The 71268-nt window shown below is 35.7% G+C and overlaps 2 protein-coding genes across 3 annotated transcripts; one reads left to right on the top strand and one right to left on the bottom strand.

Moving 5' to 3' along the window:
- Positions 1–15265: 15265 nt before the first annotated feature.
- PSMD8_1 (26S proteasome non-ATPase regulatory subunit 8) lies at positions 15266–16612 on the top strand (the record flags this gene model as incomplete). Of its 2 annotated transcripts, XM_035733104.2 has the most annotated exons (7): positions 15266–15516; positions 15549–15621; positions 15657–15759; positions 15799–15892; positions 15927–16099; positions 16134–16245; positions 16279–16410. In XM_035733104.2, the coding sequence occupies exons 1-7, from the start codon at positions 15406–15408 to the stop codon at positions 16408–16410; spliced, it is 798 nt and encodes a 265-aa protein (XP_035589560.1). In that variant the 5' UTR covers positions 15266–15405. The 2 variants fall into 2 exon arrangements, with proteins under 2 accessions (XP_035589560.1, XP_051068294.1); XM_051215116.1 differs by having other exon boundaries at positions 15657–15892; positions 16279–16612.
- Positions 16613–24087: 7475 nt separating this feature from the next.
- NPHP4 (Nephrocystin-4) lies at positions 24088–56576 on the bottom strand (the record flags this gene model as incomplete). Its single annotated transcript, XM_051215115.1, has 21 exons — positions 24088–24411; positions 25849–26106; positions 27608–27922; positions 28771–29082; positions 31373–31432; positions 33656–33932; positions 34961–35172; positions 37102–37420; positions 38080–38324; positions 41250–41393; positions 42136–42292; positions 42987–43085; positions 44792–44939; positions 46344–46807; positions 50379–50473; positions 51605–51958; positions 54775–55038; positions 55621–55964; positions 56005–56215; positions 56252–56392; positions 56436–56576. The coding sequence occupies 21 exons, from the start codon at positions 56574–56576 to the stop codon at positions 24256–24258; spliced, it is 4716 nt and encodes a 1571-aa protein (XP_051068293.1). The 3' UTR covers positions 24088–24255.
- Positions 56577–71268: the final 14692 nt, after the last annotated feature.

The raw sequence follows: 71268 nt of genomic DNA, 5'->3' as shown, positions 1-71268 counted from the left end.
TAGACACTCTCAAGGTCACTCTGACGTCGCTCAAAGGTTGTCCATGAATTATAATCCCACCCACAGTTTACTTTCTGTAAGAACAACAATTTCTTTTTTTCTTCACTTTCAATGAACTGGAATGATAATCATTTACTATTACAGGTCAGATATAATTTCTTATACTTTTAACAAGTTTAATTTTAATTATCCCTTAATCAAAGATACCTAAATATTAAAACATCAGAATGATTACTTACGTGAATCCAAATTATAATTTTCAAAAAAAAACCCACTAAATTGACCAAATCTTAGTTAACTTGATAACTTTAACTGATGTACTTCAAACAATCATACAATATGAATACTCTAACTATAAACAGAATACAATGTAAAAGAGAATAAAGTCAATAAACGATGATGATTATGTTACATTCTATCTATTTGTCTAGTTTTCTTTATCCAAAGTAAGAATACATCTATCAGAATAGAATAGAAAAACACTTTATATACAACATAAATCGATATTCTTGTAGGACACCTCTGTTTACATTTTATAAAATAAACAAGATGAAACAAGTTTTACATTAATAATAAATAAATAAATAAATAAATAAACAAGAATGGAAAGAAAATAAAACCTTTTAAAGGTTGATATAATACAAGCATACTCATATATATAACCATACATATATACCATATATAATTGTATATTATCCAGCTGGAGTAATGGTAACACCAACAACAACAACAAAAGTGTCGAAGTAACCATATCATGTCATTATAATGTAAAACGATGTACAGAATGTATAAACTATGTTAACTTATCATAATTAGTTTTAAGTATACAATGAAAGTAGTTTGTTTTGAATATGATCAATCACATGTTTGATGCAGTTTTTATTTATAATTATAATGCTTGAAAATAAAATTGATTAAAAAATTTTTATACAAATTACATAAATCAGTTCTTTGTTTACTTGAATCTTTCCATTAGTGTTTAGGATAGCAATTGATCAGTCTATTATTGACATATATGCTTATTGTCTCGATATTGCCTTAAGTCATAGGCTTTATAAGTAAAGATGAATGGTGGCTAGCAATGGAATCCAGGACGCGTGTTTTGTTTTATTTGGGACTCGTCAGCAATGGGAAGATATACAAGCAAACAACACCGAATCAATTTAAGCTTCACACCATTGCACAAGCAGGTGGCTAACGTGATGGAGTTTGAAGTGAATAGTAACTGGATTCGAGTCTCAGAGTGAACATCAAATCTGTGATGCAGGTACATTCAACTGACGAGTACCAAATAGGAAGAAAGGTGCGTCCTGGATTCCATTACTAGTTACTATCGATCTTTGCTTAAAAAGAATCTGGTTGATTTGCAAAATAATGTTTTAATATGTGAAATAAACAAAATGAAAGTTATTTAACTTATATGGATCAATGTTAGCAAAAGTAGTAACTCGGATTTAAATTAATTGATCGTCTTCAAACTTATGTTGAAGTACATTAGAATGACTAACAATAAAATGGTTAGCCGTCATGGAGACATTGATACACCTTATTTTATTGATAAATTAAAATAGGAGATTGCGTTGTTTAGTATTTTTAAAATATTTGCTGTCATACTGTTATATCCCGACGAGGATTATGAATGGTAACTTTTGAGAATTATTTATGGAACAATACGACACATTTTTTTATTGTGTAGTTATTAAGTAGCTAAAATATGTATATTTATATTCCTCTTATTATAAGCTTTATTTTAACCCATAAAATATTATTATACTGTAGGGCCAGTAAAATTCCACTGAACCCTAACCAAATCATCCGGCAGTTGGGTCATTGAATATCGAACAAATCATCGTTCTTCGTTTAGGTCAAGGACAATGAACGCGCATCAGTTAATCGTATGCCATGGACTGGCCCATACGGCAGTGGTCTTACTTTCGCTTGTATCTACTTTAACTAATATATGTCTGTAATAACGTCCTCTGTGTTGTACAGTCTTCATAGCATCTATGGTACCTTGATACGTCAATGAGGTAGTCCACGTAAGGTGCTGACCACGAGGTGTGACTTCGTCACGCCATTCCCATCTAACTCTAGTAGGCCTCCGATCATTCGACATAGATAATCTACGTTGGTGATCTACAATACGATTTACCGTTCTTAAATAGTGCCCAGTCTACTAATTATAGTCTCCCACATTCACAGCAACATTTGGTTAAGTCGTGTACAAATGTTGTTTACCATTTTATTGTATGATGTGGTCTGTTTGGTTTACATATGAATCCAGTATGTTTGAAATACATGATTCATATCCTGGAGTCTGAAACTGGTGTTCTGTACTTAACAGACAGGGTTGGGCAGAAAGAAGGACCGATAAAAACTCTAGACTGCTTATACTGGCTTACGCATCATTCGTCCGGTCGATGATTCACTGTTTTCTAATTGGCGGTATCATTACGTTATATATTAATAGGGCAAAAGACCACAAGTTATAACAAAGACATCTATTGCAATGCTTCATTGTCTTGAATGTTATATCTTCATTTAAAATAATAGCTTAACGTAATGACTCACAACTTTAGTTGGTTTATGAATGAATTCAGTCAGCACAAGCCTAGTGATTAAATGTTTGAACTTGTAAACAATATATTTATGATCATTGCACTACACAACACAGGAATTTTGTTTGCAGCACTATTTTGAATTTTTCAGATCGTAAACTGAATACTAGGCAATAACCATTAGTATTCTAGTGTGAAAATATCTTAATATCTTGAAAATTTACCCTGAATATGAGCCCATTAATTCTCTTACAGAAAAAAAGTACTTTTGAGCTTATTTTGTCGAGTTTTATTTGATTCTGTTAGCTTTCACTCTGGTTTGCTTCATTCTACATCAATTTAACCTAACGGGCTATTGAAAACGTTAATTTATTATAATCGTCAGAAACATATCATTTCTATTATTGTTATAACTAGATATTTTTAATACTGACCTATCGAAAGATTTGACCATTAAATTTGTATTTCAATGAAATCATAAACTCACCAAAACAATACAACTATTAACAAGAATTTCATTGAAGATGATTGTGGAATAGGACTCATCAGCAGTGCGCATCCACGATCCCGCACCCCGCGGGATTCGAACCCAGGACCTGTCCACTGGTAACGGCTTCTTACTAGAACTCCAGGAGTATTTGTTGAAGTCAGTCACTAGTGAGCAGATGATTATTATGCGAAGGTTTTTGTGGAGATTTTAGAAATTTCACAGATTGAAATCATGAGTCAATTGAAGCTAGATCACCATGGAAAACCTGGAAGCACTGGACGACCGTTTCGTCCTAGTATGGGACTCCTCAACAGTGCCCATCCACGATCCCGCACCCCGCGAGACCGGTTGAAGTTAGACATTGACACCATTGGACGCCGGCTCAGTGGTCTAAAGGTTAAGCGTTCACACACGAGACTGATAGGTCTTGGGTTCGAATCTCGCGAGGCAGGGTCATGGATGCGTACTGCTGAGGTGTCCCATACTAGGATGGCACGGCCGTTCAGTGCTTTCAGATTTTCTATGGTGGTCTAGCTTCAAATGACTCTTGAAAAACTGTTATATTATATTAATTTAGAAGGAAATAACACTCAAATGACAACATGGCTTTTCAACAAACTCAACTCATTAGTTAAACACTAATTACACATTACGTAATGAATTATTGACCAATAATTGAAAAATTAGTCATTAAGTAGAATTATTATGAAAAAGTTTGCCTGAGCTTATGACAATATGAAGATCACTTGAAATACATCTCTACTAATTGATTTACCTTACTTACTTCAAAAGGAAATTCCTTATGTCATATATATGAATATTTACATATAATCGTTTTTTATAAGAGATCACATGCATATCGTTGTAAACACCACATCATTATTAGAAATTAATCGCTTCTAAATTCATTTTATTCATTTCTAGCAGACCAAAAATCACAAAAGAGTAATCAGTAACAAATTATTATAACTTAGAGAATCATTGAGAAATAAAGATAACTACATAATTAGTTGATAATATATCATTAGATGTATTGTCCTTATTCAGTAACATTCCCCTACTTGAAATAGTGGATTTAATTTGCAATGAATTAACAGAGAGGTGCATAGGAATCGTAATTCCCGCATCCTCAATAAAACAGTTAATTCTTATATGCATGATGAATGTTCAATTCCCATTTGACAACGAATACTATAAACAGTTAGATGGGGTAGCTATAGGGTCACCATTGGGCCTTCTACTGGGGGGCATTTTCCTTGCAATAATAGAAAATGAGCCACTTAAAAACACAATTAGCCATTTAACATCTTATGATCACTATGTAGATTATACATTCATAGTATTAGAAAAAGAACATGAAGAGGCGAATTTACTTAATATATTTAATAACGTTCATCCATCAATTAATTTTACACTAGAGGAAGAACAGAACAATGGCATGTCGTTTTTAGATGTCCAACTAACTAGACGAGCAGATGGAACTTTAAAAAGAGAGTTACACAGAAAGTCTACACTTTAACAATACACTCATTTCTATAGTGCAGTACCAGTCAGATAAAAAAGGAACTTGATAAAGATCCTGACTAATAACTTGTTCGGATGACATTATCGTAAATGAATTGGTTAATATTCGTAACTTACTTAGTAGGAATGGGTACCCAATGAAATTCATTGACAAACGCATGAAAGAGATGAAAAGAAGGAAAAGGGTACCTACCGTTCCGAAGAAAGTATTGTTCTTAAAATTACAATTCCTAAATGATCCTACCGAAGAAATTGGGACTCAAAGAATAAGAAAGGCGGTACAAAAAACATTTAATACAGACAGACTAAATGCTATCTTCTACAACTACGCCACAATAAGAACGGCCAATAAAGACAGATTGCCTGAATTCACCAAATCCATGTGTATTTATCGATTCAACTGCTCCTGTGGAGCCAGTTATATAGGGTGTACAATTCGGCAAGTTCGTCATCATATAACAGAGCACCATCCGTCGTGGTTAAACAAAGGACAGGTAAGAGTGATTAAGAGTTCTATTCTCGCTCAGTTGGTTGACACAGGTCACCAAGTTGAATTGAATAAAGCTTTTAAGGTTATCTGCCATACTCCATCAAATTTGCCACATGGGTTACGTGTGCGTCTTTTGCACACTGCTGAAGCCATTGTAATCCATGTTCACAAACCTAACCTTTGCATCCAAAAGAAGCTTGTACAAACACTCTCGCTAACTTGGCCATCGGTATAGGGGCGTTTGTAGCAGAACTTTGATAAACTATTTTCGTATTTCTTCCGTTTTTTGAAATTTGTATTTTGCTTATTCTCAACACTCGTCTCTTGGTTCTTACATAACTACTATTCTACTGACCACTCATCAAAATATTCTGTTTCTTCTCTTTTTATATATATTATGTAGTGTGGCAACTTCTTGATTTTCGAATAATTACTTTGATTATGATTAATCCTCTTTCTTTCAATTACTCAATGTTAATTTAAAATCGAAATGTCATTATATAATTCTCATGTAACGTATCCACTCGATGAGTATCATTTCATATACATATATTAGTGTGAAGCCACGATGGGAAAATAATTGAAAAAGAAATTTCTTCGCTCGATTCGTGCCTTCTTTATAACCATATTTTGTGACACTTCACTAATCGATGTAGATAACTTCACACAAAACAACCTAATACCCTCAATTCTTGTGACAAATATGATGAATTAAAATCGGTAATTTGGAATATATTAAATACAATTTTCTATTCTAACTAATAAACAATTCGAAGTTGTATTCACTGAATATCTATAAACTACTGTCCTATACTCAGCTTGAATCGACTGGCCACAGTTTCGTACTAAAACTTCAGGAATTCTTATTATGATCAGTTAGTGGTAGCTTATTACCATTAAAATGAGAGTTTTTTCTAGATTGTTCGATGTGACAATAATTTACATTATGGTCTGGCTTAAGCCCTACAAAAATTTTGGAGTTTTCTTTGTTTAAAGTCATTTTTAAATATAAAGTTAACTTTAGGCTAAGTATGATATTGACTAGCAATGAAATCCCGAATACCTGTTTATTCCGGTTTGAATCTCGTCAGTTGGATATCTCTGAATCCTAGTTTTCATAGTCACACCGAAAACCGAACCTCCACAAATGAGTTTTAAATATACGTTTAATAAATCATAAACGATGTACAAATTAATAATTGTGATCAGAATGGAGTTTTTGTGAGGATTGTAGCAATTTTAATAATTAGATTCACTATTCAATGTAAGCTAGATCACCATGGAAAATCTGGAAGCACTGAACGTCCGTTTCGTTCTGGTAGGAGACTCTTGGTTCCTTAGTCATATATTTGACACTACATAGAAGACAATAGTAAATAGAAGGGATGCCTCTTTACCATATGAACAAGCCTTATCACTGTTTAAATGTACAGGTTGTCAGAAGATTAACTATAAAAGCTGTTTCCTCCCTATATCTTATGAACTAAGCATCAAAATGACTCGTTAGGATTCCCTTAGTGCATGTTTATACATGAATCAAGAGTGACAAGCAGGGTATGATATCCTGAGACTTCGGCTGAATGGCAAAGCATCCCCATTGATGAAAATGACTTTGACATCCAGTCATTTTCAGAATGTTTTGGATACTCATATACATTAAAACACTTCACACAGTGATAGACAAATAGTTCATTCTATTCCAATCATAAATACGTAAAACCTATCTTCGTATGAACGGACAACGAGTGTCGCATAAATGCGACTACGCTTCCGTTACTTACTTGAAAAGCGTAGAGACGTTAAACCAGATTTATTTGTTTACGTACGAGTGTAAAAGTGTGCGCGATGACCGTCTGTTTTATGTATTATCATATCGCCTTTAAATCTGGATAATATATACATTTGTGTTCAACCACACTCCCCAAGTACGTTTGTTTTGACTGGTACGACTACCTTACACTTGGTTTATGGTGAAATAGGCTCAAGGTGCGCAAGACCAATTTATTTATCAATGAGAAGTTACAGAGTGCCTTCATTAAATGCGAAAACCATATATTAAGCAAATGATTTACACATCTTCCCTAAGGTGTCCTGAACGTGCTTTATAATTCTTCCAAGTTTACTGTTATTGAGATCGCCCTCTATTTTCTTTCCTATTCTCTTCAGTTCAATTAATAGCACTGAAAACTGGATCTCCGTGATTCCACAAGACCACTTTGGCTTCAAAAAAGATTATCCATACCTCAGTATTTAATAAACATGACCAGAAATGGATGGTGTGCCTTGAGGAACCATAACGTTCTCATAAAGACTGTCGTCAATGACTTTAACAAGCTGCATTATAAGGTTTAATATACTGGGTTTTTGAGTATTAAGATTAATCTTATTTCACGTACGCAGACATTGTAGTTCCTTGTTGCACATAAACAAAGGACAATGACAAACCAATTATCACTAATGTGAACGGAAATAGTGCTTGCTGGAGGTACCTAGGTTACTATATTAATGTAACTTACAAATTATCTTTTCCGACGATAGTGAAATCACTGAATCCTAATACTTTCAAAATATAGTAAATGACACCAACCGAATGTGATATTACGGAGCCAAACAACAAATTCAACACAGTTGTACGGCAACTAAAGGCTGTCAATAAGTGCTAGCCGTTGGCAAACACTCCTTAATGGCTTGCCGTATCTGGTCTTCTTTTTCTACACCAAGGAGACATGACTACATACTAATAAATAAATGCACAGTCATTTGAAAAAATAAAGAACTGAAAACATAAACACATGTCAAAATACACCTGTGCTTGCGTAAACAAGCAAATGATGAGACATAATCGGTATATACGTGTATAAATATCATGGGACATCAAAAACAAGAATTACACATTGGAAGGTTGTTTGTTGGGGTGTTTGGTAAAACAAATAAATACATGTACTTAGGCATATGAATAATAATTTGGTTTTTGTTTCACTTTTCAGTAAAAATAAATGTGAGTTAATTTAAGATAAGTAAGTTTCTATTACTATTTTTTCGATACAATAAAGGTTGAGAATGCAACTAGTTAGCTTCAAATTATAGTAAAAAACACAAATACTGATATACTGAGAAAATGCCCTTCATTCAGTGGTAGTTCAGTCCTTTTCGGAAGCACGCAGTTATTTAAAAGGGCATCGTTTTAGGTTGATTGTCGGATACTAACAAAATTTCGTCGCGATTGTTTGTTAAAGAAGGAACTCAAAGAATTTAACCGAGTATTAACTGTTATCATGAATACCATTATTTTAAGAAGGTTCTGAATTAAATTGTTTTTACTGGAACTTTGCACTTGTTTACAATTTTAACTTTGAACATTTTTGGGGTCGCACATTTTTGGTTAAATATTTTAGAAATTGTTCTCTCAAAATCAAAAAAATAGATGATTTGTGATTAAAACTTCAACAACTAGTAATGTAACCATCTTCCGCAGCTGACTACTCGCAATGTGCCTGAATCAAAAATTGGTTTTCTAGTTACTTGGGTAATAAGTTACGAGAGCATCAATCAACCGTGTTTCAACAACGATAGGAGCAAACTTTAGATGCAACACTTCTAGTAAACAAGAGTTGTCTTATTTGCGGATATTGTATTATTCAATTGTTTGAAGGAAAATTAGATGGAGAAGTGGTTACGTTTTGTGAAAGCGGCACTCAACCAGTGGAAGCTGATGTCTTTAGGTCCACTTTTACCAGTGGTATAACACTTTGAACAACGATGAAGAACTTTGTATGGTCATTAGTGTGCAGCTGCCAGTGGTCAGTGTAATGAGATTACACGCACGAAAACGTGTATACTGAATCGTAAGACAGATTGGATAAAGACATTAGTTAGCTGTACTCAAAAGAAAACGGCCATAACCAAACGCATCGTGTTTGCAAGCCTGTCCTCGTAGGAGTTCGAATCGACATTTATTTTTAAAAAAATGAATAATCCACGAATTTCGCATGGGGGTCGAAGTATCGAGTCGTGAGCGAGTTATCCTATGGTGCATCCAACATCCAGGTTTACCGCACTGAGAATTCAGAGTAACACGAGTGGAACATTGTCATTGGTTCAGTCAGTCATCAAGTTGCACCATAGAGACTCGTAAGTATGTGCGTCAGTTCAAATTGCCATACCTTATGAGCACAAAGGGATAAAATTTTCGAACGGAACCATGGGATAGTAGAAGTAGCAACAGTATGAGTGGTGACTGAGCAGATCAGGTATCGACGATACGATTTCAGAAAACATAAATAAATTAGAAAGTGGTTATGGGGAATTAAGAATAGCAAGGTTCATTGAAAGGCAAAATACCAGTGCATCTGCGCCACAGCAAACGATTATGAGTCAAGTGGTTCAAATCCTCTAACCGCTATTTACGATAATTATGTGGACCATAATCAGGTAGGCTTCATTGTCGCCGTAAATAAACTCTAAAAATAAATGTTCCTGTAAGTTTTCCGAATTTTGGTTGATCTCATATGTTATACTGGACAAACTGGCTGAATGTGCTCGATCAACCATCTACACCGTATCACATGTGGGTACGTCGTGCTATACATCCTGTGTGATTACCAGCCAGTATGGACTAGACTTTTCTCAACACATCGATAGCCTCTCAAAAACATCTTCCGGGTCATTGATCCCTGACTTCCGATCTAACCTGACTGGTATCCTCCGATCACAGAGGTTTTGCGTGTAAAGGCGTTGTCAAACTCAGAATACTTGTAACATCTTCAGTAGTGAGCCCGAAGTGACCTGGTACATCGAACGACAAACTGTGAATCTTTTCTCTGTTGCAGCGTTATGCACACATTTTCATTTTTATTTCTACATACCAAGATTTTATCATTGTTTTCTATAACTTTTTAAGCCATTTATATATCACAGGTTGAAATCATGAGTCGATTGAAGCTAACCTCATTATGACGCAACAGTCATCCAAAACGTTAAACATTAAGACTCTTACGCCATCCCCATCTTTCAACTTATTCCATTCTAGCTCGACAATATAGCAGCCTTATTCTGCAACGTGTAAGGTGACTTCCACAAACACAGTGTGACAGACCCACGGGCACAATTCCTCGCATTAGTGAAGGCGCTACCGAACGATTTTAATAGCAACGTCACACCTAGTATGTTTGTTGTGATTTTCCTGAACATTAAAACATCTTAAAAAGACTCTCTTAAATGTGGAGAGATAATCTATCAACAATTGGTAGATCAGCTCTATCGCAACATCGTAACGTGACACGACTCAGCTACAACCGCGTTTGCGGGAGGTCATTGGCTAATGAACCTTTTATCAGAGCCTCTTTACACAGTTCTTCTTACCCAGCACTCACCAACAAGCTCAAGTTTTTCTTATCTCATTGCAAAATGACGCTGTAAGCAGACTGGGAGCATCTGCCGATTGGATTCTGGATGTCAACAGAATCTTCAACATTGAACTTCGTTCTGTCAAACAGAAGCCTCGAACGGAACGAAACAGCACTGCAGGTCTTTGTAATATTCTCACCCCAAACTCTTCGAGGAAGCCCTTCACGAAATCAAACTGTCACTGGACAATAACAGATAGATGATTCTGGTTGGTGTTAGTATCATTGTGGTGTGATGAGGAAGGTTCTCTATCTCGTTCACACCGGCCCATAGGTAAGCGTTCTTCCCGCAATCACTAGTGACCGTCTGTAAGAACCGGGTTTCAACTTACAGACGGACAATGGGAAGCCGATCGCCATATACGTGGGTTTACGCTAGTCCATCCACTGGATCTTTGTTGTTACAGACATACCAGTGTCATTAATTGACATAATTATACTAAAATGCCATAACTCACTCGCCGACGCAAGTCAATGGAAGTTAGGGGAAGAAATACTAGATTATTTTTTGTGGATTATCATATTCTGGTTATGTGTTATCCCCAATCAAAATAGAACAGATGATCGACACTTACCCCCAACTGGTAAGTATCTTTAACTCCATGAAGCAAGCAGAAATAAACAACGTGCAACCAGCAAAATCACACATCACGACTGTAGGATTACTTGTATTTTCAAAGCATGCTGTCAAAATCCTAGGATATGAAATGGACTGGAAACGAGTCACATGAAAGATTAGGAGTTGATCCGGGTATCAAGAAACACAAAATATTACGTTAAGTTGACGTTTTTGACTGACTGGTTATTCGTTTAGCGCATTAGTTCTTATTACAAACAGCTCTGGACTTGAGTGATATTCAGGCTCGACTACCAATGGCTTATTGCAATGCAACCTCCACAAAGCGCTCCAACTCTTATGTTTAACAGTAGAGTCGTACTAAAGTTAGTATTCTAATGTATAAAAATGTATCCTACGTGCCCCTGCTTTATGCAACATATGGTTATTTGAAAACACACTGTTATTAAAAGTACGATCTTCTATTCGAAGTTAACCTGGTCAAAGTATAAATCCAAATAATTTGCAGCGACATCATTAAAATCGATGTCATCACTAACCCCCCCTTGACATTTAAACCTATAGGTTTATCTTCAGATATATTACGAATGAAGTACAGAAATATGAGAATACTATCAAGCTGTGTGAAAATGTATAAATATAATGCCAACAGGGAAACAGATTCACGTTCGTTTGTACGATGCACCAGACTGAGTAGGGCTCAACGCCAAAGGTATCACAGATTCTTAAACAGATGGAAGATCACCGTCAAAAACGCTCAACAGTCCAACCGTCTAAAGGAAATCACTCGTACAATCTACTCGCAATGTTGCCCATCCCATAAGCAAAAATACAGCGTTCCGGATCGCAGTGCAGAGATTAATGAAAAATGACACCAAGCTTCACACATCAAAAACCTGAGAAAACGAACAGAAGCCATAATGACTCCTTGATAATTATGAACCGTAAAGACCTCTCTGGTCTTCTTTTTTTTCTCAAGACAAAAACGATAAGATGGTCTGATAAGATCCAAAGAGGGGTCTCAAGCTTCACAAAATAGGACCATCGAAGGTTAGAGGGCTTATTCGAGGGAAGGATAATAAACACTCGTATAATCTAAGACTCATTCGTGTATCGTCCACTGGCACTGATGTCGTCCAGGATTCCCTAACGGCCAGTCAATTCCTACAACACAAAGGGGGCTGTAAAGATACTTCTTAATATACTATGTTCGAAGTGTAGTTTCATCGTAAACATCCCAGAGCAGGCTTCCTCTCCATTCATATACGGCCCTCTCAGATAAAATAGGTGGTGATACACACGGATTTTAGACCGAAATCATAAATGCGAAAGATTCCAGTTTACGGAATAAGACAATTGAGCTGCGTGGCCTGAGTTATGTCGTTCGCACTCAGTTGATAAGACTATCTGATTAACAGTGATTTTTCCGAATCATTCATCAAAGGCTGGCAATACATCGCATACTTTGGCTCTGTAATGACAGCAAAACTGGGATGAGAGGTAGAGCAGCTCTCTAAGAGTCCTTTTGGCTGTGCATCAAGTGTAAACAAGAGTTTACAAAACTTGATGCATCAATGTGGTTCTCGTTAAGATGGTCTAACAATTCAATATGTCCATTTTCTATCCTATTTAGAAGACACTATGGTTACACCGAATACGACAGACGTATACTGGAGCTACGTTCTCCAAACTCACCAAAGGACTGGAATTATTCAAGATTTTGAAGTCAAAAACCTAGCAGAAAAACATCCATACACTGTTATAAGGGAATTCTTAATTGAAAACCTATCTCCCTCTTGGTTCATATGGAAGAAACAAATGCAGTCAAAGCCTTCAATTTCACTACCAAAACTCGGCTAAGATATCCTTAAGGGGATATGCGTTAGAACTTCAGACAACTGGTTGCGTCAACTATAGCGAAAGTTATACAGAAAATGAACTGACAAGACCAATCTTAACTTGATAGGGGTGCTTGCTGAAATTTCTTACACAGGATCTTACGGGTTACAAAGGATTCGCTACAACAAAATGTCATTAAGAGTTTGAAGCGACCTACAGTTATGTAAAGTAGCTCACTTTCACTGCTTAAATGTGGAAAATGATATCGACTGAAAAACAAATGAGCTAGTGATCACAGTGTGTCGTGGAGTCGAGTCGCGGTTGACTATGAATACCACTAGAATAAGACTACGTGCCAGTTAACCGAAAAAATCCCCCGTAAGCCAAATATCACAAGGCAGTTGATGGCTGTAGTCGAAATGTATTTGTTGGCGATCTCGTGGTATCGAAAGGTTACCGAGATCGTGCCAACAGGAGTACAAGTGTGGTTACCGAGCGTAACGGAACCTGTCCAAGGTCACAATCAATCGAGTAGTAATAATATGGCTGTCTTTAGCATAGTTAAACAAACGGGCACAGTAAAACAATCATTGGTACAGTTGGTTATAATAATAATTGTTCTCTTGATAAAAGTAGGTCACAACAAAAGCACTTATAGGCAGTTCGAACAACAATGGAACCCGGAAAGAGAGGGGCAATGATAAGATAGGATTCGGTATGAGACCAAGCTGATCGACGAATTTTTCTCCAACCTGAGAATCGCGTTCTTCAGAACTCTTGAGAAAACATTATTTTCAAACATTCCAACCATCATATACAACCCGCATCGACGAGAGCCTTATCTGAAACGCACCTGGAGTCTTGGAAGTAAACAAGAGCACCTCAGTGGTGTATCAGCTGTTGTAGATTCTGATCAAGAAGACTTTTCCTGAATAATTTGTTTTGGTCTGCTTTACTGAGAGAGGGACTTCAATCTTGATGACACCGTTTATTTTAATGTCCTCGAACTCCGCAACCCATGACGCTGTCACCGAAAACTGGTAGCCGGCGAACATAACACGAAAGTTCAAGGAAGTCCGGCTTAATCAAACTTTATGCTACCTACCCGTTACACTTATTTCCCTCAAATGTTACCAGTCCTTTAGTATGCGACGATCTTCGCGATTGTTTGTTTTCCATGAAACGGTTTTCATCCCTGCAACAACTTCTCAAGAAAATTGATTACTGCAGACACAGAGAATTCTACACGACATAAAAGTTGGGTGAACCTGAACTCACTTTCAACATTTTAAGTGTAAAGTATGCTCAACGGAGACATATTAAGAAATGAACATACAACTATGACACTTCTCAGTTGTGTCTCAAGTTGAAAATGATGTAGGTCTTAGTAGGCTATGATCTGAAACCTAAGCTAAATATGACAAACACGCTTTGTGAGAACATCCTGCACTCGTTACGTGAAATGGCATCTTTGACAAGCTTGGCAGCAAGAAGTTTCATTTGACTTTCAGAAGTTCTATTCGGCTCCATTTTATTTACAAAAATATAGAGTCGCCTAACTCCTTCAGAAATGCAAAGAATGCACTGAAACGTATCTAAACGTGACCAATTAAATCAGTCCGACGACTGAAATTTAGACTTTACGGACAGCGCCTCGAGTCACTAGATCTTTGAGAATTAGAGCATCGGATTTATATGTAAACTCCTGATAGTTCAAAACACAAAACATTCCTGAGCACCCTTTTAAGTATTCAATAAAGCCCAGTACCAGCATTAACCTTAAAGTCAATATCCAGAAATTACAAACAATAGCAGAAAGGACTGTAGGCACACCTATCCTTCACGGGTAATTACCCTCGGGAATCCGCTGTTGCCTGTAGACCAAGAGACTTACAAGAAGGCCTTTGGAAGGAAAATTGACATATTCTTAACAGCAGTATGTCATTATAATTTTCCAGTGTTTCTCCCTGGCTAGTTTCACATAACTAGGTCCTTACCTGGAGGAATCGGTGATGTACTGCTGATGGATGCGGAAATCCCCCATTCCTTTAATTCCGCCTTCTCACGTCGTCTGCATTGTAATTAAGTAGTTAATTTATTTATATTTTTTAAACAATCATCTCTTCGCACTCAAATTATCACTTTATTATTTTTCACGTTGCGATTTACTAACCTCCTGCCTCGTGATGTGACAGCTTTTGGGTATCCAGAAAGCCTACTTCCCTGAGACAAGCATAATCAAACTATAAGATAAGTAAATTCACAGGTAATGTACCATATGGATTTGATTTAGTGCAGGTGAGTTGCTGACCCATCACCCATTATGCATATCCATACATATGGAACCGTACCGAGGCAACAGGAAGCGAGCACAAGGAAATCAATGGGTTCATGCAATTTCGTAACGCTGTTGAGCAAAAGCCTCTTATAATCCGTCTAGAACCATTTGGACCATTCGTGACAAATATCCTTGATATATTGATTATTGGATGTGACCGCAACAAGTTCAACACAGGCGGGCTATGATTCAGACGACGGAGGATTTGTGTCGCAAACTCCAGAATCTTGATAATGAGTGGAACAAGAAAAATCACGATGTTGAAGATTGCCTAAAGAAAGTCGAAGAAATAACAGTAAGTGGTATACCTTTGTTTGACAGTATTAGTCTGGATTAACTAGATGTGCATTCCTTCCGAAAAATGAATCAGAAGCTTCTCGACGTGAGCTTCTTGTTGCCAGTATGTTGATTTTCTTGACTAGTTTATATATTAAGGAAGTACACTGGAAATAGCAGCTATGTTGTGTTCCGAGAAACAAGATATTCCTGCTTTCGAACATTATATGTCCCAGTTAAAATGCTACTACTATGACTATAAGTGGGTCCGTTAATGTATGTCTTATGATCTTTATTTTAGAGGAAATCTCCCAGATTCGCCTTATAAGTATGAACTTCTTGGGCTAAATCTGCTGTTTTTGTTGTCGCAGCGTAGACTAGCTGATTTCCACGTTGTAAGAAGCATATTAATTGCTTACCCAGATATAGGAATTAGAACGGCTTACAATTGAAGAAATCACTTCCAGTGTATATATCAATCACCCAGTCTCTATGGAGCAGTATTTGATGGAAGGCAACTTTCACAAGGTCTTCCTGTCCAAAGGTAACGTGCCGTCCAAGAGATACGATTTCTTCATCGATATATTTTTGAACGCAACCAGGTAAAATGTAGACACCAATTTACGTTTTTCTTAGAGAAGAAGTCGCCTCTTGCATAGAGCATGCGTATGAAACGTTGTCACTCAAAGATGCTACTCCTATGTTGTTTTTTAGTTCAAACAATGAAACAAAATTATTTGCTGAGAAGGTATGTGTTTTGACACTTCTAAACATTTTTTAGAGAAAATGGAATTTAGTGGATGATACTTTTCATTTCCCAAAACATAAGAAACGGGCGGACGATGCCATCCCATCTGCCCACGTAACACGAGTAATGCTTGACTATACGAAAGAGTTGGACCAAATAATTTGAAAAATGACAAGCCAGGGTTATTACTTGTATCTATCCTTCAGAACGAATTAAATTCTGCATGTATTTTGTTAAATTATCGGTGCAATCAGTGTACTGCACTGCACTACATGAAAGCGTACTGCAAACAAATCACACTACTCGTGTTCTGTAATTTGAGTGGCCACTTGTAGGAATTTTTATGAATAGACTCCATTCCTCCATAGTGTATAATTTTTCCAATTTCGCGAAAAGCCAGGGCTTACAGGCTAATCCTTCCGTTATGTTCATAGGTCTTCGAGATGACTAATGATCAGGCTTATTTTATTCTAATAGACTTGCGAATGGATTGATAGGGAATTTAAAGTTACTGTGACTGCACTTGACAAGTAAAATATTAGGTCTAGCGCAAATATTCTAATGATATGACGTAGTGTATATACGATCTATAAAGTCCCAGAAGAGTACGAATTATTTGAAGTGGTAATTCTGCTCACAAGCTAGCACTGAACGTTGGGTTGAAAAAGTGCTTTCTAGTGATGAGATTCCTAGTAATAAGTTATTAGTAGTCCCACTCATTTGGGAAGTGCATATTTATGTAATTAGTGTTGAGTCACACGAGGTGGGTGATAATGCCTAGCTGACGAAATTGGTAGTGCGGGGTTTTAACCTAAAACAAGGATTAAGAGTATAGAAGCAGTACATGCCTCGGTGTGCTGTTTCAAAAGGAAATGACACATTTGCGACCTGAAGTTTCTCAACAGAGATTATCCCTTGTGCAATAGCTGTATTACAGGAGTTTCTTTTGCCAACGATCCAAGATTGCTACCAAGAAGATCGGTATTTATATCATGATAGCCCCCAAAGTCTTTGGTTACACGCTACTTTGTTACTTGCGATGAAAATTCTTCACCATGTAACATTACCTCAAGCTTACTTTGAACAGTGATCTTTATGAGTGATTAAATCAGTTGTAGATTTTTGTTCGTCTTTCCAAATGTGGGAAACATCGTTTAAATTAAGGAGTATTCCGGATATTCAATATAATGCTTTGAAAGTAGTTATTTTCTCAGTCCTTATTGAGTCAGTGTGGTTGTTTTGGGTCATTCGCAGAAGTGTTCACGAATTTCCCATATCGACTGTTTACACCAAAGTTAGTACGGAAGTCAGGCACTCTGTGACTAATTTATTTGTAGAGAAACGTCATCCACTTTTTGTATCAAACATGTATGTCTTTTGTTCACTAGAATGGATGATGAAAGTCAAACGAAAATAAGTTGGGACTTAAAGTTAATATTTATCTGTCTAAGTTTTCCCACAGAACAGCGGAAATCAACAAGGATAAGCATGAGCAATGAGAATGGGGAAAGCCGAAAGAACAAATAACGGGGGATGAGTTTATCGAATTAAATGATATTCGAGCGTTAGAGGATATATCTTTACCATTGTATTCAATTTGAAGAATTATCTAAAGTTTCCTACCATTGGTCCAAGTTGTCTGTAACCCTAGTTGGAAACCCTGTACCTTCTTACACGGCTGTAATGATGAGTCACTGACGTCATGGATTGATGACATAATGGTCATCCTTGCACCTTTTCCGTTTAAATAACTGGTTAATTTGTATTTCTCTAACTACATGTAACGTCAAGCTTATTGAATAATCGTAATCGAAATAGTTTACTCAAATTCTGGGCACGAAACACGGATTATTATTACTCTGCATTAATCTTTGTTAATCTGGTCTAATTACATACTAACATGTATAAACTTTTAACGAGCGCCTACGTGAGTTTATCCTGTACACATATATTCCTGCTTCGGTCTGGGCACCCGGGCAGTATCACAGCCCACACACAAATATGATGAACTGCCTATAATTATGGAAACTACTTTACTTGCTTCAACTAACAATCAAATTGTTATTATTATTTACCACATTATTCACCCTCTTTTATATTTACACAGCGGCTCGTCTTTGGTGGAAATTCGACTGTATCTAAGCGTTCTCGAGTCATTGGCTGGTTGGAAATTGTATGTTACCACTGAATATGAGTAGTGAAGCAGTTTTTCTGAAACCACGTGCACCATTCAAACTGGCTGCCTTCAACGTTCGCACACTTATACAGGTTGAACAACAGATAGGGCTGGCTATGTCTTTGGAAAGTCTTAATATCGATATCTGCTGTCTATCCGAGACCCGTATTCAAGACTCTGGTGAAGTACTACAAATTCGCTTTTCATCTGTCGCTTCGAAAAGCTTGTTTTACGTGCGCTTATCCGGGGACCCTGTGGCATCTTCGTCTGGTCTTGCTGGCGTTGGTGTCGCACTAAGCACTAGGGCTGAGGCAGCACTAATCGATTGGATCCCCATTAACAGTCGTTTATGTGCTGTTAGATTAGAGAGTTCCACCAAAGTGAGAAGAAATCGGCGTGAGAAACGATATCTTTTCGTCATCTCCGCCTATGCCCCGACAGATTTCAGCCTGGATGCAATCAAGGATGAGTTTTACCACCAGTTATCTGTTCTTCTCCAGAAAGTGCGTTCGACAGATATTGTAGTACTAGCCGGAGACTTGAATGCTCAGGTCGGGCGTCTAGGCACAGAAGAGAGTCGTTTAGGTGGCCGATGGGGACTCGTTGGTCGCAGGTCAGATAACGGGGACCGTCTACTGCAACTGTGCACAGACCACAACCTGTTTCTGGCTAGCACTAACTTTCGGCACAGTCATTGCCGATGTGCCACCTGGCGTCCTCCCTCTGCATCCCAAGCCTGGACTCAGATTGATCACATCGCGATCAGCTACCGCTGGCGTGGTTGTGTACAAGACTGCCGCTCCTTTTGGAGTACCTATCTGGACTCTGACCATGCCTTGGTCTGCGCCGATCTTACTTTACTTTTCAGTGGCCAACGAAGTGATCGTCACCAAAGGATTGATGTTAGCAAGTTGGTTGCAACTTCTGTTGCTAGTAAGTATCGAACCGAGCTAGTTTCTAGGCTAGCTACCATTCCACCGAAAAGTATAGATGAGCATTGGTTGCAATTGCACGAAGCCATGAAAATGATGGGTACAGTCAGTTGTGGGTTCGCGAAACGTCCCGCTTATAAGCACTGGCTCAGAATAGAAGCCAGTGGCGATCCTGCTGTAACCTTCTTTTACTTGTTTCATAAAAAGTGGTTGTGTCTCCCTTAACTGAAAGATTTCTGATTGTACCTTTCCGTTCCCGCATTATTACTACACTACCTTACACCAATCTCTTCGTTATTGTTCTCTTTTTATACGCTCCTTACCTTTTTTCCCTTCGAATTCTCATTCTTTTGTGTGGCGCATATATATTGGCGCTCTCTTGTACCAATATTTATGTGTTCAAATAAGTAAATAAGTACACATATATTTGTACTTAGTTACGCCTGTTACACATCGTCGAGGAGCATAGACCGCCCGCCAGCACTCTCCACCCAACCTTGTCCTAAGCAACCCTTTCCAGTTGCTATTCATCCTTTTCATGTCTGCTTCCGATTCCTGACGCATTGTATTGTACGGCCTTCCTTTTTTTCTGTTCCCATTCAGGATTCCAAGTTAGCAATTGCCTCAAGACGCAGTTTAATGATTTCTTCAATGTGTGTCTTTTTCACTTCAAACGTCTTTTCCTAATTATCCCTTCAACTGGAAGCTGGTTTGTCCTTTCCCACAGAATGGTGTCGCTGATGGTATCCGGCCAACGGACATTGACTATTTTACGTAGACAATTGTCTATAAATACTTTTACCTTTTTGACGATGGTTGTGGTACTTCTCCAAGTTTCAGCTCTGTACAGTAGAAATGTCTTGACGTTCGTATTGAAGATTCTGACTATGATATTAGTTGACAGTTGTTTTGAGTTCCTTATGCTCTTCAGTTGTAGGAATGCTGTCCATGCACGACTTTGCACTGTAATCCGTGTGATGTTGACGATTTTCTCAGGCACTCCATAGTGTCGTTGAAGTTTCCATAATGTACTTCTATACGCACTGTCAAATGTTTTCTTATAGTCAATGACGCTGATGTTTAGTGACGAGTTCCACTCAGATGACTGTTCAACGATGATCCATAGTGTCACGTTGTGGTCTGTGCACGACCGGTCCTTACTAAATCCAGCCTGTTGATCTCGAAGTTGGGCGTCTACTCAGTCTTTTATCCGGTTCACAAACACTTGAAAACCTTTCCTGATGCTGACAGTATTGTGATGTCTCTTTATTTCTCACATTTTCCCAGATTTCCTTTGGTATCTTGATGATGTGTTCTTCTTTCCAGTCCATCGGCACTTGTTCTTCCTCCTAAATCTTCCTGAATACGACGTGGAGCATGTTTGCAGTTGCTTCTGTTTCCGACTTCAAAGCTTCTGCTGGTATATTGTCAGGTCCTATTGCTTCCCCACTTTTGATTTGTCTCATGGCCACCCTGATTTCTCCGAAAGTTGGTTGAGTGACATCTATGGGAAGGTCTGTAGGTGAAGGTTTGGTGTCCAGTGGATTCACTAGAGCTAGTCTATTCAAGAGTTCCTCGAAGTATTCTAGATATCTGTTTCTCTGTTCCTGAATTTCGGTGATTGTCTTACCCTCCTTGTCTTTGGCCGGTCTCTCTGTTTTACTATATTTCCCTGGTAGTTTCTTCGTTATGTCACATAGTTGTCTCATATTTCCTTCTCTTGCAGCTTTATCTGTTGTCGTTGCTAGCTCCCATGTATTTTTGCTTGTCGGCTTGTCAGTTGTTGTACATTTTTTGCTTCGTCTAACGTGTACTCTGATTGGTTGTCTGTATTCTATACAATATTCACTATACATGGAGATTGAGTCACCCTTTATTCACTGATTTCTACTGGAACATCAATTTCCATATTCAGTGCCATCTTATCGTTCTGCTGTTCACATACACGTGCAAAATATAGGAATGCAAAAAGCATTTCTTATTAACTTTAAAGTTTTACGTTGTACTAAGGTAATCAGTTGATGGAATACATATTTTTTTAGTACCACACAGTCGTCATCATGCAGTCAGCGCATTGCATCACTTACAATCCCAAAGTGGTATCGGTATTACTGATGCAAATGATAGCCTTCCTCACGCTACGAGATGTATATGCTTGTTCATTATTGTTTCACAAGAAAGTGTCTTTTATGTCCGCTTATGCAAATAATTCACCGGTACTATTTTTGACTGTGTAACACTCCATGAAGTTGTTGGCGTTCTCACATCTGTATGGCTAGATCTAGCATACACGGAAAATATTTACTGTAGGTAGTAAAGGATTGATTCGATCATGAGTTATCTCTAGAACAACCAATTGCCAGAGAAATCACACGTAACGTGAAGTCTTCACTACTTTAAGTGTAATAACTGCTGACCAGTCAGAGGAACAATCTTAGTTACTTCAACTTGAGTTTGGACGAACTAACTGGAGTAGATAGTCTTACAACAAATGGCTATATTTTATGTCCCGAGGAACCTACTTTCTTAAGTTGATATTAATTATTCAACTTCAATTCAAAGGTGACGATGTCACAGGATCAATCAATATGAGACTAAAAGCTGCACTGACAAAAACTTATCCTGCAGGAAAATTGATTGTCCTGTCCAAAACAACATGTTATTTGACACAATCAAAGGTCGGCAGGTATCTCCTTCATGTTACCAACAACTATGTATACAAATTCACATGTATCTGCAAAAGCAGTTACATTGGTAGAACAGGAAGGAGAGCCTACGTCCGATTCAAAGAACATATTCCGAAAAGTTTAACATCAAATGGATTGAAAGCATTCAACAGTGCCATCGCAAAACATCTTGACACAGGATACGAAGTCGATACACTGAAGTCCTTCAAGGTGATTAGTAAACAATCAAGCTCCAACCTTCTGAAATTTGCTGAAGCATTAGCAATCAAACGTCTGAAACCAGACCTATGTATACAAAAAGAGACAGTAGTAAATCTTTCTTTACCCTGGTGACAATAACCCCTTTTTTATTCATTTATTTCTCTATTTATTTGTTGCGTCATTATCCCAACTCTTTTAAATTACATCATACATAACTGACTGACTTCAATTCATATTTTCTTTATTACCATTAATCTATTTTCATGAGTTCTGATCACTATTTCAATTTTCCGGAACTTTCCCTCTCAAACTCTATTCGAGACAAAATTTTATGACCTCATTAACTCTATCGGAATCTTCGCTTCACCATGATACATATATTCATCTTTATTCACCCTCTTATGTATAAATATGTCAATATCTCTAGTAATTTTGAATTTCAAATATTTTAGGTTGTAAGCAGCTGATGAGAACCTAACGAGATAAAATGAATTCATATTATTCTGCACCAATTATTGTTCTTGCTCTCTTTAAAGTCGGAAACATTTGCGGGAAAATAATATAAATTCATTTTTATCTCGTTTTTTTGTCCGTTGCTTGCGACGGTATACGTATTGAAATTTAACAATATTAAATACTAGGTATTGGTAAATTACAATTTGAGTGACAGGGATTATCAGTGCAATATGTACATTTGTGAATAAACTCTATCTACTTCGGTTTGGGGAGTCAAGTAATATCTCCAGGCCTCACACATGGGATATGGTCGGAAGCCGACCATATGTATCTGTGCTCAGTAGCTGAGTTACCTCATCATGTTTAGTCATTTAAAGATAGATATAGAAAATATAAAGGAGATAAGACTGGCTCTTTAGAGTTCTAAAATTAACAAGGTAAAGAGAGTAATAGCCGTAAGTTAGAAGTGCTTACGTAAGCTTTGGAATCGCGTGAGTGTGAAGATACTTTTAAAGTGGATGACATGAGAAATACCTAGGTGAAGATTATATAATACAATACAAACAATCATAGCAATTAGAGACAACTTAGTCAAAATTATGGATTCAGTTTGCTCCAGCGAAGTTTAGACAGGATGTCCTTCACTTGTTGATTACTTAGGGGGATTGTCGTAGGTGGGTCCTGCACAAATTATCAACGTTCGTATCACTATCCGTAAAATTAAAAAATATATTTTAAAGCTGAGTATATAAATCTAGATCCCGCTGTTGAACACCTTTAAAGTGAATTAATTAACACATTGTGCATGACAAAGCACATTATAAGAACAGGTAGAAGGGTATATGTCTTTTTCTAAACACATGCCAAATAATTCGAAAATTAAAGGTGCATAAACACAGAAGTAGCTCGAATTTTGATTGGTCGGTCTAAAGTCAAGTGGTTTAACCAAGCAGTTACATCCATGCGTAATAACTGTGTTCCATATACTTCTGTGTGAATATTCAAACACTCAGTAATGCACAGTAAGAAGTTATCCCTAAAGTAAATTCCACTGAAACACGTAACTGTGTAAACATTTTCTCATCAATTGAATATCTATATATCGAAATAAACTACCAGAATTGATACGTAAAATTTTGCTGAAGTATAGCCTCAATTTAAAACTAAGTATTGTATATCCATATTTTACTTCTTACGACTTGAATATGGGACATTTATCAATTTCTATTACTTAGTAGTGACTAGAAGTTTCAAGTATTTATTTTTCAGAAAATTTCGGTGAATATACTAGCTTTCCCTTAAAATGATTAATTAATGTATAATGCTCTTGGAAAGAAATGTAAATGATATCATTCATCATAGATTCGACAAACTGTAGCCAGTGAAAAATTTATAATTTATCTTAGTTATATGTGTTGAATATCTAAGTTTACGCGAGGGACTGGTTTTACTGTGCGACTTCTTCAAAGGTCACTAGTTATACAACACTGATAAGTTTCTAATGAATAAAAAATTGATGATGAGTTGTGAATAAATAGAATTTTATTTTGGGCAAACATTAATAATATTGAGCAATGATTAAAAATGTTTCCAAGTTTTTGCCTTGTTCATCTTTAATGAAGATATATATCTGTTCCGAATCCACTGTTGCTTGTGGAATAAAATGTAGTCCAATCTGAACCGTTCCTGCTGCTGGGATTTCCATTATGGATTCCTAATTTCGGCAAATCCCCATAATATACGATAAGAGTAAAGTGTAAACATTATATAGGTGTCTATGTATTACTGTTTTCATGAAAGTTAAGATATGTATAAAAAGGCAGTTGGATGGGAAAAAGCACACTAAGTAGATATAATAATGTTCTGTTGAACGATACTTTTATGTCTTCTGGAAGATATCAGGCTTCCAGATCAACTTCAGGGAAACATTTTGCTAGAAATCAGTTTTTTCTGACTTCAGTTTACATGACTTGAAATCGATTTCAGTGCGTATATCTATCCATTCTCTTCGTTTCCATAAATCTTGAATTTCAATATTTCTAATTTTATCCCCTTGTTATATCCTTTCTTCTCAAACTACATTCTCTGTATTAATTCTTAACATACTTGATACTGCTATTATCTAAACGTTTTTGCCATTTTTGCAAATCTCATCTCGATATAATATGAAGGGATGAATCGATGGCAATTTTCCCAGAGGCTTATTGATTCTGAGTGACCAACTATACTGTGAATTATTGAATATATTTATGAATATAGTTATGTCCAGTTATCAACAAATCATTAAATCAGGGCTAACAAACAATAATAACCTCCGTTATTATTTCACTTCATGGTCTATTTAGTTTAGGAAGCTTACCTGTACTGATACCATTGTTCTACAGATTCTTCATGAGTTCGATATGTTGCAAACACATAAAAATACAAATTATGAGGTTCATTTGTTAAAGACGAGTATGTTTTTTAAACAAGAGAGTATCGACCATATTTTTGGTTTGGAGAAGTATTATTCATCCGTTTTTGTAAACTGGCCAAAGCGGTCGGGGAATTAGAAAAGGCGTACTACTAGTCATCAATATATAACCATTTGGCTTAACCTTGTGTAGAAACGTCTAAAACTTCGGCTAGTGCCCGTGAAACAAAAATAGCTTTTTATATCGATATGTCCATTTTCTGTTTCATTTATTTTTTGTCAATAATATCGTCAGTATTCCTTATTCTTTTGGTTGTATTCTTAAATTCTTTATGTTGTGCTTGAATGAATTGCAAGGAATTTGGTAACTCACTGTGTTGTATTACGGATTATTTTCCCTGTGTGCTTGTATTTTATGCAAATACATATATAATGGCATCGACTTCACTATCATTATGCTGAATTTCAAACCCAGTTAATGAGTTTAATTTCATAGGTTAATATCAACAAACGTAAGACTGAAACTGATAAAACAATATAGATATGGCAATTGTGGTTAATGAAAATGAGTATTTTTTGTTCAGGCGTTAACAAACCAGTAATATGAGTCGGAAATTGAGGGAAATGAATTTCTTACACTTGACTGGTTACAATTATGAAGACTGGTTTCATTTGAAACCAATGCAAAATTAATGGGCATATTACCAAATGTTAAATGTCAAGTTAGTTTTTGCTTACCTTAAATTGAACTAAGTCAGATCGGTTAGTTTCCAGTATTAATGTTTTTTTACATTGATATGGGTTTGTGTAAGCAATACGTTTATTACAAGCTGTACTAATTTCTTTTTTAGGTAATTTTATGTTAAATGACTTTGTTATTTCTGGTCGTCTAACATCCACACACAGGATCCAAGCGCGTAGTACACGTTGACAGTCAGTGTCCACCACATTGACTTGGTAACTTTTCTTACCAACATACTTTGGACATAGTCTAACCTATATATTTTAAAATAAATTTTAGGTCGTAAAATGTACAATATCTACCATATCATAGGACAAGGATCATATTTATTCATAATAGGTATGAACAATTAGGTACATTTTTACAGAAACATAATCCGAAGAGGAAACTTCACAAGTGTGTCATGTTATATGCAGACTTAATTTGATACACTTATTCAAACGTTTCATTATCACAATAAGCATTGAATAAAGTTAATATTTCTATCAGGAATTTTATTATTAGGAACAACAGGAAAACAATATTTATATAATATTGGCTTCAAGACAATATCACCTATTCCGTCTCACTTGTAGTTATACAATATACCTCGTCATTTCTGTGAAAAATCTCATTGATTCAATGACAGAATCCTGGTCATTTATGAATTAATAATATTTCATGCAGCCTAAAGGATAAATACAGATACGTGAACTCTTAGTGTACGTTAATTAATACTTCCTGGATATCTTGACCGAAGAAAGATGAATAGAATTCGAACCTATGACTTAATGACTAAAGTTTGATTTATTGTACTACTGTGCATGTACTAATTACAATCACCATTGATACGTGTGGACTAATAGTACATTTAAAGAGGTTTAAGTTCCTTGTTACAACACATATTGTAAACTTGTTTTCTTGAATAGTTCTTACCGAGTAACATATATCTATAGTAATTGATCAATATCTTAATGGCTTATGTGCATCCTTTGGATCCCCTCGATATCGCCTTAAGTCACAAGCATTATAAGCAAAGATGGGACTCGTCAGTTGAATTCACCCGCGCCCCAGAGTTGATGTTCACTCCGGTATTCAAACACAGTACCATTCGCTCCAAACACCATCTCTTTATTCACTTAGCTACTGAGTCCTGATAACCACTAGCTTGTGCCTAGCTGACGAGTTCAAAATAGGACTGGATGCGCGTCCTGGATTCCACTGCTAGCCACCATCCATCTTTGCTTCTGATAATGGTTAATAGTTAGTAATCAAGGCTACCATATTCTAAATAATTTCATCAATCCACCTTATGTGAAAAATGAGATAGGGACAAGTGATACCAACCTGTTAAACAATCTTTGAAGTAGCTAATCAGAACATAACCTTCATCTGAAAACTTTTGCTTTCTAGGACTACATATTTTTTTGTTATTCTCAGGGGCTATTCAGTATTATACTAATTCTGTATGGATTTTACTTTGTAATTTAAGCTTACATAGAGAAATGTACAGGTGACCGCTTAAGAGTTGTATTTGAAGATTATCCATAAATTTGTATAAATAAAATGTTCTTCGACAGTACTTGAACTGATAATTGTTGGTGTATGAAAAACTTAATCCAACTGTGTGTATAGCAACAATAAAAGTGACTACTGAACTGGGAATCAAATGTTTTTCTAGAAAGTGGTATTATTTCAAGGTCCTATATTACCAAAAAAGATTGTGAACCTTTTAGATTGGCGTTTTAAATGAAAGTTTTATTAGAATAAACTAACCTTCAACTCATAAATAGAACGTGATGCAACAGATAATGTTAAATCTTTAACTGGAAGATTTTGCTGAAAATTATTTGAAGTAAATTCTGTACCAATGAAAACTTCATTTGGATGACTAGTGTAAATAGTAATTCGTTTTGAACCAACATTAGGTATACAATCATCTGTACGTAATAACAAACCTATTGGAGGTGTTAATTGTCCAACTGTAGCAATAGTATCGACACGCTGAAGTGAATGTATAGCCCAATACCATATATAAGCTGGACGGATTTGAAATGGTTCCACATAAACACTAATAAGAAATTCACGTATCTAAAACAGAAAGAAACATGAATAAAGCTAATATATCCAATAACTTAATAATGTATAAAACTATATACTGTTCTCTGTTTAGTTCCTCTCTGTATATTATAATATTCAGTTGATAAATTTCACTGAATGTTATCCTAGTAAATATTTGAATGAAGAAGATATATCTTCATCAATTTAAGTTCTTGTATTTTATAGCATAGAAGAAATTTAGGAAATTAGATATTGGTGATTGTAATGATTAACATTATATCTTATTTTAATCAAACTTATTGACTTGTTTTAACATTAGATATCGCTAATTATTAATGGTTATCTCCAAGCGTTTTTCTTTTCCAACGTATAACAGGATTTTGTAGAAAATGACAGTACTATCAAATTTCGAAGGGTAGGATGTTCATGAATGAATCACATTTATGTTTCTATTTTATACAAGAATTAAACTATATGTAGTCATGTGCTGTTTTCACCCATTGATTGTTTTTCAGGTATATTTTTAAAAATTACATTTAACCCAAAGGTCTTAGATACCAATATAACGGCAAAATAAAAAGTCTTTCCGTTTTCCACGATATACTGCCACTGTATTACAATCCTTAGACTGGATACTCCATCGTTACATTTTATTTAGATTGAGGTCACGCTATATACTAGATATATGATTCGCTACCAAAATTATAGAACTCGAAGATATGATACTGAATAAAGTAAATCTTATCATTATCATAATTATTTCTTGAACAAATCCAACTGAGATGAAAAATACATAAACTGTGTTTTCCTAGATAAGCGTGTGAAGTATTTCAAAATTATCTAACAAATTAACTAATAATTTCAATTCTTTGACTGACTTGTGGAGATTTCCCAAGTCCAACTTTAATCAACAGATCTACTATATCACCTTGAACATTAGATATAGTTAATACATCTGAATCGGATACTCTAACCCATATTTGTTGATTAACTTGTTGAATTGTTCGATTGTTTGTGTTAAAATTATTTCTCCAATTAATAATATTTCGTGGTAGACGTAGAATTTTCTTCATGAAACTTAATTCAGGATGAAAAAATCGAAAACTATGATCAATTATCGGTGGTTGAATATGAATATGTAGAATTAATTGTGAAATAACCTTCTCATAGGTTGTTGATTTGAAGATTACCTTATTGAGTAAAAGAAAAAATTATCCATATTTTAGAGAAAGAAATATATTGTTCATCTAGTTTATAGTTTAAAAAAATAATGAACTTATAAAATAAAATATGAACTCTTACAAATAAAATAAATAGAATTTAGTGTAATTAGTTAAAAAAGAGAGGAGTTGACATGACTTCATATCACCACTTGGTGGTTGTTAAGATGAAACTGAAGCTAAAGAAGCATTGGATAACTGGAGAAACTGCATTACAAAACTTAAATACGGAGTTCCTTTTAGCAAATGATAAACTAAATAAATTCAAGATATCTTTGAGCAACAGGTTCTAAACCCTACAAGATCTATTGGATGAAGAGGAAACTGCTATGTAAGACAACTGAAAAGACACAGAAACATGCTCTACGTCGTATTCAGGAAGATTTAGGAGGAAGAACAAGTGCCGATGGACTGGAAAGAAGAACACATCATCAAGATACCAAAGGAAATCTGGGAAAATGTGAGAAATAAAGAGACATCACAATACTGTCAGCATCAGGAAAGGTTTTCAAGTGTTTGTGAACCGGATAAAAGACTGAGTAGACGCCCAACTTCGAGATCAACAGGCTGGATTTAGTAAGGACCGGTCGTGCACAGACCACAACGTGACACTATGGATCATCGTTGAACAGTCATCTGAGTGGAACTCGTCACTAAACATCAGCGTCATTGACTATAAGAAAACATTTGACAGTGCGTATAGAAGTACATTATGGAAACTTCTACGACACTATGGAGTGCTCGAGAAAATCGTCAACATCATATGGATTTCATACGACGGCATACAGTTGAAAGTCCTGCATGGAGGGCAACTGAAAGACGAATTCCACGTGAGAACCGGAGCGAGACAGGACTGCCTACTCTCCCCCTTCCTTTCCCACAGTGGTCGACTGGATTATGAAAACCTCGACACTTAACGAGGAGCATGGAATACAATGGGATAGCTCGGGATCAATTAGAAAATTTGGAATTCGCAGACGATCTAGCCCTTCTATCTTATACACAACAAATCCACATGAGGACAACTAGTGTAGCAGCAGCCTCTGCCTTAGTGGGCCTCAACATACACATGGGAAAAAATATGATCCTCAAATACAACATGGAGAACACCAACCCAATCACGCTTGATGGAAGAACTCTGGAAGTGGTGGAAAGTTTTACTTATCTGAGTAGCATCATCGATGAACGTGGGGGGATCTGATTTAGATGTAAAGACGAAGATTGGCAAAGCAAGGACAGCATTCCCACCATTGAAGAGCATACGGAACTCAAAACAACTGTCAACCAACATCATAGTCAGAATCTTCAATACGAACGTCAAGACATTTCTACTGTACAGAGCTGAAACTTGGAGAAGTACCACAACCATCATCAAAAAGGTACAAGCATTTATAAATAACTGTCTACGTAAAATAGTCAATGTCCGTTGGCCGGATACCAAAAGCGACACCATTCTGTGGGAAAGGGCAAACCAGCTTCCAGCTGAAGAGGTAATTAGGAAAAGACGTTGGAAGTGGATAGGAAACATTGAGGAAATCACGAAACTGCACCACAAGGCAATCCCTAACTTGGAATCCTGAAGGAAAAGGGAAGAGAGGAAGGTCGAAGAACACACTACGTCGGGAAATTAAAGCAGATATGAAAAGGATGAATATCAACTGGAAAGGGTTGCTTAGAACAGGGTTGGATGGGGAGTGCTGGTGGGAGGCCTATGCTCCTCCATGAGGGGTAGCAGGCGTAAGTATGTAATTAAGTAACGAATGACAATGTAATTATGTTCATACACAGATATTGTCTAATTCATTGTTGATACCTTGAACATGGTTTGTGCATTCTAGAATTTTCATCTATATTAGAATATGCTTTAAGGGGAGTGGTTATTATAAAACAGGTAGTTTGCTCGACATCTTATCCAAAAATATACAATTAAATTTCTTATATAACTAAGTTGAATATAAATTATATCAGAGAAACAACTATCCCATTAATAAAATGTGTTATTCTCTTAGAGTTTATCAGAACAAATTGCTCAATATGTGTTATTCTACTTTCATCAAGTGTATAAATTTTCTTTAACAGTGTAAATCGTTCTTTACAAGAATGTATTTAATATAGTTTGAATAGAGATTTATGTTGAAGTGTTTCAATGTTTTAATGCTGAAACGCAGTGATCAATAAATATAATCGAATCAATAATCATAGAAACTAGGATACATTGTTGAAGTTAGTTTCTTTTCACGATAGAAAAAAGGCATCTTACTTGTATGACACGTTTCATTTGGACAAGATTATCTTCAACACTTGAAGTAAATTCGAATAGCTGTAACAAGTAAAACAAGTTTAACTAATAATCGTACATTATCTCTGTTTTATAAGATGTAACTTATATAAAGTTGATCGGTTTAATTTTATTGAATTGTAAAATCAATTTAGTATGAAACAATGATAATTCCACTATAGATAAACAATATAGAAATTTCACTCTGATATTTATAATTATAATTCGATATTAAAATAATGTTAACAATGTTTGTAATATTCGGTTGTTCATATTTCAGAGCCTCATTTGATCAGTGTCTGTTAGTAAGTGGCTATATGCACTCAATAGTTAGGTTGGTAACTTATCGGGGTTTGAAAGTGATAGATACTAAGTCCACGTTTCACAGTGAATATCAAAACTGGGATTAAAATATATCTAAATAAAATGAAACACACATCCTAGAATTCAGTGACAGCCACAGTCTAAATACAACGAAAAGTTACAAAAGTGTAGGAAGATGAATCTTTGAAACATAAATTGACGACCCATTCAATCACAAATAGTTGATGAAATAACGTTATTAGAGATTAATAATTTGTTCAGTGGAGGCAAGTTGATCGGCTGACAGATTATTACGCTACAGATTGTATTCGTCACAAACTGAAATCATTTGGGGGGTACTGTCGGAAAAATGGAGCCCTGGAAGGCCGCTTGCTTTAGTACGATGAGTACTCACGGTCCAACCAGAGATCGAACTCAGGACTTTCAATCCTAACCGGGTGGATATTCGATCGACTAGCGATAAAGAGCATTGAATCCAAAAATAGTGGTGACAACTCTTTCACTCCTGATATATCTGACTGCTATTATTTCCTTAGAAGTAATAAAATTTTAACCAAAGTTTATTCATTATTAGGTAATTCCCAAGTCTTAGAATGCAATAAATAAACCATTAACTACACCAATATTTGCTTGATTGATATCAAATTATAAGATAGATAGACTGATTCTAGTTATATTTTTTGTAGAGTTTTTCAATAGACTGATTAAAAACTCTCTGAAGCAGTGACGACACAAACTAATGGATAATCAGATTACCTTCCTCAACTAATCAATGTGTAGATCATAGTCTCTTTAACCGTAATTGGAATCAAGTACGTAGCTCAACATATGCCCTTCGCCACTGATGCAGTGCATCTGTTTCAACTAGAAGTACAGTAGAAATTAAAAGGGAAATCTAGAAGAAAACCTCGATGGTGTTCTTCTCATTTATATCTCCGTACTAACATTTGTTGTTATATGACTGGTTGTCATCGTTTTTAGTTTTCCAAGTTTCTCATGAGCACAGGGCAATCCCATGCTATTATATAAATAGAATTGTTCCTTATCAACTGTTGACTTGTTTACAGATTTCGGTGGAGTTTTGTTCTCTGAGCTGGATGGTTTAGTCGTGGAGCTTTCATGGTTACTCTGAACGACATCGTCAGCACAAACTCCACATAGAAGTGAAGTGTTCGAATTTCCCCACATACGGCTCACAGCTTGTCCGGTAGACCTTGATCTTGATTAGTTGTTGTTGACCTTTAACCTGTCATTGTTTACATTATTTTGATTGTATCTCCCATTGATTTGATTCGTGGTAATATATTTGTACATATTTTTTTGTTAGGTTGATAAATTGGATCAATTTCAATGTGTTTGTTGATTGCTATTTGACTTGAGTGCCAAGCTTCTAAAAATTCTCTGGTGTTTTTAAAGTTGCCTCTCTCCAAGATCTTAACATTTTCCCAGTCGAATGTGCGTTCACAATTGTCCACATGCATTTATATAAGCGAGGAAATATCATGGCATTTGACCGCTAATGTTCGTGCAGGTACGAACATCAATTAGCGGGCAGAGAACCAAACTCCACTAAAATCATCCGCCTGAGCTAAAAATCTACACCATCTTATGTACAAAATACAAAGTTATCTTGACGTTTAGATATTCTTTATATCGATTAACTTGTAAATTATTAACGTTAAAGTGTTGTTATCTATCCGAAGCTCGATGCATTCGAATTCCTATTTGTTGCGTCGTATTACAAGAACCTTTAGTCCAAACCCAATAAAGCCACAACGTTAATAATTCGTGTGTAAATATTACATAATTAACTATGTGTAATGATTAAAACGTTAGTGAGTCTCTCACTACAATTTCATGGGTGTTATTATGTTATGGCACGTACATCTAAAGGCATCAACTTTAAGTGAAAAATACGTGTTTATCATACATCGTACCTACATTTCTGTCACCTACACCATCATATTGTTTAGTATATTGAAACATCGTAGCTTCTTCATATTTCATTGGTATTAATACAGTTTCATTTGGTTTGAGAAATAATATAACATTGTTTCTTTTCAATGATTTTCTTTCAATATTATCATTGTTATTGTAATAGTGATGATTGTTTTTCACATCCAAAGCAAATAAATCATCTTCTGTTGGTGTATCGATATTGAAAGCTAATTTTAATGCACGTACTTCACGTGGATCCATAACAAAGGATAAACTATTTCTATAAATTAAAGTACAAATATGGATAAAAATTGATTGAAAGTTCTCATTCGGACTTTTCTTTAAGATTCATCACAGTATTTCAAAAGTTAGGTTATTGTAAAATAGTCTATCTATTCTATATTAAATAGTATCATAATGGCTATAACAAAGTAATCCGCGCAGAATGCCATATACCAACCAATGCAGATCAAATTTCAGTCAAAACAACAACCAGATAATCCAAACCATTTCAAATTGAATTAAATATCATACCTGTTGTACAAGTTAGTGGCTAGCTGGAGGCAGTAGCTAAGTGGACAAAGCGATGGCGCTTGAAGCCAATGGTACTGCGTTCGAGTCCCGGAGTGAAGATGAACTCTGCAATGCGAGTAAATCCAGCTGACATACCAAACAACAAAATGCGCGTCCTGGATTTCACTGCTAACCACATCCTATCTACTCTGTATTAGCTCATAACAATGATCTTACAACTATGAAAGAGTTATTATCTATGTTCAAATAAAAAAACTTAAAATAAATGTAAACATGAATATTCTGGGTTCGCTTGATAAAAAGTCAAGCTAAATTAGTTCACTTTATAACATTAGGTTCTTATGTGGAGTATAATGAGTTTAGCTGGCAGTGAAATCCAGGATCCGCGTTTCGTGCCTGTAATAATATGAGTGGTATGGTGATTGAGTCGCTCAACACTTCAACTTTTGGGTCACAGGTTCTAATCTACGTCCAAGCTGTGGTCGGTTAATAAAAGTTATCAAGCCTTTAATGAAGCTTATTCGCGGATCTATCAGTGTTTGATTTCTGGTAGAATATTAGCATAGAATTGTCAAATGGTGGTGACAATATTTTTATTGAGAACAGTGATTACAGTAGACGTCTACGCGAACATCCGTATATCGACGTAAATATATTCCTCAGTAAATAGGAAATTATGTTAGACATCTATCATCTGTCCAAACCGTTGCCCGCATAGTTAAAACTGACCTACTTATTCAAAATGAAACAGTTAATTCTATATTATTAACTTACGAATCATCTTCAATGTTCACATTAACAGTATCTTCGATATTGAATGGGTTCTTTAATTGATATTCAAAAAACTCTGTACAACCAAAACTTGTAAATAGTTCATGTTCAATAGTTGTAGCTTTATTGATTAATCGTTCAAATAATTCATGTTTCTTTTGATCTCTATAATGACTAATTGTATCCAACTGTGGTTTACCATCCAACAATAAGGTCTATTATACAAACGAAATAATTGTGATTATTTAGTTTATATAAGATTTTAAAAGAATTCTATGTTTTTAACTACTTATCAGTTGAAGTGAAAAACGTATGAAAATTCATCCTTTGTACTAGAATGCAAATATTTGTAGTCTTTAAAACTGACCAAATGTGGTTGTCTATGATCAGTGTCAAGAATTAGTTGATGAGAATTTTTGAAACGCAATGATGACTTAAAGTTTTTGTAGAGCACTTCTTTGAATTGCTTAATGATTTGATTTACATTTATTAAATCTTACACTACTATTAGTTACTAGCTTTCATCGGTCTGAAGTTAATGCTTTATGCTTAATTCATTTCTTTTCTAGTTTATATTTAATAGGAGTCTTTCAACACTGAAACATCTTCCATGAAAATTTATAGTGTTTCTATAGCTGTTAGAGGATTTTAGAATTCACATTAGATATATTTAACAGTAGATATTAAATATAGGCCTTAACATCAACTATCCATCTGAATTAATTGTTGCGACAATCTAAAGTACTGCTCACATCCGACATTGCTATACGTAATCCAAGTCTTCTATTCTTTTATTTGAAGAATAATAGGGTTTTACTAAATACTAAATGTGAACCCTAGTGACTATCTTCAAGAGGAAATTCTTGAAGTGCTAGTGAGAATCCATGACAAGTGGAGGTCAACCATGTCAAGTTTGAAGCAGTTACCCACCGAATACAATGAGGATTGGTCGTAAAATGTCATGGATTGATTGAAGTTCTAAATCAACATCCATTGAATGCTAGCTCAGTGGTCTAGAGGTTAAGCGTTCACGCGCAAAACCGAAGGTCCTGGACTCAATTTCCGCGTGCGGAGTTGTGTATACTCACTATTGAGAAGTCCCACACTAGGATGAAACCGTCTTCCAGTGATTCCACGTTTTCAATGGTCGTTCAACATGGGTGGTTAATGAAAATCAACAATCTCTACAACTCTATGCTACGAAATACTGACTAGTTTGTATTTTCATTAGTTTTTCACTAAAATTGTATCTGATATCATTTTTATTTCTTTTTAAACAAATCTTATTCATAATTAATCATTTGAAGATAGCTATCTGATGATATTGTTCTTTAGAAAAATGAATCTAGTTGAAAACTCATTAATTATTCAAACGCAAAAACAATGTTTTCCATTTAAGTTAAGATTCATCCGAAGTATTTGAATATTCTCAAAAAAAAGTATCTAGTACCTATAAGACTATATGATGAATATGTTACTAACTTGTTACGTTCCGAGTGAATTTAATTAATCTCACTTTATTTTAGTGAAAGTTTAGTTATTAGGAACCTTGTCTAAAGCATAATATTACTTGTGACCAAATTGTTTTAATTTTCCACAGAATTTAATACCAAAATAAATTTTTATAAAACTATAAAAGTAAAATGTGAAGAATGTAAAAGATTCAAGGAACAAAGAGAACAATGTTAAACGCCGAAAGTGACTACATGGTTCTGTCAACAAGATTTTCGTGAAATTTCATTGTCATTCTACTTAAATATTCAACCATAATGTCAGATTCCGATTAATTCTTAGAGATTTTTATGTACTAGGCGAAAACTGTGTTCAGATGATATGAAATTGTCACCAGATTGTCATCGGTCACTACTTTTAGTTCAATCGACAATTAAATGTTAATTCGTGGATTGGTTGAAGTTAGACATTAACACCGTTGAATGCCGGCTCAGTGGTCTAGAGGTTAAGCGTTCGCGAGCGAGACAGGAGGCCCTGGGTTTGAATCCCGCGAGCGGGATCGTGGATGCGCACTGCTAAAGAGTCCCACAACAGGACGAAACGACCGTCCAGTGATTCCCGGTTTTCCATGGTGGCCTAGCTTCAACTGACCCATGAATTCAATTATTAAAATGTAAATTTTATCAGCCTACCTTTATATTCGACTTTTCAGATAATTTAATATTATCCCATACATTTTTTAAACCATCAACAGATTTCAACGAACTATGTAGACGTTCAAGTTTCTCTAATGTTGTCACATCTTCCATTCCACTCTGATTGTTTACCAATTTATTTGCTTTTATTGTCATAGGTGATTTTTCTTCAGATGCATTAACTACTCTCAACACTCCTTTTAGTGCAATATCAGTTGGTTTAATTTTATGCGCGCGAACTACAATTCCTGTTGTATCATAACTGATATTATTTGATTTCAAAAAATTCATGTTTGAGAGATCCCCACCTGTAAATCTAGTAGAAATAAAACAAAGTATCATAAAATCAATTGCGTTTTTTTAATTTTCTTAGTGCTGAGTTTGATTAATTAACGTCTTGCTTTAAGCAGTGACTGTTTTACATGTCAAAGCAGAGTATAATTTTTTTTACTGAATGAGATTCATTAAGAGCTTCAGTACAATAATTAATCCTTTATTGTATTAATTACTATCAACCTCTATTCCATTATTTCCATACATTACTTTCATTAATGTCAGTCATTTCATTTTTTAAATTGTTATTGTTAGCTTTATTCAGTATTATATTTTTGGTACAATATAGAATTCTCAGCGTAAAGTATTTCAACAAGTTTCCGTTTCTTTCTTCTTGGTCGGTCCTGGCGATAAATATTGAGTGATCACCAGTTAGATGTTAGCAGTCCAGTAAATGAACATCTGAATAATGTACATTCTTTTCGTTGTACATTGCCAGCAACCACATTCTCTCTTTTTGAGCTTTTTGTAACTTTGACAACGAAAGGTTGTACACATTTCAGAAACGCAGCAGAATAAGTTATGCGATTAATAGACATAATGATATATTAAAACAAACAAAAATAGATAACTTGTTGAAATATCTAGATGGCAGGAACAGGTAGCCCAGATGTACAAACGAAATGTTATAAAATTACTTACTTTCTAAAACAAGTAGCATCCCTTTGACTAATTAGATATTTTTTCCGGTTATTATTTCTGATCGTAATTTCTTTTGATATTTGTTCTTTACGATGTCCAATATTTGCAAGTCGCAAAAGCAAATAACCTTGAATATCTGGAGGGCTTGATGAACTTGATTCATCATCAAATACATTGTCGTTTGAATTCAAGATATCCGTGGAGTACGTGATCTGAACAGCTTCACGACCTTGACGACAAAGATGCTTTGTAAAAAACGACAATAATCAGTTAAGATAACACAATTGTGTATACTTGTGTATATTGTCATTATTATACGGGGAAGATTAGACCAGAAATCTATATATTTTAAGTAGTTGGGATACTAGCATATAATACAGTGCCATATATAATGACACTAGATGATTATTATGCAGTATTATAAAATGGTCGAAGTCTCAATTATAGACCATTAAAACGAACCCGATGGCTATAAAAGTTAATTGTTCGCCACCAGATCAGAAGGTCCGGCATTGGACTCCGAGTGATGTTATGGGCTTTCGCTCCTTAAGAGTCCCATATCAAGATGGAAAGGTTCTCCAGTGTTTCTTTGTTCCAAACAACACCCAAAATAAAATTGGTTATTAACTAATGCGAACCACTTATCTCTTGATAACGTGTCTACAGAACACAGAAGATAAACTATGTTTCTAAAACTTGTCGTACAGGATTAATTTTGTACGATCACAACTAATGACATATCTTTAGCCGCTTCCACTATTCACCTATTTGTCAGTACTCATCGCTCAGTTAATTTTCCCGAACATTAGAAGTTTTCAGTATAAAACCATTAGAGGTGATAATGTGAAAACCTATTTATACATGCATAAACAAAAATGACGTATGACAACCGATAATTACGCTTAGCCAGATTGATGTATTACAATTCACAAACAAATGTATTGCTCGGTCAGTATCCAGTGACCGAGATAATCTAGTTAACCTTAAATCAGTTGCAAAAACAAGAGTTAGTTCAGCTGAAAACAGTTGTCACTAGTTAATTAAATCCAGCCATAAAGTTACATAACAATATTCTACTTTAAAAATTACGTATGAAGACTGGTAAATATAATCTGTACGATAACACTTCGAAAGTGATGAATACCAGACCCCTACTAATAACGACATTAAATCAACCTGAAAGTTATTACTGAAGCACTTCATAATTTAACTCCGCCTGGAGCCCATCTGGAGCTACTGCCGGTCCCAAGCACGGATAAAGGAAGAGGGTTGAGCATTGGGTTAGAGACCCCATTACGTAAAAAACTAACTCGCTAAAAAACGCTAACCAGAAAAAAATTATTCAAACCCTTTTAACCCTGTACTGGGAGTCAGAAGGTCTTCATTTAGAAGAGTTATGACGCCTGATGCCTCTTCTGATAACCATAGCAACCATTTATTTAGGCACATGGAATGCTCGTACAATGTGGGAGACCGGGAGAGTCTTCCAAATTGCTGCACTTCATAATTTAATAAAAGTTGAAGATAAATTTGCCAAACATACTGAAAAATCACGTGAGGCTCATAAAAATAACAAGGCTCATAAAAAAACAATCTATTTCATTGCATTAGAAACACATTCATTATGTTTCACTGATATTTTTACAGACATTACAGCATTTTGAGAACCAATATCACTAGGTTCAATTCACCTTATTCAAATCTAAGTTATCCTTATTCAATAGATTTTCATTAATCCTTGAATAATACTATTGTCATATATTTCTTCATTGATACCATGTATGTAAACGAATGCAATTTATTACATAATTTTCGAACAAATGAATTATTATTGAAGCATAGTTATAAATATTTATGAACACTAACAGAATGTCGGTTAATGGACTGATCTTTCAATGTAAAACTAATTTGAATGTGTTAGTCAAATGCCATAAAAAAATTAACTAGCAAAAAGAAACTTCCCAAAAATGTTTTAGTCTACATTTGTCGGTCTTAATTCAAACTAATAAAATTCATACAACTCTATGTAATAAAACTTTCGTTCAGTTTGCTTTCATTGAAATGACCTTTACATTTTCTAAGAAAAATCAAATTGTTTAACCGTCTACGCGATTATCGTAACCAATGGTTTGAGATTCTGATTGACATAGCTCAGAATCGATCACAATAGCGTAAGTGTATACACTCTTTGTTTTCCCTGAAACCGTGAGATTAAAATCCCTTCATACCTTTATTTTTATGACCTAATTCTTTCTTCCTGTATTATATCCTTATACACAATCTTTCTTTAATATATTACTACCATTGAAATAACTAGTTCTAAGAATTTGATGTTCATCTTGTTGTGCTAATGAGGTGTAGCAACTTGGACTGATGAATATATGTACCTGGTCCTACGTTGCAGTTGACTGACTTAACAATAGTTTAGCGGAATTTTCATACATTCTCTTACTTTTTTTATTAATTATATATGCATTAAAAGGTGATTTTTGTGAATATTATAATAATTTCAATGGTTGAAATCATAAATCAATTGAAGCTTCAAGAGGTATTTCCTGGAGTTCCAATGAGAAGCAGTGACTAGTGGAGTTCAACCGGGTCTGTTGTGAGACAGTAAATCAATAAAGACAATAATGGATGTGTCGCTCAAATCCGTGGATTAGTTGAGGTTAGACATTAACACCATTAGATGCCAGATCAGTGATCTAGAGGTTAAGTGTCCGCGTGCGAAACCGATAGGTCTTGGGTTCGAATCCATTTAGGTGAGTGTGCACTGCTGAGGAGTCTCATACTATGATAAAATGGCCGTCTAGTGCTTTTAGGTTTTCCATAGTGGCCTACATTCAATATGACTCATGATGTATATGTCTTATCATTACATTCATTTATATTTCCTACATTTATCACTAAGCGCTATATTTTTATAAGACCATTGCGTAACATAAGTTTTGCCCTAAACTAACTTTTACTTACAAAGTATGTGTTTTTTTCCTTAAAGTTTAAATTGTTGAAAATGTATATCTCAGTTAAATTGTAAATTTACATCATATAAGTACATTTTACGATTGTATGAAAGATTCATGATCTGTACAAACTATAATGAAGTTTCATTGAAAATAATTAATCCAAGAAAAATATTCAAGAAAAAAATAAGAAAAGAAACAAATTACTTTTAATTCAATCATACAAGTTCCTATTAGAATATGAGATTTTGCATTCCATACATCAATTTGCATTGTTGTTCGAAGTAGATAATTAAAAAATATTTCCATTTCACCTGGTTTAAAGTAATTAGGATCAATACGGAAAATTACCTAGAAATTATAATAATGAAAGAAAAAGAACTTCATCAATTTTGATCGTATGCATTCAATATTCTCTTAAGAGTATAAGTTAGAAAGTTGTAAAATCAAAGGGGTTTTTAAAAAAGAAAATCACAAAACTAAGTTTCATGAATGAAGCTACTTAGATCTACTCTGCTTCGATTTCATTTATAAAACTTAATGACAAAGTGTAAATGACAATTAGATAATTCATAAAATACAAAATTGATCAGTTATTTCACTTTGTAGAAATACTGCAAGTGTAAATTATGGCAGAGATTGTTGAGTTTAGATTGATATCATGAATAGATCAATGTTAGACCACTATTATAAACCTGGAAGCACTGGACGGCCGTTTCGTCCTAGTATGGTATTCCTCAGTGGTCTAGAGGTTAAGTCCCGCGTGCTGGGTCGTGGATGTGCACTGCTGAGGTGTCCCACAATAGGACAAGACAGTTTTTCAGTGCTTTCAGGTTTTCAATGGTGGTCCAACATTGCTCCATTCATGATAAACTGACTAGTTAAAAGTAATCGGCGGAATCATCTGCAACTATATGTATTTGTTAATCTGACAATGAAGTTCCTGAAAATTCTAATTACAATTTATCGACTATTAAACAATCTTATAACATTAAGCCTTGGTATTATATATATGGTAATCAGAATGAATACAAGTTAATGACAGAAATGGTAAACACGATAATAATCAGTACTTTTATGAACTACAAATTACTTTATATCCTGGTGATTGATTTTTACTTTTCCCAATGGAAGAATTTAATTCGATCGACGAAAAAGACTTTTCGCTTTGCCGCTTAGATTTCCATAAAATTCTAAACGAATCACCATTTGGATTAGAACAATCATCAAGAGACTGTCCAATGAATAAGCTTTAGAAAAAATCATAATAATGTATGATAAAGTCAATAATAACTTGAACATATTTTTATCAGAAAACAGTAGATAAGGATCACAAAAGTGAATAACAGTGAATTTGGCCATTAGGTTGAGGAAGATTTCTAATTTAATCAGTGATCAAACTATAAATAGATCAAATAATTTCTTTGATTGGGTTGCCTTCTCTGGAACTTCCAGGGTCATACTGGACAACATCATCTGTGTTCACGTCAAGTATTAGTATGCTTTTAAATGATTCAACTTGCGTTAACTCAACCAGTTGATATAACCATGTTTTCAACTAGTTGTATATGTACGGTTTGTTATACTCAGATACCTTTGAATTCTAATCGACGGTGTTTTTTAGTTGACCTATTACTGTCAAATACTCAGAACGATCACCCAAAATGCTTAGATACACCAAAACAACAAAACATACTATAAAAAACAATCGAATACAAGATCATAACAACTGACTAATTCCATTCGTTTGAAATATTTTCATACGGTTGACTTTTATCCTAATCAGCTTTGAATGATGTCTCAAATCTCTAACATCATAACTGAGAAGTGGATGGTTGTGACAGATACAAAAGTAATATAACTTGTTTAAAAACAATAAAATTTAAGCACCTTAAAAGAAAGCTGAACTAATTATTTTTACTAAAACCGCATCCAGAAACTTACGTTGATGTTACAACCTGGGGAAACCGATAAAACTGAAAAGTAAAATAGATTTGTTCAGGTGAATGACGATCACCGGTTGATAACGACCTGGATACAAACCTATAAATAAAACAATGAAAAATTAATAGCTGAATATTAAAAGAAATACTCAACTTGACGTACCTTGTCTGTATTCTGTACCAAATAATCTGTAGTTTTTCAAAATACATTGAGAAGACACATTCATACACAATTTGGCGTCATAGATGATACCACTGAAGGGCTCAGAATGTTATCAAGTACACAACAGACAATAAAATAAATCCATACAACCTGGTCAATAGAATTTGCTAAGGATTAATTACCATTATGTAACTAATTAGCGATTGCTCAATTTATTTGTTAGTATGTCTAATTAACTACGACATTGGGTTGTCGTAGCTAATTATCTTAACCCTCCGAATCACGATTAAGAAATATTTGAAAATGTGTTTCCTTCATTATTCAGCAAACCATTTACCACATTCACCGACTAATAAGGGTTTTTAAGATCAGACAGTTCCGAAATTAGTCCTCAGAGATATAATGTTATTTAGGAAACAAAATCTCATTCACTTTTTCACAATCACCAAGTGAACAGTTGGTAAATCGAATCAAATGCTACCTATAAGTCGTGAATAGTAAAAATTGTCATTCAAACTACTTCATTCAGATCAAGACATTTCTGATTCTGGGGTTTCCATTCACAGCATTGTAATATTATTCTTGGAATGAATATCTTATCTAAGAATTGAACAGCCTAATGATTTATCATCTGCAACTAGTACTGCATATTTAACCACCGCATTTTTACACAAATCAGCCAAAATTTTCTTCTATGATATAAATAATTGGATACTCGTTGCTCTTGAATGCTATAACTAGTATAGGCCAAACGAACTGAACTGTGTTATGGCCATCCATCTGTAGGCAGATGATCTTGCCCACGTTACAAGTGGTGCAATATAGTAAAATTTGTTCGTACTGAGATCCCATCGCATCGAAGCCAATCACAGTCAACGGTGTTTATTGTTAAGTTTGATATAAACATAAAGACCTTAGTCATTTTCAGAAACAAATTTGGTTCAATATCAGTACCTGCTAGTATGGAGAATTACATGTCTGATGAAGGTATATATATGATGGTATATAACTAATGCACTGAATATCATTAATCCGTCGGTTTGCATGAGAGTAAACATATAGAACGATATTATTCAGAGTTAACGTTATTTCACATGACAAAAAATTGAATATTAGGCTACTGTATCAGTATTTAAAAAATATCGCTTTATCTATGGAACACCTAAATGTTTGTTTCAGAAGTGATTAGTCGAAGACTTCATAAGTGGAAATTTATCAGAAAACTAATAGGCATAAAATGATGTATTAGATCGATCTTTGCTCAAACAATTCCTTTCTCTTATCAAATTAACATAAATGCAAAATGGGTGAGACTATAATTTATAGACAAACCAATCAGACTTACGATAACAGGTCTTAGATTTTGGCGCGAAAGTCATTCACCCATTTGGCGAAGTAGATTCTTGGCATTATAGCTGATGTCAGTTCCTGATGAAAACCCTTAATCTATTTCCTAACCCTAACCATCAACTGTAAATCATAATCCTTATTCTTCAAACTGTTTTATAACCTTCATGTAGCCCTAGTAAGTAGATAGACACTCTCAAGGTCATTTTAACGTCGCTCAATGGTCATCCATAAATTATAGTCTCACCGAAAAATGTAATGATTGTTCAACTTATTATAATTTGAATCAAAATTACCCAGAATAAGCTAAAAATTGAAAAATAATTTCATTTTGATTTAATAGATCGATTTCTTCTTTGACAAACTTAAATTCATCTATTACATCAGTTTGTGGATCAATTGTAAACGGTGGATCGCCATTTTCTGTTTGAATTGGTTCAAAACCTATTTGTTTAGAAACAAAAATATTCATAAAACTGTTCTCTTTGTTTATAGAAAAATCAACTGAAATTTATTGGAATGTGTGACTGAGATCTATAACTGACTATTGACACTATATAACGGACGTATGTCTGAAGACGAAACAAGGAAATGTTTGTGATGAAATGTTTATATTCAGCATCACTCACAAAAGATAACGATAACAAATGTTTAAATGCCTTTATTTTCACAAAGAAAATACCATAATGGTCCGAAGTTTAAAAATAAGTAGTGCGATTCAAATGGCTTACTGACAGAACGTATGAGGGACATCTGTTCACTTGACGGATATGAATAAAAACAGATCATCTATAAAGGTGATATTATAAGTTGATCTCTGAGTATGAACAACTAGATGCGGATATACGGTGATTGTGAAATTAAACAACGCACGTTTACTTGAACGTTTAAACTACTAATCTCAAGCTATAGTCATTTGATAACGATCATAAATTGGGAAATAATTGTTCATCCAAAACTATTTGGTCATACATGAGGTGGTTATCTAAATTCCATTTTTATAATCTAAATAAAACAAGAAATTTTTGGTTTTCGCTCTTTTCTCAATCTGATGTTAATGCCTGACGAAGTTTAACTAATATTTATAAACTACTTAATTGAAGTCGTGGTTGGTAAAGTTCATTGGTGTTGAAAGTATAATGAATATCAAGAGAAGTAATGAAAGACAATCACGCTAAGTCGTCGTTCAACATGAGTAAGAAATATGAAACACTGGGTACAACTTTGTTGTACACACCTCGAGACATTTTAGTCTTGAAGTAAGTCTCGTGTGGAATCGTGGGTGTGCGCGATTCAGGACAGTTTTACTGGCGGACAGAACAGCTACACACCATTTCTTGGACTGCAATGTTTTAGCGTCAAACGACTACTATCTTTTGATCGACTTGATACTCACAATCATCTGATAGAATATCAAGAGCTAAAATGGGGACTCAGCTTTCCCAATGCTTATGTTACTCGTGTAGAACGTTACATACAGTGGTTTGTATTACGACAGTTGACCTGAATAACTACTTTAGAAATAATTCGTATCTATTGCATGTAGTGTATGTCAATTGAATCCAAAATAATTATCTCGATCTGTCGGAGATCAGAAAGCTGGATGGACATAAATCCACTCTCGTTACGGAACTTCATTACAACAAAATGCCAATTAGACGTTTTGCTTAAAAATTTCCCTAGACTTATGTAAACTTCAGTTTCATATAGTTAGAATTTCAGATGCAAACATGAACAGTATACATAGAACTGATTCAAATCATTGTTTAAACCTATTAGGATTTCCGAATAAAGTTACCAGCTGGCTCAGATATTAATTTTAGCAAAATAAAATATTTTACATTTAACCTGCTGAATGAATTTTAGCATAAGCTGCTCGACTTAATCCAACGCCATGATGAATCTTATCTAAAAGAAATAAAGAATCATTCGGATTTCGATTCAAAAATGGTCCAATGATAGATGAGGAGGTTGCTTCAATTGGTTCGTACATTGTTGGTCCGATTCCACCCAAGTAAGGACCAACTATCATTCCATGATTCAGATATCCACTACATGGGTTGAAAAGTTCTATTTGCCGCTGTTGTCGATGGTGTTGTTGTAGTAACTGAGTATATAAGTTAAACTGTGCTTGAATTGGAGCCGATAACAACTTTGTATTCAATTCATTCATATCCTCAAACTGTTTAGTATCATCGACTAAACCATTCTTGTTCATTAACTTTGTTGAGGACTTCCGTCGGACTAGTTGCATCTTTTTCTTTCTGGGAACAGCAGCAACTGATCGAGACTCCGAAGGAGTGATTGATTCCCTATAGCAGAAAAACAAAGATTCAACACATAGAATAGAAGCTGAAATCACGTATCAATTAATACAAATTGCATGCGGTAATCTGAGTAAACATGTAAGTTACTGGCATCCATATTCGCTATTTCTTCACGCTAAAAAGACATACTTTCCACTTTATTTCCAGTGTTAGGTATTTGGGAAATTTTGGTTTAGATAAAGTCATGTTGTAAATCTGCAGACTGTAAATGTGAATGAGGAAATGTATTCAACTACAAACAACAAAATTTCAAACAAAATGATTAAAACAATCAAGACAACTGACGACATTCAATTTTCTTGTTAGCTTACATACCACTCCATAGGTCGAGAAGACTTAGAAAGACTGTCAGTGTCATGATCATCTTTTTAATTGTTTGTAGATCTGATATCGTAAAATTCTCTCCATCCACCGAAATAATACTATGTATGCGTTTATATCACAAATCTGTGTCGCGAAGAAACTTGGATAAAAGCAAGGACGACAAGTGATTGTTCAATGTAGTAAACTTGTTGAATTTATGTCAAAATTCGTGGAACACTGTATTCACTGGGTGAATATCAAAACAAACCATCATTTTTTGTGAATTCCTACAATCGAAAAAATCAGAGCTTGATCTCTTACACTACGACAAGCATTAGCCTAGCGCGACATGTAAACAACTCAACAAAGTCCGCTGTAAAACTGCTTAAATCTCAATGTATTATTATGAACAAAAACTAAGCCGCTGGTCTTTTGTTACAGAAATTTATGCTGTCTTTAGTAGGAACAAGTTAACAATAAAGTTTGTGCATGAAAACAAACATCGCAATAGCGAATGAATAAACACAGAAAGTTCGTGTTAATTGATCGTTTGACTGAATTATGTCCCCGTTCGCATTCTGAATCACTTGTGTAGATTAAAAATAACAAATAAGGAGATATTATCCTTATTAAATTAGGATCTATGATTCAATCCATTTACTTTCAAGGTGGTTGAATTCATCGAAATAAAGCTCAAGACTCAGGCATCATGTTCGTTAAAATTCATCCAATACTGCACTCAAGATCATGAACATGCTTAAACCACCTGACCGCCGGTTTCTCAACTGTGAAAATTCTGCTATGAATTTATCTGTTTCAAGACTTGCCGTAGTCAACTGATGTACGGAATAAACATATTTATGTGGCTGGGTATTACTCAATAAGATTATATGTGCTTGTCTGTATGTGTAATATGATAAATAAAAAAATATATCTCAATGTTATGATTATCTTATAAACATTTTAAGCAAAAGCAATATAATGACAGAATAAAAGCCAAAAAACAAATATAAATTAGTATCAGAAGGGATGTTGTGGAGATTGTAGTAATTTCAATAGTTCAGATCATGAGTGAATTGAAGCTAGACCACGATGGAAAACCTGGAAGCACTGAACGGCCGTTTCGTCCTATCGTGGGACTCCTCAACAGTGCGCATCCACGACCCCGCCTCGCGGGATTCGAATCCGTGACCCATCAATCTCACTCGCGAGCGCTTAACCACGAGATCACTAAGCCGGCATCCAACGGTGTTGGTTAGGCACTCGCTTGTGAGACTGATGGGTCCCGGATTCGGCGAGGCAAGGTCATGGATGCGCACTGCTGAAGAGTCCCACAATAGGACGAAACGGCCATTCAGTGCTTTCAGGTTTTCCATCGTGGTCTAGCTTCAATCGACTCATGATCTCAACTATTGAAAAATAAATTAATTGGACCTAAACAAATTCTCAATGGTGAAAGAAGTATTATCAGGAGTTTTATAACCATAAGACTATATAGACAAAAAACACTGACATTTACTACATGTATTCGATTTTACGAAGTACCTTAACATTCTTTTGAATGTACAAATCCGATTCGTTAGCACTCAACTCAAACAAATTTTACGACTATTGAATCACGATTGATTTACATAATCATCATATCATATGGTTTTCTATCTACATGAAAATTGTATCGAACCCATTGACTGCGGTAATCAAAGTGATAATAGTTTATTGAATCATATTAGCATAGAAATGATCTTTTAGCTGAATAAACGTGAGTTGGACGATTTTACAATAGGCTGTAATAATGCGATTTTAAATGCTTCACTTTTCATGAATTCAACTATGAAAGCTAGCAGGATTCCGTTAGAAAGAGATAAATTAAGAACGTTATTCAGTCAGCTAGACACAATCAAGTTAGAGCCTGATACAAATGCATATTCCATTAAGTTATCACACCACATCGGCACGTTGAGATCAAATTAGCTAGATGAATAGCAGATGAGACTGAACAGCGTAGTTGCAATCATGGTGAGAACGATTGAATATTGAGAATATGGTTCAAGAATGACAAATGAGAATGCGTGCATCAGAAAATACTTGAATTCCAAATCTATCGAGGATTAGAAGTGAATACAACTGTACAACAGTACACGGCTGTAGCATAATTTGTCCAACATCTCCAACCACTAAGTGCGGTTTCTAAGTGGACCTAAACCAAATAGCACACACCTTTCAATACGTCTTAGACCAGTAGTCAATAACTTCACACACTAATTTTATGACATGATGTGGCAGCCATTAGCTTTCTTCCAAACTGATTCTTCACTAGTAAATATCATACGTTGAGGTAGGTGCTGAAAATACTGAAACTAATGACCACTGTACGTGATAAACATTAAAATATCAGGTGGATATTTACCAATCACTGTTAAACTGTAAAGTCTATGCATTTTTAAACTCGTTAGTGTAGAAATGTCGGTTATCACACGACTTCAAGATTCGTTACGCAACTCCTCTCTCAGGCACATGTTCATTTATCAAGTGAGACGATTTAATCAGTAAAATACAGTGAAGTCAATTTTATTTTGATGTTCAATAGTTGAAATCAGTCAGACAGCAAATGACGAATTCAAGATATCTTTATATTCATCATTCGTTAAAAACTTTGATGCTTGAAATCGCATTACTTATAGTCACATTCAGAGTAATTTTCCTCTAAGCCTTTAGGCTATAACTGACATTTATCATCATAAAACATCTCACACACATCGTCACCGAACGGATATCACATTGAGAACCGTTGAAAACTAAGGTAACCAGACAATGATTTCGTTTTATCAGGATTGTTTGTCCACAAAACTCAAAAGTCCCAAAGTAAACTTTGTTGTCAACCTCACTACAGCCGTTATATGGACATAAAAGCTTCAACTGTGTAGTAAGTTCTGTTGTCCTTGATTTCAAAATCTTTAGCCAACATCCAAGAAAAAGTTTATCACCAAATACTTTTGAATTGAAAAACTATACCACTGGTGAGTGATTGAGGTCTTAAATAGTCTTCAGGTACCAGATAACATCTAACATTACGTTCTACTCCAAAACAACGAATAAAATCCGTCACGTGGGTTGCGAACATATGAAAGAAATTAATTTTCTCAATACATCTCGAATAACAGATGGCAATCATAATGACAAACAATAAACCAAAGTGAAAAATATCCCACACAACATATATTTATCTAGTTTGTTCAAACTAAAATGTTCTTACCTTCCTGAAAACTGATGTCCCATTTCTGGAATGTAATAAGCTGGTACGGGCAGCCTTGTTACAAGGGCAGAATCTTTAGCAATAGCGTTCTCACTCTTAAAAAATCAAAAAGATAAATGTCAAAAATAGCCCCATCGATTTCATTAAATATTGTTTGATAAACTAAAACAAAGCATATCATAATAGTTTTAAATAATGATAAATTGTTTTTTCCTGATTCATGTAAAACGTTACATATTGAATGCAAAGTAATTTCATTCCTCCTGATAGCTAACAGAAAATCTAATTTTCAAATTAGAAATCAGTAATGTAGGCTTGAAGATATGGGATATTCGATTTGCTTTTGCAATATACATTGCATTTTACGCTTTAGACATTCTGATTCAATACTTTTATTCACTAACATAGTTTCTACATACATTGATTGTTGGTAATTGTGAAGTTTAGGACTAAATGACGTGTTTTTCAACTACAGATTCATAGGAAGGAGAGGTCGTCTGATAGTGAATGGGACTGTTTTTTGAAAAGCCATCGTTAGTTTTCATGACGTCAATCTTGCAAATAACTCATTAGGAGAAACACATTTCGTGAATACGTATATACACATATTAGTTTAGAATATATTTCCTGTAAAATGTGAACTGGTGTCAGAGTTCTAATTCCAGAAAATAATTGTCACAGCACTACTGATATTAACCTCCAATAATCCCATTGGCTCAACTCGGGTAAAATTCTGATTTTTAACTTCAACAGAACTTCCAAAAAATGACAAAGCTGAAGTCATAGTGTCAGCAGTATAGATCTATATTACAATGAAGAGGCTTTGAGTAAACAGATCTTTCCCGCCCACACCCTACAAACGACTGTTTAGTCGTTCTGTGAATTAACTTAATTTGAGAAACAGCTATCTCCAAAGAATCATAATAACAATTTGCAGTTTTTTGAAGTAAAAGTAAAAAGCAGACTGACCACTTTTACACACTTTAAATAAATTTCATGAGGTCTCTCAGCAGGTTTCATTCATCATTATTTAATCTGAAAACCATCCAGTTTGCTGAAAATTACCAACCAGATGAAAGTATACTAGTGACAATAAGGGACTTTAAAATCAACAACAACATTTCTGTGATAAAGGTAACACTTCAATTTAAACTCAAGATGCCCAACCACGAATTTCTGGCAAATAAACTTGAGTTATTATAATACTTTAAACATAGCACTTTTACCACTGCATTTTGGATTCCAGAAGATATTGTGCAATTCAAAGTTAATTCCATTGTTGAACGAACATTATTCGTGAAACATAAACCTCCATCTGGACATACTGTTTTCAGCAAACATTTTGCATAATCGTCAGCACCTGAAATCTGTACCTTATTTGTATTGTTAGATAATGATGGTGACGATGAAAGGCCGATATTTGAATCATTTGCTATACTTGGTCGCACACTGCCTTGAAGTGGTAAATTTAAATTTACTGAGTTATTTCCGACATTATTCAACATTCCCATGTTATCTTCAAGTGGATATATCGCCCATCGTACTGTCCAATGAAACTTTTTTGGTGTCGGTGAATTTATCTGAATGTAAATCAAAAAAGGGGGATTATGTTTCGAATTCATTCACAATATTAGTCAGTAGTCTGAAAATCAACACGATGTTTTCTGCCAACTTCATTCGGATTGTTATCATACAGACCAAACTTTTTTGAGATTGCATGATTTTATTTGTTTTATTTAATCACAGGGCTTGAATTACATCACAAATTTATAACAAACATTCTTCATTAACCAAGACTGTCCTACTATACATAACATATGGACACTAGACATCTTTCGAAAATCACAGTGACTTATAGAACACTCAAACTGAGGTAAGCAATATACTTACACAAATTTGTAAACAAAAAATTTATTAATAAAATTATCAGTATCCATAGGTAAATATAACTGAAAGCCTAACAGATTTCCAAGTACTTCTCATTTGAACAACACAATTCAGTCAATTAATCTGAAACAATTATGAACAGTCTAGTCAGAATACAAAACTAGTCATTAAGAACATATTCAAGACGATCTGCTAGCAATTAGATTACAACTAATTAGTAATCAGCCAATTAGGAACACATCATTTACTGGAAATAATCAATAGCTTTTCCAAATGGAAGGTAAAACAGCATGAATAAGTAGAGATGTACTTTGAAGTCCAGACTATTTGATACATTGATACAAAATACAACTGCCAATCAGGAGCCAAATCCTCGGGAATTCCGTTTTCAAATCCTGACCCTCTTTATCTTCATTCGACATAGCAGAGTAATGTATCTTAATTTGTGAAAATATTTTGTAACCTTAGATAAACATTTTTCAGCCAACTATTTGAACTCAAACGCTATGTTTATGTGGTTCCATTAAAATTACTTCCCATTTCGACAAAATTCCCATGTGGTAGAGCCAAAAGTACATACATTCGGCATTTTGGACCTCATGCTTATTTGGAAAAAGGACTGCTTATCTAAGTAACTTGGATATTTGCAACGCTCATTAGTTGATTTTCGGATCAGCAACACTGGTGATATTTTGTGCGAAGCAGTCCTTCTGTGAATAATTAAACCGGCCTCTAAACTGTTGATTGCAGTTTAAAGTAACAATTCACCAACACAGATGTAAGCATCCATGTAGTATCTTCAGTTATAAAAATGTTATGAAAATACTCCTTCTTCAATAGCTATGATTAGTGATACATTATAACAAAGGAAGGTAGAATTCACCGTCTTGAGTTTTTAATCGAACTGACATTAGTTTACTCTTCTGTCAGTTCACCTTGACATTATAGTTCCTGCTTTTGTGGAGAACTGCAACCAGCGATGACTGATGAAAGTCAGCTTCTTTTAACTTAAAAATATGGTAAAAAGGCTGAATTTGATTTTACACTGTTGATTCGAAACCCTACAGAATCTTCAAGAAATGGCTGATTTATTTCTCTATTTAGTTAATTAAAAGAAGAAATAGGTGGATGAACTCTTCAATATTTACCACAAAAAGCTAAGGTTATCCCCCACACAATTGCTGATATTTTTATTCCGAGAACACAGTATCACACTATGCATATATGTAATAATTTGGTACATATTTTTTGTGTGAAATATTTTTTCAAACTACTGCTACATATCAAAAGTCATTGTCATGTTAATTGTGAGCAGAATAAAACAATGGATGAATTTAAAAAAGTGCTTATCGCTTTCTATAATACTCGATTATTTACTTAGACGAACTCTGAATATTTTTCTTGAACTATCAACAGCAGTTGCCTATCAACACTGTGTAGAACCCAACCACTTCTTAACAAAAGCTTTTTTGACAAATTATATTGTAGACAGTTTCGGTTTTATATTAACCATTAACTACTTGGACAACTAAGAGTTAAATATAGAACCAAACAATGCAAGATCATTTTAATAATAGATCAGATACCCCTTTTTCGGTAGTATTCTACGGTAAAGTTTTGCAAAATTAGATTAGATGAAAACTCCAACATATTAAGTGGTTTCACCACAATATAAAGTTGAGGATGTAACGCCAACACAATTGCAAACTATAAAGTCTTAAATCAAATTCAGTATTTGTTGATGAATCCATTATAATTAATTTTAGGCGGAAAAGTACTCAACAGTTTACTAAAATAGGTTCAGTACAACTTTTTTTAGTCGTATTCCAAGAAAATAATCCCGTTTGTATTTTTGCGAGATACTACCACCTATTTTCGTAACACCGCATTATTCAGAAGACGGTTTTCATAGGATGTTAAGTAATTTGTAATTTTGTAATTTTTAGATTTATTCATGATAACCATAAATATCAGATTTTTGTGCAAATACCTGTGTACCTTGTATTAAAGTTTATGTCACCGTGATTACCAAACTACCCTTGGTTTTTCGCCAGATTTATTTAAAAGTGTTGTTTGAAAACAACTGGTTTGTTCACAATTTGTTACCACAACACATGCATTCAGATGAAATATACTGGTAGATTTTTATACATCATTAGTTCATAAGCTTAGAGAACAGCTAATAAGAAAGTTGAATACCTACATAAGCCCGTGTATCAAACATAATCGCCTTAGTTAAATTAGCAAGTAACCACTGCTGCAGTAATATTCCTGCTAGTTTCCGAACTATTAAGGTTCAACTAAATTTCACACAACATAAGGCTCCCATATCAGAGTAATGAAATCAATGGTCTAATTGATATGTTTTATGACGCTGATGAGAGCATTGAGTTAGACTGATAGTGCATATTTTCATGTTAGTACCATTTTGAGTGTTTGTACTATCCAATATGACTATGAAATATGTGTGTTATGTCATGTAACAGGGACACGATTAAAAAAAGGTTACCTCAGATAAAACATATTCCAGTACAAACACAACTGCGCACTCAGGGTTCTGTGGCACAATCAATTCTGCATCATTGCGTGCGATGAGGTATTCTTTAGACGATGACTCAGACCTAACGCTGGAAGACGAGATCCCTACTGTTTTACCAGCTAGAGTTGCTGATGGTTTTCTCCCTGAAGACAATTCCCTCTCCGACTCAATAACTGTGTCCAAGTAAATCACCGGTTCAGGTTGAACGACAGTATAACGATTGTGTAGGAAAGTCTAGAAAATTAAAAACGACAACAGTAAATACCAGTGAGAATCCTGGTATTCAGTGGTAAATGCCAGCATCAAATCATTTTATCTTAGCTTTTTATTAGTAAAATAAAGGCGCAATACCGATTCATTTCAGCAGCAAATTTAAACTATCTAAAAGTAAGGCAGACCCTAAGATCGTGCACTGATTTTTGAATTAGTCTTCCCGTTACATTTTTTTGTATTTTAGAGATATCCGGTTTGTATTTCTAGACAGAAAAATTCAAAGTCATGCCATAAGCTTTGTCTGTCGTTAGCCATTGTGAAAAGTCCTCACCGTTATGTTTGTTTGTTTCAATGACTAATTATCTTGTAATGAAATGAACACAATACTGGATGTTCATAAACATATAAATGTTCCACTTCCAATCTAAACAAACATTACTAATAAACCTGGTGCAATTAAAATGTTACTTAAAAAAGCATAAATGAACTCAGCTCCAAATACGAGGAAAGCAATTTATGTCGCATAGTAAAATTTCTAATGTGTTTGTTTCTTACAGAGAATTAGAATAATATAATGGTCGAAATAATAGCAATAATGATAACCTTAACTCTTCTCTCGTAAACTTGCAGCCTGACTGGTGAAGATACCCCATGTTGATTAAAAGCGACAGCTAGGTCATCCGAAACCGTTGAACACAAATAATTTTCAAAATCTGCTATCTGGGAAGAATTACTCGTAATTGAGATATCTTTGACGAAAATTTTAACGAAACTCCCAACATTCAAGGTATCCAAATCTTTATTTGCATTTATCCCAGGGATGCAACTCAGTGCGGAAACAAATCTGTTTGCAGGGATCAAGTATGAACAGTTATCTAGTTCTTTGAATATACCCAGTGAATAATAAATACAGTGATTGTTGTTAGTCGCCAGAGATGTATTGTATGCTGTGAAAACGTTTTATATGATTAAAAAAACTTGAGCTACCCTCAGGTGGAAGGCACAATACACGGCAAGATCCTTTTAGGAAAGGCGAACTACATGAAGATGATATGGATGAGCTTCGTATAGTTTCATGAACATTGACTGAACACCATCCAATTTCTGACTTATCAGCTGATTTCGAAAAGTTGCATTTTGTTAGCACAAATACAAATAATATGGACTTGAGTAGCTCCGATGAGCGGAAATAAAGCGTCTCAAAATAAAATTCAATTCTAAGAAAACCATTTACTTGTCTCACATGAAATCTCACACATCCATCCTTCTTGTTTTCTTTCTCCAGCTTTCCAAAGTCCCACATGTTACTTAACACCGTTTTGCTGGAATTGTCGAAGGCGAAAACAAACAAATTGTATTCTATATCACACGTGTCCTGAAAAGTTATTCAAAATCTGTATATTTTAAAGTAAGCAAACGTTTTCAGTGAAATAACATTCAAGATGTTTAATTTCTAGTCGTAAATTTTCTCCGCAATTTTGTCCAGACTTATTTGCCAAATTCGGTAAGTGGAAGGGAACCCATGATGTTGTCATCCTGTTACTGTGGACGCTGGACATTTGAAAAAGGACAACACCTTCAGCACCATCCGATATCCAATATCTTCGAAATCTATGACGCGAGCTTACGTCAACTGATTCATTTCTTTGAGCTCACTTTTTGTTGCCCAGGTACGATACAATGATTTGGAAGCGTTTAATAGATGGTAATCTAGCCACTTGGCTGTACTAATTCTGATCAGTTTTGGAAGGACAAGTGGATGAGTGGCCCGTGCTAGTTCTTTGATTAGTGGTCTCTGAGTTATCTCTCAGCTACCACATGGTAGTGAGCAGTGGTTTTCAAGTCTTGGCCCACGATAAACTCCAAGTCATTGTATGAATGGACTACAGGTGATTCACTGTGGTTCGCCGTTTATGTGTCCGTATCTTGGTAACCAATATGCATCATCATGCACTCGAAGACATTTATCGACAACTGCCAGGTTTGAGAACATTCAGACAATTACTCCAGGTCATCTTGAAGCCCTAAACGGTCATCCCTACCTTTTACCGTTCTTTATATCTTGGCGTCGTCAGCAAGTAAAAAAACCGATGATGACGGAATATCACTAGCCCCAAAACTGTATCCTAAGGTATTTCACTGAGCACATTTACTAAGCTACATAACTTTGAGTTCAACCTTATTCTTTGTTGACGCCCAACTAGGACTTTTTTGCTTCCGTTGACAGGTTTTTACCAGTATTGAGGAAACTTAACTTAGACAACAGCCGGTTGGAACGAACTTCATCAAAAGCCTACATCAATGTGTAACTTTTAACCTTTGAAAGCGCATCAACTTTAACAGGTTACTAATAAGTCAGTGATTCATGAATGACCTGTTCTTAAGTTATGATGCTTTACAGAATGAATTCAGTTTTCATCGAGATACTTAAACAACTTCTTCTAACTAGTCTATTCTAAAATTTTAACTACTACTTTGGTTAGATTTACAGATTGATAGCTTTTGGGTTTGTGTCTCGTGCCTGTATTGAAGATAAGATTTACTGTGGCAGCCTTCCAGAATTCTGGTATTCGACCCTTAGTTAAGATAGATTAAAACCTACACTTATGGGATTCGCGACAAAATCTGCTAACTTCTTTGGTAACCTAGAATGCAGGTCATCGAGTTCCATGAGTTAGCTTAAGTCAAGCTCATTTAGCAAACCAAAGTCATCGGTTTCTTTGATGGTCACAGTTTCCAGATTGCGTGTGCTAGGGTGTTTATGGGCTGTAGTGGATAACATCTCTACGATGCATACATTGCTAAAGTAGTTTGTTAATATCTGTGAATATCCTCCTTTAGTAATGCAGTACTACTGACCCCCCATAATGCCCAAATATTTTCCCCTCTCTTAGTCTTTTGATTTATGTTCAAGCATAAGAGTTTGGGGTATCCTATTGACTTTTTAACAAGTTTTTCTTTGTACAAACTTATGCACTTGCAGAGGGTCGCAGCACAAATATTTCGGGCTTCCCGATATTTAAGTTTTGTCTCGTCAGTACCCAACAACCTAAATCTCTCCGATATCCTTTTCGTCTTGCGGAGAAGGGTGCGAATCTCTTTACCGAACAACAGTGGTTAGTTTCTAGGATCTTTTGATAGAGTCCAATAGATGTGCAGTGCAATGGCATTTGTGTATGAATTTCTGAATACATCCCGAGCTGGTTAAACGAGGAGATTCTGGTTCTATTATCTGATCTATTAAGGATACCGGGTGTATAATATCTCGTATATTTGTTTTCCAGACGTTTGGTTTGACACAACCTCTTTACGTAGAAATCAGAGATTAAAACGTCATGGTCACTTTTACTGAGGAGAGGCATATAATGTTGGCTCGTGACGTCATTCTCATAATATGCCAACATGAGATCTGGTAAGGATGATTTAGAGTCTCGGTCGTACCTAGTTGCTTCTTTCATATGTCGCACTATGACACATGTTACATATGCATCAACTCGCTTCTGTCCCGAAGAATATCTTGACAACTCAGTCCACGATATTTCCAGTCTGCCGTAGGTGTATTTAAAGGCTCCTAAGACTAAACATAGACCATTTAATGACCAAGTGTTGAGGCGGTATTGCAATACATCATTTACCTCACAGTTAATACTGAGGTAGACGGAACCAATCAGCGGCTCTTGTCCTTCGTATTTCAAGAACCAACTAATTGATTGGCATTTCCCACTTTCATTGGGCATATTATTCCTAATGAATAAAGCTACTCCTCCTTCACGTTTCTAAGTTTGAACAGGTTTGTGCTGCACCCGATTCGGTTTCGGCATCATTGTCGCAACGTCATCAAGAGGAAATTTATAATCTTCAGATCCTTTTCGCCAGCAATCAACATCGGTGTCAGTCATTTTTCAGATTTTCATCTTCGTGTACAGTTCTCGAGCGGAATGTTTCTACAGACAAATTCTTTAACCTCTTTATTTTATGTCCATTATATAGTGTCAAGTCCCTTTCATCGAGAGATCCAAATGCCAAAGTCGACAGCTTGCTTTGATTCAGATTTGTGTAGTAAGGACAGAATGCCTGCGGCCTATGCTATTCCTCTTCTAATATACTTCTGTGAGTGCCTCGTCTTCACTCAAATGAGTCAATTGAAGGTGAGGACATCACTACTTCATGTAACAGCTTTTAAGAATTGATGACTTGGTGTGAAAACATATATATTAAAGGTTATTTTGTTCGTTCTTGGCTTTTATACTCGCCTGCTATGCCCTCTGAGATGTTTTGATCTCGTGGGAAGAAAAAAAGAGAATATGTCAGGTCCAAAATCGTTTATCAGTATTCTATACATCAATATCAGATCACCTCTTGGTCTGCAATAGGACAGAGTAAAGAGGTCTAGCTTTTCAAGACGCTCTTTGCATGGTAAACCCTTCAGTTCTGGAGTTGTACGGGTAGCTGCCCTCCGTACTTTTTCCAGGATATCCGAGTCACCCTTGGTGCATTTTAAGCTCAGTCCTTACCAAGGTTGTGTATACTGTAGTGAACATGGCACTGTCTAACATGGTGAATGTCCATCTCCAAGCTCACTGGGTTCTGAACTCTTCAGCCGCAGCCTACTGACAGTGGGCCGTGATCTTAAGATCATGACTTACTGTAGCCTCAAGATCCTTGTGAGACTGAACCACGGATACATGCACTTTCCTTACACTGTAACTATTTACCTTTTTATCCTCAAAGTGCATGTGGAAACACTTGGAATCTGAAGGTCTTATTCTGAGCCTCGACACCAGATTACAAAAGGCTAAACTATTCTATATATCACTTGAAATTACTAGCCAGCTTAAACCGAGCGCTTCTCACCATATCAATAGCTTTTGAAATAAATATTTACACCCCTTTATTTCTGAATTCTGATTTGACTGTGTTGTTGTTCTCGACATCTTCAGGTTAATGGGATCTTCACTTTTTGGCCTTGTGAGAGTATAATCCCTCCCAAGAGACATTAGGTGTTGGAAAATTTGTATTCGTTGGTCGTGCCAATATTTCGTTTTCTGACCTCAATCCCGCCATATTATGACATATTATCCGGCGGTATCGTGTAAGATCTGAAGCTTGAATTCAGAGTCGTGATCTGGGTCAAGAGACTGGTAAATTCCAACAACAATGTGAAAACGTCTATTGTTATAACCGTTGTTTAGATAGTCGTGATTGACATCGTCACAGTATTGCTGTATCAGTGAATGAATTTGTTGCATTTGTTAAGTAATCGGGTTTCTTTGGTATCGTTACTCCATTAGCTCTGGTCTGACAGTTGGGGATCTTCATTTACGCTGTATTTGATTATCTATGAAGACGTTTACATTCCAACTGCGGCAAACGTACTAGTTTACAGTTTTAAGCTTAATCATAGATCTATAGGATCATTTTCCGCTAACTTGTATTAAACGTGATTGCCTGATCTGAGAAAATATTCTGTTGCTTAAAATTTTGATGCTTTGCATGTTTCTTCACGTCAAGTGAGATATGTGGCTTTCGACAAGCGAACACGATGATCCATAGATAACCTCAATCCACCTTTGTCTGCAGAGTAGAACATTTTGTTTACTCACGACTCCTTATGTTCTAACGGAATGTAAATAAACAGCAATACTGATGTTACTTCTCTACCCTAAATACCACCTTAAATCAGGTTAGTAAATGTGAATTGATTTAACGTACTACAAAGATTATTGCTGTATTTTAGTTTAAGAAAAATACCATTTGTAGGAATCGGACGTTCAGCGAGTTGCTCCATTTGATATTCAAATAAATGAATTCAACTCACAATTAAATAGGGTTAATTTTTAAGCCAACGCGCTTTTTATGGAATACAAGAATCCCGTTTTCTCATCTGTGTTTTTTTGTCTTTGTTTGCTCATCTGTATTTTCTGTTAAAACTTCAGATCGTCTTTGAAGATAACAACATCGAACGTCACTCCTCACGTGAAATATGATGCGTTCAAGATCTAATGTCCTTTCAGGAGCACTACTGAGTAAGCCTTGTCCCATATTTAAACTTTGGAAAGTTGAATTCTCAGTTGTTATTAGGCCATCTATGTAAAGATTTCCTCTATAGAGAACTTTTCATGTCACATTTTCTGGAAGTAGAGGAGGAGAAGTTATTCAGCGTGAGAAAATGCACAGTGATATTCTTAAGGAAATATGATCGGGTTTTTATCCAGGTATAACTGAGTATGATCTGGCCACAGGTCCTCACCATTCAGATAAAAATGACCATCTACCGTCCGACCACATTATTTTAATACATTAGAATAAAAACCATTCCTAGTAGAGAACCAAGAACGAAATCATTACTAAGCTAAATTTATATTTAATTTTAAATCAAATAAAAGGTTGTTTGGAAAACTAGACACCAGTTGATTCAAATGTGTCTTACGCTCATTTCATTAGGATCAATTCTGAAACAACCAGACAAAATTGTGTTAGATGAGTTCGATAACGAGAAGCGAAGGGTGAATTAAAAAGCAACGTGGTCGGCCAACTGCAATCCATTTCCCTAATTCGTAGAAAAGAAAGCTAACACATGTGTTGAGATCATTCAGTCCCTAACGATGTAGAAGGCCAACCATTCTGCACACTGAAACACTCGTGGAACACAAAACTATGTGTTCAGTAATGAGGAGGTGAATCAACGAGACCGTGAAAAGCTCGTCCATCATCACTCACTTGACAAACTGCCGAAGGTCATGATGATGACATATCAACAATATTCAGCAATATTCTACCATGTATGTTAGACTACAGTAGGAGTTATATAATCATTCTTTTTTCACATGAGATGTCATGGAAAACAAACTGGTTAATCATCATTGGTAAAAACAATTAGTTGAACATAGCCATGAACAAAATGAGTATTTCCTGTTGAAATTAGAGAGAACGCACAAAGCGCGATGATTCATCAAAATCAATCAGTTGTGTTAAACAGCAGAATGGATATGATGGGTTTCGGTCATTCGAATGCAATGTGTCGTTCGTTTTCCTACATTACCAATGACAAACTCAATACTTTCGAGTACACTTGTGAAGTGTCGGATAATATTTCTAGATCAGAATGATGATTTTGAGGATGCTTTGTTCCCTTAAGCTGCTGGTTCACATGTGAAGCCTTCATTGTCTTTCCTGGCAATATCGTCGGCTCGCGCTCGAATACGAAGTGAGTCAACAAAATTTCTTTACGATTAACAAACAGCCTGTCATCTTGACCCATAATTTGGTAAGTCATTCTCAGCAATCATTTCCGCACAATTATGAGAGTGCTCTAGTCTCGTGATTTAAAAATTCAGAGTAAGTGAATTTGGTTACTTACGCATACGCAACTATGACAAAATTCGTCACCACCCTGTGATCCAACGTAGTTGTTACTCAACTGTCAAACAATCAAGACATACATTTGCTGGTTAATTGAAATGGGAAACTAATATGCTCATTTATTGTACACAAAACTATTCACAAATGAACTAAACAGTCATTCACTTTGGAGATTTAAAAACCATAACTGTGAGTATATTGTCACGTTATTATGAAACCCTCTTAAATGTGACAAATTTAATGCTATCTGTAAACAGGTAATCAACAAATAGTTTTCACTGCGAACAGTAATTCTTAATTAAATATAAACACACTACCTAAATATTTAAAAGAATTATAGCTTCAAGTTACAAACTGCCCCGTAGTTGGCAGTGTGACACTGAAGACCGAGGAGCTCTAGTCGTTGAAGGTAGCAGAACGTTAGATAAATCTGTTGACTGGATCATTCATTCGGAATTCACAAGTCTGTTCGAGAAAATAAGCTAATAATTTGAAAACCGCTGCTCACGGTTTTAGTGAAACCGTCCCAAATTATGGACGTGTCTTCAAGTCATGAATTGTAATGTCACTGTAGTAAAAGACTTCTGGGAATATGACAGAGTGATAACAACTGTAAAGCATTACAGCATAATCCATCAGTCATTCTCACAGTCCCGTTTCACCATTTATTTCCGTTATATGACGATGAAATCAACTGTTCAAGCTTGCAACTCCACATACAACCATGAGTTTGATCAGATAACCGCACATGAAAAGTAACGTGTTTTCGTATTCAAAATTCAAGTGCAAACTTCAGTTTCGAATGAAAAAGAGTGACGAAAAATTTTTGTGGAAAATGTAAACTTTGTTTTCTCACCTCCGACACTCTATCCGCGTACTGAAAAAGCGATGAAAAATGTTAGTATGTGGTAAACTGAATATTGATGTGATTTGCAAATGAGCACTAAAAATCATAGCACATGTGGCTAGACCACTATTGACCATGTTAAATCTCAGTATTCAACGTAAGTACTGTTCATGACACAAGATATCTCGGTATTGATAGATACCAGGTGAGATGTTTTGTGTTCACAATTGAAACAATGTTTCCGTTGTGGACAGGAAAACTACAGCCCGAAATCACGTAGACCATGCATTGTTTTGTTATCCGAAATAACTCAAACTAGGTGAGAAACGTATGGAAAATATCCATTCTCAAGTATCAACCAGCCTTAAAAATATCATGAAGTCATCTGTTCAGTGATTCATTTTGTATTGGTTGCTTAAGTCTTGCAGTTGACATTAAGAACTGCAATCATCCTCTCTGTGTACCATCTAATAAATGTTATGCAAAACACTGCATAAGGTTTTCATGACTAGAATGAGAGATCGGAAGATTGGGCATCTCAATATTGTTCACCAATTATTTCATTTGGTGCGTTTAGTAGTTTCACCCCTTCTTTTCAGTCGACTAGGTAGAGATAACTGGGCTTCCTAGTTTGTTTATACATCCTACAACTACGAATCTACCCAATGTATGAAAATACAAGCAAGTTAAGGATGATTTTTTACTTTTCTCGGGTGAACTAATGGTCCAATGAACGTAAGGTCTAATTTAAAGGACAAGGACGGTTTGAAACACTTGAATTTTGAACAGTCGCTGCTTTCAGGTGTGTGGTAAGTGCTTTACCCCCTATAAAGCCTCCCAAAATCAACTGGTTTGCGAGTTACAATAATTAGTTGTAATTGCGACATGAATCGCTTCATGAAGCATTCATTCCGATGAAACTGATAAATTGTGTTTCTGGAATGATAATGAAGTCATTGGTATCATGAATGCATGTGCAAAACAAAGAGAAATATTTCGGCTATGTTTCTACAAATGAATAACTTACACAGAAACACATATTACAGGTGCCGTTGTTCAACACAAGTACCACCCTTCTGTTGTTTTCCTATCATTAAGAAACAACATAAGCAGTTACCATTCAAACGTTACAAAATCATTTACATCAGTGAAAATAATACAAATTTATGTGGCTCTAACTCCTAATCCATGAAATATTATGATACTGGATTATATTCATTTTATTTTCAGAAAGATTGTTGCCAACGCATTTCAAGATTTATGTATATGTTCATATTGTAGCGGTAAATAAATCCCCAAAATAAATAGCACTGTAAGTTTTCGACATTGGATGCTGACCATATGTTTTAGTGGACTCATCTAGCTGAAGGCGCTCGGTCAGGCATCCGCACCAGATCACGTGTAGTAACGCCGTGCTCAACATCTAACGCAATCGCTAGCCAGATTAGATCAGAGAATTCCGATATATTGGTCATCGCCAAATATACTCTTCCGATCTCCTCGACTCTGCCTTTTGATTTCTCTGGGTGGGAACGAAATACATTAGAAGGTGTTACTGGTAGAAGCGTTGTCAAACACTGAATACCTGTGACATCATCATTGGTGAGACCGACGTGATCTGGTACACCTAATTGCAACTGTGAGTCTGTTCCTTTTTGGGATTTTTATATATCATTGCCTTATTTTTTATTTTTTTAAACATTGTGATTTTGTTTTCATGTTTCTTCTTGGATATATATATATTTTCTCCTCGTTCATTATCATACTTCATACTTCATCATGACTGAACAGACACCTAAAGTACTCAAGCTTAAGACTTTATCCCCACCTTCGTTTCAACTGATGCCTTTCTGGCCCGACAACATCGAAGCCTGGTTTTGCTACGCAGAAGCCGACTTCTCCGAGCACGGCGTGATCGACACACGTGCACAATTCCTCGCAGTAGTCAAGGCACTACCGCGCGAATTCAACAGGAACGTAACACCTAGTATGTTTACTAGTGATGTTCCCGATCCTTACGAAATATTAAAACGCTCGATTCTTAAACGAGGAGACCTAACCGATCGACAAAGGTTAGATCAACTCTTCAATAACATCGACCTGCAACACGGTTCTGCGACGGACATGTTGCAACGGATGAGAGAGGTAATAGGCCCAAGAACATTCGACAAAGGTCTATTCAAACAACTCTTCTTGTCGAAACTTCCCCAACAGGTGTGAGCAGCTAGCTGCATCTGCCGACCGCATTCTAGAAATTACGAAACCTTCTACTACCGAGGTATTTTCAGTCAAAGAAAAACCTCAAACGACTCAGAGTGACATAACCGAGTTATGTTATACACTCACGCGTTGTCTTAATCTTCGTACCGACCGCAAGAGATCGCGCACTCCACGTAGAAGCATTTCTCGTAAGCGATCTGTCTCTAGACCACGAGAGACAGATAACCCCGACTGGTGCTGGTATCATAACCAGTATGGAAAGTTTTCCAGAAATTGCAGAAAACCCTGCAATTTTCCCAACACGAAACTGACTGATTCGAAAAACAATTCGGGAAACTTCCAAGCCGGCACGCGTTAACGGCAACCGTAGCCGGCGAACAAAGCCGTCTGTTATTCGTCACGGATGTGACAACGAGAGTTCGCTACCTCGTCGACACTGGCGCAGAAGTTAGCGTTCTCCCAGCATATCCTAACGACCGACTACACGAATCGACCCTAAACTTACAGGCGGCAAACGGAAAACCGATCGCTACGTATGGCAAAAGGTACGTTTACCTTAACGTGGGTTTACGCAAACCCATTCACTGGATTTTCGTTGTTGCAGATGTTTCTATGCCAATCATTGGTATGGATCTTCTACAACATCACAATCTGATCATCGATACGCGCAAACGGAGGCTAGTAGACGGAAACACTAATTTATCCGTTTGCGTAACTTCCTTCTCTGGTTGCAGATTATCCCCAGTCACAATTAAACATATGATAGACCCACTCTATTAGCCACTTCTCGATAAGTACCCTGGGATACAACAAACGCAACCGAGATTACCGTGTGTAACCAGCAACGTTACACATCCCATCACGACTACAGGACCACCTGTATTTTCTAAAGCACGACGACTAGCTCCCGAAAAGCTAAGGTTAGCGAAAAACGAATTCGATCACATGATGGACTTAGGAATCATACGACCGTCAAGTAGCCCATATGCATCTCCGTTGCACATGGTCCCTAAAAAGGACAGCAACGATTGGCGTCCAACTGGTGACTATCGGCGATTGAACGCAAAAACCATTCCCGATCGTTACCCGTTGCCTCACATTCACGATTTGACAGCTACCTTGAAAGGTACAACTGTCTTTTCGAAAATCGACTTGGTTAAAGCGTATAACAAATCCCTATGGCTACTGACGACATACCGAAAACAGCTATCATAACTCCCTTCGGACTCTATGAATTTTTGCGAATGCCTTTCGGTCTAAGAAATGCTGCTCAAACATTCCAAAGATTCATAGACGACGTTTCTCGAGGTCTCAACTTCGTACATGCGTATGTTGATGACTGCCTAATCGCAAGTCCGGACAGAGAAACACATCTCAAGCATCTGGATATTGTTTTCGAACGATTACAAAAACATGGCATTACTGTAAACGTTCAGAAATGCCAATTCGGAACCGACTCGTTAAACTTCCTAGGACACACTATCGATGCTCAAGGCATTCAACCTCTTAGGACCAAAGTGGCGGCCATTCTGGATTACCCAGAACCGACCACCGTCAAGCAATGACGCACGTTTAACGGCCTCGTAAGTTTCTATAGACGTTTCATACCGACCAACTTCGTGGAAATGCGAAATCCATTAATTTGGACGACACCGCACGAAAAGCATTCTCCACAGTTAAGGAACTGATTGCTAAAGCAACAATGCTCGCACATCAGGACAACGAAGCACCCATTAGCATCGCAGTAGACGCATCGGACTCGGCAATCGGTGGCGTCTTACAACAATGGATTAACAACTCCTGGCAACCCTTGGCATTTTTCTCTAGAAGGTTGCTAGACACCGGATCGAGGTACAGCACATTCAGTAGGGAACTCCTAGCTATGTATTGTGCTGTACGGCATTTCCAACACTATGTCGAAGGCCGTGAATTCACTCTTTTCATGGACCATAAACCTCTTACTTTCTCGTCAAGCTCTCCTTCTAACAAGTACTCTCCCCGTGAGTCTCGACAACTGGACTACACTCCGCAGTTTACTTCAGATATTCAACATATTTCTGGAGCAAACAATGTAGTTGCAGACGCCTTATCTCGCATAACTTCCTTGAACAGTTTCCAAGGAATCGACCTTCTTAAACTCGCCGAGCTTCAAAAAGAAGACAGTGATCTTCAGCACGAGTTATCGTCCGCAACACTTAAACTACGCATCAAACACATGGGAACAGGTAAGGAAACCTTACTTTGTGACACATCTACAGGTAGGGATCGCCCAATCGTGCCGAAACATTATCGACGCAATGTCTTCAATACATTGCACAAACTTTCTCATCCAGGCGTTCGTGCAACCATCAAGCTTATAGTAGAACGGTTTCGCTGGCCTGGCATGAATAAAGACGTGAGGGAGTGGGCACGCTCCTATGTAAGCTGCCAAAAGTCTAAGGTTATCAGACACAATAAATCCCCCTTAGGCTCGTTTAAAACTCCCGATGCTCGTTTCGACCATGTTCATCTGGATTTGGTAGGACCTTTACCAGATTCAAATGGATACTCTTACCTCTTAACCTGCGTAGACCGTTTCACTCGATGGCCAGAAGCAGTACCTATCAAGGACATCACTGCTGAAACAGTGGCCCGCGCCTTCGTCGAACGATGGGTAGCAAACTTCGGCTGCCCTTCAACCATCACTACAGATCGCGGACGTCAGTTTGAATCTGATCTTTTCCGTCGTCTGACAACACTTTTAGGGATCACTCGCTTCCGAACGACCGCCTACCATCCACAAGCAAACGGGTTGGTAGAACGTTTTCACTGACAACTAAAAGCTTCACTATCAGCTGCAAACGTTTGACAGTGGACCGACGCTCTTCCACTTGTCTTATTAGGTATTCGCAATGCAGTGAAAGCTGACATTAGATACACTGCGGCTCAACTCGTTTATGGAACGACACTTCGACTTCCAGGAGAATTCGTGGATCCTTCATCCTCTTCAATGAACATGGGTCTAACCTCCTACACGAACAGGCTTACAAACGCAATGCGTTCAGTTAAGCCTGCTTCCACTCGACCACAATCAACCGATGTTTTCGTTCAACCTGACTTACGATATAGTACACACGTTTTCGTTCGTCGAGACTCGCATCGACGACCATTCGAATCAGCATACGAAGGACCTTTCAAAGTTCTTCAACGTGAATCTAAGTACTATATAGTCGATAAGAACGGAACAAACGATAGCATCAGCATCGATCGCTTGAAAGCAGCGTATTTAGAAGGAAATCCCATTCACGTCGACTTTCCTTCGGTAAAATCGCACAACACGACACATACACTCATAATTCCTCAACCGACAACCAACACTAGCGATGATACTCCGAATGTATCTGAAAATATTCGTGCAACGTTCGCATAAAGACATATTAAACAGATAACTTGAATAGAATATGTGCTTACCAAGTTAAATCCCATTCTCGTCACAACAATAGCTGAAACAGAAGTTATTCTTCTTAATATATGAACAAAATAATTGAAAACACTATTGAAAGGCAAGAGAATGCCGAGTACGAACGGTCTAACAGCTGGTAAATAAAAATCGGGATTAAACACTACAATTTTACTGAACTTATGCAGCCTATTCAAATTTGAAGGTACCGAAATTCTCACCATGAAAAACATCTGATCAAACACAGTTGTCATGGTAGTAAAAGTTAAGATAGAATTAAAACTTTCATCAAATATGTAAAATCTACCATGCATGGAAGTCATCGCGATCAACAGAATCAATGTGGCGAAAAGCTGAAACTTCATTGTCAGTTTTACTCGAAATACTCAGATTTGTTGAGGTATATATAGTCGTCTGAAACAGTACTACTGACACGCTTTCAGTGATTATGTAAAAAGTATTGGACGATTTGAATTATAAACATATGTGTGGTATATATTCGCAAAAATATATCTATCGGTGGAATTCATTTCAACTCTTAAGAAAAATCAGAAATTGACTGTAATTTTCCCAGAAAACACGTCCAATAAACGTATTCGAATGTTATTCTGATGTCCTAAATTTATGTTCTCATACATTTAAAAACACATCGCATATAGTATCACTATGAGTAAGGATATCAGATGTTTAAAATGTTGACAGTGTCTCTATCTAAAACTTTCTCTTTTACAGATTGTCTAACAATGAGTTAATATTTACCACGAGGTTGTTGAATAAAATGAAGAGCACACCTGATAATGAACATACGTCAAATGTGAACATCTGTTTACCAGACAATTGGATACCAATTTCTATAGAGTCAAAGTCTGTCACTTCTGAAACAGGCTTTATACCAGTATAAGACACTTCAACGTATTTTCAAAGAATAACCCGTTGTCAGAGTATTCATTTTAAGGGATATAGGAATTCAAGTAAAAGAGAAAATCGCTTATTTGAGATAGAGTTGTAAATTTTTCAAACAAATGTTGAGTTTGCTCATTCAGTTGACAGAAAATAAAATGATAGGTGGAGGTTTTAACAATGAGCTTCCATGAATTGTTTGTTGTGTTTGTTGTACGTATGTGAATGCTTGTCCATAAAAATGTCTACATTTTGGTGGACCAAATAGATATGAACGCGAAACGTATAAACAAAGTTATTAAAAATCAATAGTAATATTAATATATACAATTAATTGTTACAAATATAATGAAAATTAAGGACGTTACTTAAATTGCCCAAACGTTGCGTGTTCTGATTAGGTCCGGTAATGTAAATCCACAATTATAAATGCTTGATGACTCTGAGTAGGTTGGCGAACTCTCTAGCGATATAGTCCAACGTAAGATGTGATATATTCCGATTACAGTCTATAAATGTAGATAGTATTTGATTTAGACTTCCGTTAACTCAATCACAAATGAAGATAGAACGAGGAATGCGTGAGTAGTAATGTATTTGTTAACCAGCAAGAATATGTCACGCTATGTAGTAGCTCAACGGAAAGTGTGTTCAAGGTCATTGACTAAAACAACACGTACAGTCATTTAATGATGAATGTACATACAGTGAAAAATTGACAAACAAATACAAATAATATTAAAAACTATTTACAAAATAAGCTTGTCAGTCATATCTCCACAACATGCATTCGTTTGATTGTGAAAATAACCTTTTGTTTTACTACTGAAAGTGAAGTTATTATTCCGACTCTTTCAATTTTACATTCCTCCATTTACTACATTAATCAAAATGTTGATTCTTTTAACGTTTTATCTAATTGTATGGTTTTGCAGAACAGATTAATTTTCTTAGTAGTGCGCCTTGATCTGTGTGGTCACAATTTCGATTCGCATTAGTTTGATATCTGTGATATGAGCTGGTCATCTTGATCTGTCCCAGAAAAATAGATTGGTGCTCCCGTTCTGACAGGAACAACGATCTTACCGTTCAAGTCATTATAATTTTGTGTCCTCTATCAATGACGATCCATTGAATTCCCATCACAAATCAAAGTGAGATTGAATTATCTATGCACTTAAATATTGGATCCAACTCTCTTCAATGCCTTTTTAAAAGTTTGCTTTGCTTGAAAGATATAGATATTCAAAGGCGTCTAACCGACTTGACTGTCAGAGTACACTCACTTCAGCAGCAGCGAAATAGATCGAATACCATTTGAGCATAAAAACCACTCATTCACCTATATTTTAATTGTGGTGATTAGTAAGCGTCAGTATTGTAGATTGTTCAGTCAGTGCAATCAATCACCATAACTCACAACTCTGTCATGAATCATCCTCCATAATGACGGGACACTTCGTAACATCCAACATAGAACCAT

This window comes from Schistosoma haematobium, chromosome 2 (assembly GCF_000699445.3).
Source record: "Schistosoma haematobium chromosome 2, whole genome shotgun sequence".
Classification (NCBI taxonomy): domain Eukaryota; kingdom Metazoa; phylum Platyhelminthes; class Trematoda; order Strigeidida; family Schistosomatidae; genus Schistosoma; species Schistosoma haematobium.
Note: the sequence above shows the minus strand (reverse complement) of the source record. Positions and strands in the feature narration are given on the sequence as shown.